General features: G+C 45.1%; 1 pseudogene; it reads left to right on the top strand.

Annotated features, from left to right (window-relative positions):
- Positions 1-14821: 14821 nt before the first annotated feature.
- LOC111153132 lies at positions 14822-32059 on the top strand (annotated as a pseudogene).
- The last annotated feature ends 40030 nt before the right edge of the window (positions 32060-72089 follow it).

Here is a 72089-nt window from a genome sequence, read left to right as displayed (position 1 = left end):
AATATATTTAAAAGGTTTCCAGGTGGATAACACAATGGTAACTACCTAGGTCTGTATCTCCCAATATTTTTTCCTAAAACGAGAAAGAAAAAGAAAAGAGAGTGTACTAAAAATCATGCCTTCAGCTTTCACAAGTTGAAAACAGAGAATGCCCAAACTGTAAAATTAAGAGTAGGAAAATAGAGAAGTCGCTAGATTCTGGTGTACACTATATATTAATCCTGCTGCAAGGTTTTGTGTTGAAAAGAGCAGAGAGGAAGAGAGAGAAGAGGAGGAGAAAAGGGAAGGATGAGAGGGAGAAAGGGGTGGAGGAGGAAGTGCTGTGAGGAGAGAACAGAGGAGCTAGTAATAGATCTAAAAAAAAAAAAAAAAGATCTAATTTAACCTAAAACAACTGCCAGTAAAAGTATGACAAGTATAGTGAAAATACTTTTTAAAATAAACCTTTCAGAATTATCACAGCATGATTTTCACAGAAGAAACTTTAGGTTCTTACAATATGAAATGGCTGTCTTTGAGACACAGAGCATCTGAGAGAAAAAAAGGAAAAAGAGAGGTACCTCTTGGGGGGAAAATAATGGAATATAACTAAGATATTAAACTAGAATATCAAGTATCCTTTTGAAAATAAATGAAGATCTGAATCTACAAATTAGAGGGCAAACAGGAAAAAATTATCTCAGAATGATTAGGACTTAGAAGTATCCTAGTAAAACTATTAAACTTTGAAGAGAGAGATGAAAAAAATAATCGAGTTCCTTAGCAAAAAAGATCAAGTAACATACAGGGCAAAAAGTAATTAGACTGACATTTAATTTTTGAAAAGCAACATTCAGAACAAGACCATAATGGAGCAGGATTCCCCAAAATATCATTAAAAGAAAGTGTGAACCAAGGATTTTATATCTAGTTAAACATTACCTAAATCAAAAAGTTACAGAAAAAGTTTTAAACATAGATGCATTTAGGGAATTCTTTACTAATGAGACCTTCTTGGGGAAATTAGAATGAGCTCCATTACAACAAGAGATGCCTTGGGAAGCTTTAACAGATACTGAACATTTTAATGTATGCAATTTAAATTTAATGCTGAAAAATGGAGATGAGGATGGACTACTAATGTACAAAATCCATAGATGGTGACACAGTACAACTTTTTTTAATGGCAGGAAAAAGGAGATGGAAGGAATTTGGATGAGCTCATTGATTCTTTTAAAATTGATGTATAATATTATATTAGTCCTTGACACATGTATAGGCCAAAGGTAGGAAATAAAGAATCCCATTAAAAACTGACAAACCAGGTATTCAAAGTTTGAATATGGAAACTGGGAACTAAGGACATATTCATGAGTTAGAAGTACAAAGGTAGTAACTAGAATAAAAATACGAACCTTCCAAAATATACTTTTTAGTTAAAATGAGATTGTAACATATAAAGAAGCATGAAATTAAAACATAAAACCTCTAATTATAAACTTTATTGCAGAAATAAAGCAAAAAATGTTTGGCAGAAAAATAAATGGGAGCAAATGTAGTTTCTCTTTTAATTAAAAAAAGATACCGAATTTCCTCACAAAACAAGATGCGATTATGTTCTTTTTTTTTTTTTTAAGATTTATTATTTATTTACTTGACAGGCAGAGATCACAAGTAGGCAGAGAGGCAGGCAGAGAGAGAGAGGAGGAAGCAAGCTCCTTGCAGAGGAGAGAGCCCGATGTGGGGCTCGATCCCAGAACCCTGGGATCATGACCTGAGCTGAAGGCAGAGGCTTTACCCACTGAGCCACGCAGGTGCCCCTCTATTTTTAATTTCTTAAGGAATCTCCACACTGTTTTCCAAAGTGGCTGCACCAACTTGCATTCCCACCAATAGTGGAGGAGGGTTCCCCTTTCTCCGCATCTTCTCCAACACTTGTTTACTTGCTGTCTTGTTAATTTTGGCCATTCTAACTGGTGTAAGGTGGTACCTCAATGTGGTTTTGATTTGAATCTCCCAGATGGCTAGTGATGATGAACATTTTTTCACGTGTCTGTGAGCCATTTTTATGTCTTCTTTGGAGAAGTGTCTGTTCATGTCGTTTGCCCATTTTTTTGACGTGATTATCCATTTTTTGAGTGTTGAGTTTGAGGAGTTCTTTATAGATCTTAGATATCAGCTCTTTGTCTATAGTGTCATTTGCAACTATCTTCTCCTATTCCGTGGGTTGCCTCTTTGTTTTGTTGACTGTTTCCTTTGCTGTGCACAAGCTTTTGATCTTGGTGAAGTCCCAAAAGTTCATTTTTTGCTTTTATTTCCTTTGTCTTTGGAGACATATCTTGAAAGAAGTTGCTGTGGCTGTTGTTGAAGAGGTTACTGCCTATATTTGCCTCTAGAATTTTGATAAATTCCTGCCTCATGTTGAGATTTTTTTATCCATTTCGAGTTTATCTTTGTGTATGGTGGAAGAGATTGGTCAAGTTTCCTTCTTCTATTCATAGCTGTCCAATTTTAGGAAAAAAATCTTACTCTTAGGTAAAATAAGATAGCCCATATTTAGCACAGACTACTGTGTTTGGAACTTTTGTTCCCTGTATGTGTTTCAGCAATAATCAGAGTTCTGATTTTCAGAGAAACTTAGGTGAGTTCTCAAATCCCAATTACTGAATGTAATTAAAATGTGAGCTTTGGTGTTGGTAATTTTTCAGTGGATACCATGATCAAATAATCAATTACTTTTGATTAACTAATCTTCTCTCTCTTTTTTTTTAAACCAAGATCCTTGAAAGCCTGAGGCCACAGGTGGATAATTTTCTCTCTCCTACCCATTGGGGGAGATAGCAAATTACCTCTTGTACAAACTCTGGCCTTTGAACACTAGGACTATATTAGTTTAGAAAAATAATTATAGTCTAGATAAAGCTAAGATTCTTCTTTCCTAAGAGCAAAGGACTAATATAGCAAATTAATTTTAATGCATTATTTCTAAAGCCTACGTGGCCAGAGGTATGATATAATAAATCTAAGTTTAAATTTTAAATTGGTTTTCAAAAGTCTTTTTAACAGAGCTAAAACATGACGCAGACACACACAAAAAAATCTCCATTTTTAACATCAGAGGAAACTATTTGTATGTGCATGTCTTCTAGACCTCACACCCATATCTGGGCTAAAGAAAATGTTGAATAATGACTTATTAAAATAAAAGAGAAAAAATATTTAAAACTCTAGAAAAAAATGCACCCCTATATAACCTTCCCTTTTCTAAACTATGTATTTTAAGTATTAAACTCAGTCATTATTCATATTAATTTTGCTTTTGGTTTCTAGGGACCCAAGAAGTAAAAACTGTAGAAAAAAAAAATTAAGAGAAAAAGTCAAGACTTTAGGAGGATAAAAATAGAGTAATTCAGATTTTTCTTCTAGAAAGGAGTACTTGTGTTCTTTCTCTAAGCACACCATTTGTTGAAAGCCCAACTGCATAATTTACAGGACCCAACAGAAAATGAAAATGTAGGGCCTTGTGTTAAATAACTAACATTTACAAGACAAGCACAGCAGAGCATGAAACCAAGTGTGAGGTTCTCCTCAGCTTGGGGCTCTGTGGGATGCCTGAGTTGCACACCCATGAAACCTACTACTTGGGTATTTTCCATGTAATTGCTTCTGATTATAAAATGGCTTGTCAATTCTTTTCCTTCTTCCATTTTAAAACTCACACTAACCCTTATTAGAAAGTAGATGAATATTGATTAAAAACACTAAACATGTTCATAATTTTTTATGTGAAAGAAGAGTAATGTTATAATGCATTTGGTGAGTTTATTGGTTGGCAGATATATTCAAGAAAATTATCCTTGGTTAATTCTTTATAAATACTGGCTGAAGTAAAGTCAATGATGAACTTCCTAGTTAAATTGGCATCAGTTGCTCTGTAATTGATTTATTTAGATAAAATCATTTAGCCCTTGTCTATTACACTTAAGACGGTATTTTATCTAATATCATGGCAATGTGGACTAAGTTTTGTTAAGGATCCACTGACAAGTTGAGATCAACTAAATGTAAAAAGAAGTGAACACTATAATATTTATATGAAAATTGTTAAATTTGATTACAGGCAGAACATGTGAGTAAATTGAAATTGAGTAAAGGTTACTACTGAAAATGATGTTAGATTTATTTTAAATTAACATGGGAAAACTATCACTTTATGGCCCATAAAAATAAATTTCACCTATATTTGATGTATATCTGTAATAAGTTATTAATTTCATAATTAAAATTTCAAAAACAGACATGTATACAGTACATTGATTTGTCTTTTCATATTTAATATACAATGGGTATATGAATGACACACAAAAAAATGAGGGATCATAAATGAAAGCCGGAGTCATAGCCCAGTCCATGATTATTTCTCACGAATTTGACTGTTACCTCCATATCACTGAATAACATGGTCTGTGTTCTTTGTAATTACTGCTAGGATGGCTAAGAGAGCAGATCAAATTCACCATCCTGTCCCTACTAGTATCATTTTAATTTTTTTTTATTTCTAGGATATTTAAAAGATACATTGTAACTTCTATTTTTTGACCTAACTGGTTTACATGTTGCCTCTTGATTTGCCTCTCAGATGAAAAAATTTCCTCTGTCTACAGTTCTTTCTCCTTCCCATCAATCCTTTTCTGGCAGTTATAATCTTTGCTTTCATGTTGTCTAGGTTGATTAAAATTTACACTGCTGAATATTAAAGGTTTCAACCAATATGAAAAACAATAAATGTTAAAATTCTATGACTTAGAACCATGCTACTATTAGTATATTGATGCCAAACTTGTTTCTCTGTGGGTCAGTGTCCTAGCTCTGAGCTGCTCAAGAATGGAACTCACATCTTGTTGGAATGGATTCTGTCTTCTTACTCATCATCAAGGCCTCAAAAGGGTGATTTGTTACAGTTATTTTATATTTAAATCAGGTTTGTCTTGTCTTTTTCCAGAATTTCTATTTCAATTTTATGCTGTCCTTATTGACTGAAGTAATGTGAGCTTTCTTTTCTTCTTCTTTTTTTACTGTGAGCTTTCTTTAACGTGGACTATTTATTCCATACATATTTTTTGGTATCTAATCAGTTCCTTTTCAAGACTATTTTTCCTCTATTTTATTTTATTATTTTTTAAAAAATTGTATTTATTTATTTGACAGACAGAGATAACAGGTAGGCAGAGAGGCAGGCAGAGAGAGAGGAAGGGAAGCAGACTACCTGCTGAGCAGAGAGCCCGATTCGGGACTCGATCCCAGGACCCTGGGATCATGACCTGAGCTGAAGGCAGAGGCTTTAACCCACTGAACCACCCAGGTGCCCCCTACTTTTCCTTTAGATGTCACTCAACTTATGTTCTTATTTTAATGTTGTATTTCAAGGTCTCCTTAGAGCACATACCAAGTTACCTTTTCCGTTTTGCTGGAACTCTAGGTGAACTTCACTATTGTGGGTATAGCCTTCCTTTATTTTCCTTTTAACTTATATTTCTCTTATTAATATGTCCAGACAACATCCTTAAAAAGAAATGAAGATAGGAAAAGAGGCAGGCAGGCAGGAAGATACACAGAGCATGGAAGACACAGGAGGAGAGAAAACAGGAGATAAAATTTCTGTCTGGTGGTCTTGGTAGACAGAGAATTTTAGGTTCCAAATCATATTTTACAATCAAAATATTAAAGATACACCACAATTTTATTTGTAGATTCCACTCTGATGAAAATCTGATGCAGTTCTCTGGTACTCTCTCTCTAGAAATTTAATGCTCTGCATTTCAAAGTTATGTATCAAGGAGAAGATTTATTTAGTTGTATTTTCCACCTATTCTCAAGGGCACTGAGCAGTCCCTTTTATTGTGAAATTTGTGGGATTTTATTTCCCCTCAGCTTTGACAAATGACTTCTCTTCCTGCTGTAGGTATTTCTCCTTCTCCATTTTTTCCCCCTCTTCTCTGCAGCTCAAATTCATGTCATTCATATATGGACACTATTGGAATCCTGCATTAGGCTACTTTTCTCTCAAAATCAATCTCTTTTAGTCTTTTTTAAACTCTGAATAGAATTTCCTTCTTTGTTTGCATTTTTAATGTTAAAATTTAAAAAAATATATTATTAATTATTTTTATTAACATATAATGTACTATTTACCCCAGGGGTACAGGTTTGTGAACTGTTAGACTTACACACTTTACAGCACTCACTATATCACACACCCTCCCCAATGTCCATAACCCAACCACCCTCTCCAGTTGCTTTAAAATTTTTAATTTACATAATGAGTACACAATTTTAAAACTTTCTTCCCCACCCCATCCTACCTTTTTTTGTAGTTCATTTTGTATAATATTCTGGCTTTATGTAACCAGTACATTTTTGAGTCATTCTGAAAATATGAATTTGAAATGTTTAAATTTTCTCTTGAAGCCTGCAAATCTAATTGTTTTCATTCCTTTCATGTTATTAGTTCTTCTTGGTCATTTCTTAGTCTGCTGCTGATTTGCATCATGCATGTGGCAATAAGATAATTTAGATTCTGGAACCAGCATCCACCATAGGATCTCTAATTCTTTCAGGAATTGTGATAAATTTCTGTTGATGTGTGTAGTTCTCCACTGACCTGGGTAAAGTCTGTGCCACTTAATCTCTGTCCTCTGTGTAATCTAAAATGGCCAGATACAGGACCAAGAGTGTGAGTGGAGGGTTGTCACCTATTCCACTTGTTCCATCTATGGACTTCCTATAAACCACTCTCAATCCCTGCTCCTCCCCACCCCCAAGCTTTCTGTCTGTCTTGCTTTTTTCCAGAGCTGGATCCAGGAGCCTTTCCAGATTACCTGCCTGCTACTTCCTCCTCTGCTTCATCAGTAGAGAAGTGTCCACCATCTCTTATTCTTCCATAATAGATTTAATTCTGTTACCCACTGTGCTCTCCATCCCCAGCTTACTCATACATCCCCAGTTTTCTTGGCTGTGACAAGTACATTTAATGATATTTATTTTTGAATGGGTCTGAAGGTGGACATGGATCGATATATGTGCTCAGACCCCTCTTCAACAAGTATCTTTGTTCCTATTTTATCCATTCCTCTTTGGAATTTTCATTTTCTAGTTTTTAATGAACTTAATTATTTTGAAGCTACTGCCTATTTAGAAATAGCACAGTAATTTTCAATTAAATTAAATTTAATTTTAATTTTAAAAAATGTACTACTTGTTCTGTCACCATTTCTTCTTAAATCTCTTGTTTTCATTCTAGGCTTAGTTTTGTCCTATCATAAACCATGTGTAATGCTTTCTACCATAGTCTACCAGTAGTAACTTCTTGTGCATTCTTTTGTCTGGAAATGTTCTTTTTTCCCTTAGTCTTGAATGATACCTTAGTGGCATATGAACACCTAAATTGTTGTCACTGAGCACATGGGAAATGTTCTCTAGGGTCTGGTCTGTATTGTAAACATGAATCCTGACATTGATCTAAATTTTTATCATGTCATGTTTAGAATTACTACCCTTTCTCTCTGCTTTATTATTCTTTGCTTCAATTTTCTCCTCTTTTTAGTACACATATAAGGAATTTACCTGTGTCTGTGTCTGTGTGTGTGTGTGTGTGTGTGTGTGTGTGTGTGCGCACGCGCACACGCACACACACGTGTATATAGAGAGAGCGAGAGAGAGAGAGAGATACATGTATCTCCCTATCTATATATTTATGGAGAGAATAATTTAAGCTTCCTTAATGTGAGGATTAATATTTTTCAAAAGTTCTAGAAAATTTTTATTATTTCTTTTAATACTGCCTCTCAAATATTTCTTATTTCATTTTGTTGAATTTATACTATAATTTTACATTCTATTTTGGTGTCTCTTATCCCCTTTTTTCTATTTTTTTAAAAAATATTTTTATTAAAATATAATGTATTATTTGCCCCAGGGGTATAGGTCTGTGAATCATCAGGGTTAAACATTTCACAGCACTGACCGTAGCACATACCCTCCCCAATGTCCACAACTCAACCACCCTCTCTCTACCCCCATTCCCCACAGCAACCCTCAGTTTGTTTTGTGAGATTAAGAGTCTCTTGTGGTTTGTCTCCCTCCCTATCCCATCTTGTTTCATTTTTTTCCTTCCCTACCCCCCACAACACCCTGCTCTGCCTCTCAGATTCCTCATATCAGAGAGATCATATGATAATTGTCTTTCCCTGATTGACTTATTTCGCTCAGTGTAATACTCTCTAGTTCCATCCACATCATTGCAAATGGCAAGATTTCATTTCTTTTGATGGTCGCATAGTATTCCATCATATACACCACATATTCTTTATCCATTCATCTATTGATGGATATCTCAGTTCTTTCCATAGTTTGCTATTGTGGACATTGCTGCTATAAACATTCAGGTGCACATGCCCCTTCGGATCCCTACATTTGTATCTTTAGGGTAAATACCCAGTAGTGTGATTGCTGGGTCATAGGGTAGGTCTATTTTCAACTTTTGGAGGAAACTCCATGCTGTTTTCCAGAGTTGCTGCACCAGTTTGCATTCCCACCAACAGTGTAGGAGGGTTCCCCTTTCTCTGCATCCTTGCCAACGTCTGTGATTCTTGTTAATTTTACTTGTTAATTTTAGCCATTCTCACTGGTGTGAGGTGGTATCTCATTGTGGTTTTGATTTGTATTTTCCTGGTGCCAACTGATGTGGAGCACTTTTTCATGTGTCTGTTGGCCATCTGGATGTCTTCTTTGCAGAAATGTCTGTTCATGTCTTCTTCCCATGTCTCGATTGGATTATTTGGTTTTTTGGATGTTGAGTTTGATAAGTTCTTTATAGATTTTGGATACTAGCCCTTTCTCTGATATGTCATTTGCAAATATCTTCTTCCATTCTGTCAGTTGTCTTTTGGTTTTGTTGACTGTTTCCTTTGCTGTGCAAAAGCTTTTGATTTTGATGAAGTCCCAATAGTTCATTTTTGCCCTTGCTTCCCTTGCCTTTGGTGATGTTTCTAGGAAGAAGTTGCTGCAGCTGAGGTCCAAGAAGTCGCTGTCTGGGTTCTCCTCAAGGATTTTGATGGGCTCCTCTATCACATTGAGATCTTTCATCCATTTCAAGTCTGTATTTGAGTGTGGTGTTAGGGAATGGTCCAGTTTCATTCTTCTGCATGTTGCTGTCCAATTTTTCCAACACCATTTGAAGAGACTGTCTTTTTTCCATTGGACATTCTTTCCGACTTTGTCGAAGATTAGTTGACCATAGAGTTGAGGGTCCATTTCTGGGCTCTCTATTCTGTTCCATTGATCTATGTCTGCTTTTGTACCAGTACGATACTGTCTTGATGACAGCTTTGTAATAGAGCTTGAAGTCTGCAATTATGAAGCCACCAACTTTGGCCTTCTTTTTCAACATTCCTCTGGCTATTTGGGGTCTTTTCTGGTTCCATATAAATTTTAGGATTATTTGTTCTATTTCTTTGGGAAAAAATGGATGGTATTTTGATAGGGATTGCATTAAATGTGTATTGCTTTAAGTATTTGTTCTTCCAATCCATGAGCATGGAACATTTTTCCATTTCTTTTTGTCATCCTCAATTTCCTTCATGAGTACTTTATAGTTTTCTGAGTGCAGATTCTTTGCCTCTTTGGTTAGGTTTATTCCTAGGTATCTTATGGTTTGGGATGCAATTATAAATGGGATCGAGTCCTTAATTTCTCTTTCTTCTGTCTTGCTGCTGTTGTATAGAAATGCAACTGATTTCTGTGCATTGATTTTATATTGTGACATATTTCTGAATTCCTGTGTGAGTTCTAGCAGTTTTGGAGTGGAATCTTTTGGGTTTTCCACATAAAGTATCATATCATCTGCAAAGAATGAGAGTTTGACTTCTTCTTTGCCTACTTGGATGCCTTTAATTTCTTTTTGTTGTCTGACTGCTGAGGTTAGGACTTTTAGTACTATGTTGAATAGCTGTGGTGATAGTGGACATCCCTGCCATGTTCCTGACCTTAGGGGAAAAGCTCTCAGTTTTTCCCTATTGAGAATTATATTCGCTGTGGGTTTTTCATAGATGGCTTTGATGATATTGAGGTATGTACCATCTGTCCCTATACTTTGAAGAGTTTTGATCAAGAAAGGATGCTGTACTTTGTCAAATGCTTTTTTCAGCATCTATTGAGAGTATCATATGGTTCTTGTTCTTTCCTTTATTAATGTGGTTTATCACATTGATTGATTTGCAGATGTTGTACTAACCTTGCAGCCCAGGAATAAATCCTACTTGGTCATAGTGAATAATCATTTTAATGTACTGTTGGATCCTATTGGATCGTATTGTTAGGTTTTGGTGAGAATTTTTGCATCCGTGTTCATCAAGGATATTGGTCTGTAATTCTCCTTTTTGGTGGGGTCTTTGTCTGGTTTTGGGCTCAAGGTAATGCTGGTCTCATAAAATGAGTTTGGAACTTTTCCTTCCATTTCTATATATATTTTTTTTTTTTTGGAACAGTTTCAGGAGAAGAGGTATTCTTCTTTAAATGTTTGGTAGAATTCCCCTGGGAAGCCATCTGGCCCTGGCTCTTGTTTTTTGGGAGATTTTTGATGACTGCTTCAACCTCCTTGCTGGTTATGGGTCTGTTCAGTTTTTCTATTTCTTCCTGGTTCAGTTTTGGTAGTTTATACATCTCTAGGAATGCATCCATTTCTTCCAGATTGTCAAATTGGCAGGCGTATAGTTACTCATGTGTGTTCTTATAATTGTATTTCTTTGGTGTTTGTTGTGATCTCTCCTCTTTCATTCATGGTTTTATTTATTTGGGTCCTTTTTCTTTTCTTTTTGATAAGTCTGGGCAGGGGTTTATCAACTTTATTCATTCTTTCAATGAACCAGCTCCTAGTTTCATTGATTTGTTTTACTGTTCTTTTGGTTTCTATTTCATTGATTTCTGCTTTGATCTTTATTATTTCTCTTCTCCTGCTGTGTTTAGGCTTTTTTTGCTGTTCTTTCTCCAGTTCCTTTAGGTGTAGGGTTAGGTTGTGTACTTGAGACCTTTCTTGTTTCGTGAGAAAGGCTTATATTACTATATACTTTGCTCTCAGGATTGCCTTTACTGTATCCCACAGATTTTGAACCATTGTATTTTCATCATCATTTGTTTCCATGAATTTTTTCAATTCTTCTTTAATTTCCTGGTTGACCCATTCATTCTTTAGTAGGATGCTCTTTAGTCTCCATGTATTTGAGTTCTTTCCAACATTACTTTTTTTAGCTTCAGGGCATTGTGGTCTGTGATGTCCATCTGGTCCAGTGTGTCATTTAAGGCCTTTATTTCCTTGTTGATCTTTTGCTTGGATGATCTGTCCATTTCAGTGAGGGGGTGTTAAAGTCCCCTACTGTTATTGTATTATTGTCGATGTGTTTCTTTGATTTTGTTATTAAAATTGGTTTATATATTTGGCTGCTCCCATGTTAGGGGCATGTTAGATATTTAAAATTGTTAGATATTCTTGTTGGACAGACCCTTTAAGCATGATATAGTGTCCTTCCTCATCTGTTATTATAGTCTTTGGCTTAAAGTCTAATTTATCTGTTATAAGGATTGCCACCCCAGCTTTCTTTTGATGTCTGTTAGCGTGGTAATTTGTTTTCCACCCACTCACTTTAAATCTGGAGGGGTCTTTAGGTCTAAAATGAGTTTCTTGTAGACAGCATATTGATTTTTTTTAATCCATTCTGATACCCTGTGTCTTTTGATTGGGGCATTTAGCCCATTTACATTCAGGGTAACTATTGAAAGATATGAATTTAGATGCCTATTGATTGCCTATAAGGTGACTATTACTGTATATTGTCTCTATTCCTTTCTGGTCTACTACTTTTAGGCTCTCTCTTTGCTTAAAGGACCCCTTTCAATATTTCCTGTAGGGCTGGTTCGGTGTTTGCAAATTCTTTTAATTTTTGTTTGTCCTGGAAGCTTTTTATTTTTCCAATGATAGCCTTCTATTTTCAATGATAACCTAGCTGGATATAGTATTCTTGGCTGCATATTTTTCTCATTTAGTGCTCTGAATATATCATGCCAGTTCTTCCTGGCCTGCCACTTATCTTTGGATAAGTCTGCTGCCAATCTAATATTTCTACCATTGTATGTTACAGACTTCTTGTCCCAGGCTGCTTTCAGGATTTTCTCTTTGTCACTAAGACTTGTAAGTTTTACTACTAGATGATGGGGTGTGGACCTATTTTTATTGATTTTGAGGGGAATTCTCTGTGCCTCCTGGATTTTGATGCTTGTTCCCTTTGCCGTATTAGGGAAATTCTCTACTATAATTCACTCCAATATACCTTCTGCCCCTCCGTCTTTCTTCTTCTTCTGGAATCCCAGTTATTCCAATATTCTTTTGTCTTATGGTATCACTTATCTCTTGAATTCTTCCCTCGTGGTCCACTAGTTGTTTGTCTCTCTTTTGCTCAGCTTTATTCTCTGTCATTTGGTATTCTATATCACTAATTCTTCTGCCTCATTTATCCTAGCCATAAGAGCCTCCATTTTTAAAAAGATTTTATTTATTTATTTGACAGACAGAGATCACAAGTAGGCAGAGAGGCAGGCAGAAAGAGAGGAGGAAGCAGGCCCCATGTTGAGCAGAGAGCCCAATGTGGGGCTCGATCCTAGGACCCTAGGACCCTAGGACCTGAGCTGAAGGCAGAGGCTTCAACCCAGCCACCCAGGCGCCCCAGGAGCCTCCATTTTTTATTGTACCTCATTAATAGCTTTTTTGATTTCAACTTGGTTAGATTTCAGTTCTTTTATTTTTTTAGAAAGGGATTTTATTTTTCCAGGAAGGGTTTCTCTAATATCTTTCATGCCTTTTTTGAGGCCAGCTAGCACCTTGAGAATCATCATTCTGAAATCTAGCTCTGACATATACCAACGTTCATATTGATTAGGTCCCCAACCATCAGTACTGCCTCTTGTTCTTTTTTTTTTTTTTTGTGGTGAGTTTTTTTGTTTTTGTTTTTGTGTGTGTGTGTGTGTGTGTGTGTGTGTGTGTTGAGTTTTTCTGTCTTTTCATTTTATCCAGATAAGAATATATTAACGGGAGAATAAAATGCTAAGAGGGTGGCAAAGACCCCAGAAAATGTATGCTAACCAAATCAGAAGAGACCCAAAACCAGGAGGAGAAGAAATGGGAAAAAAGAAATAAAATTTAAAAATAAAAAATAAAAAATATGTATATTAGACTGGTAAATAGAACAGAGTCACCCACTTGACTTTGGGTGTATTCTAGTCTCTTAGAAGAAACTACCTACCAAAATTTTAAAGCAAAAAAACTTATATATATACAAAAATAAGGGTAAACACAATGAAGGGATGGAATATGACTCTAAAGATGAAAATTTTTAAAAATTCTGAAAAAGGAATTGATAAGTTGGTTGGAAAAAGAAAAAAAAAAAGGACAGAATGTGTTCAGGCTGGAGACTAAAACAAAGCCATGTGCTAGATTTAGGGTATATTTTTTGATCTATTAGAAGAAATTGATCTATTAGATCTATTTTGATCTATTAGAAGAAATTGAATCTTTTGATCTATTAGAAGATCTATTTGATCTATTAGAAGAAATTTTGATCTATTAGGAGAAACTGAATCCCAAAATTTTAGAAGAAAAAGAAACCTATATGTATACAACAAATAAGGTTAAATACAATGAAGGGATAAAATATGACTATAACAATGAAGGTTTAAAAAGATTTTTTTTAGAAAGGTATTGTTAAGATAACCTAGTTAAAAAATGTTAAAAGAGGAAAGAGGAAAAGTTAAAAAAAAGAGAATAAGAAAAAAAATTTTTTTTAAATTAATTTTGCAAGACTAAAAGATCATGGGGAAAAAGCCATGAATTCTATGTGTTGCTTTCCCCTAGATCTGGAGTTCTGCTGTTCTCCTTGATTGATGAACTTGGTCTTGCTGATCTTCTGGGGGAGGAGCCTGTTGCAGTGATTCCCAAATGTCTTTGCCTGAGACAGAATTGCAGCACCCTTGCCAGGGGCCAGGCTAAGTAATCTGCTTGGGTTCGCTCTCTGGAGCTTTTGTTCCCTGAACACTTTCCATACAGCTTTGGAGGATGGGAATGAAGATTGCGGCCTCCCAGTCTCCAGCCTGGAGGAGCCAAGAGCTCGGGGCCCCACTCCTCAGTGCGCCCTCAGAGAACAATCAATCACTCCTGCCTCCCTGGTCTTGCGGCCATGCTCTGTGGGGCTTAGGTGACAGCTCTGTGTTCACCCAGCCTGTGACTGAGCATTTCTATCTCTGGCACAGAGCTCCATTTGGAGTCTCCAAACCCAGCAGATTCCTGCTGTGCATTTCTGCGCCACTCCTCCTGAAAGAGGAAGGAGGGGGTCTCTCCGGATCTGCCACTTGTGGAGTCCCTGCTCTAAGAGCAGTGGCCTGATTGTGCTTTGGATCATTGTTTAAAGTAACCCCGAGCTGAGAGCTAGGGCCTAGGGACATGGCAGGCTCCATCTGCCAGCGGGAAGGCAGGCTCCCCAGGGGGCTGAGTAGAGGGCAGGCTTGGCCAGCATTTGGAGGCAATCCAGGCCACGCATGCACCTGGTGCTTAGAGTGCTTTCTTCCACAGTTCCCACCCTGACCACTGGGGACACTGGGCCAGGCCCAGGTGGCTCCCCCCACCACTGGAAGTGAATTTGCTGGGGGTTTCTGGCAAATTCTCACGAACTTTCTGCCCAAATCAATATCAACTTGGCCGCACGCCTGCCTGGTGTTTGGCGCACTTTCTCGCTAGGTACACATGGCGGCCATGCAGGACCATGGGCTGGAACCACGCAGCTCCCCTGCGGGCCCCAGGGAGGTGAGCTTCCCAGGGGCAGAGTTCAGGGAGGGGTGAGCCTGACTGTCAGGCTTCACGTTTGCAGGCCAGGGAGAGGGGCGCCAAAGTTGGGGGTGGCCTGAAGAGGGCATGCATGTTTCTCCCACACTGAGGGTTTTGCACAGCTCCAAACAGCACAGTTTCCTCCTGGGGGGCAGGCAGAGTCCTGGGTCAGGGGTCCCCAATCTGCAGAGCTTGGGGGCCAGGCCAATGTGACAGAAGCCTGAAAACCCAACCTAGGGTTAGGGTTAGGGCCTAGGGGCATGGCAGGCCTGATCTGCTGACACTGAGGAGGGTGCCCCAGGGGGCTTAGTTGAGAGTGGGGTTCAGGTAGTACGTCAGATTCTGGGTTTGTGGCCAGGGTGGCTGTCGACTGTGGGGGGTGCCCTCAGGGGGCCATGAACGTATCTCCCACTCTGAGCATTCTGTGCAGCTCCAAATGGCATGGATTCCTCCTGGGTGGCAGGCAGATTCCTGTGGTGTTGCTCAGTAGTCCCCAATCTGGAGGGACTGGGGGCCAGTCCTCTGGAGATGGAAGCAGAGATGGAGCAGCCTAGTCGGTGTGGGGCCTCGTCAGCGTGTGGCCTCGTCCTCGAGCAGCCTCGTCTGGAGCGGCCTAATCCAGAGTGGCCTCGTTTTGGGAGTGGCCTCGTCGTCGAGCAGCCTCGTCCAGAGCGGTGGCCTCCTCTGGGGAGCGGCCTTGTCAGAGTGGTGTCATGGGAAACAGAGTCTGTGTCATCGGGGTTGTCGTCCTCGTTGTCATAGTCGCTGTCATCACCTCTTCATCGTCGGGAGCGGCCTCGTCTGGGGAGCAGCCTCGTCCGGGGAGCGGCCTCGCTGGGGAGTGGCCTCGCTGGAGCGGCGTTATCGTCCTCGTCGTCATCGTCTCTTCATCGTCGGGAGTGGCATCCTTGTTGTTGTCGCCTCTTCGTAAGAGATGGCCCCGACTGGTTGGTTTGATTTTCGATGCTTGGCGCGAAATAAAGCTTTGTTTGATTTTCGCTTTGTGTCAGTCTCGTTTCTTTGATCATGGACCCAAACATTAGTTGACACAAATTCTTCCTGAAAAGAAGTGAAATAGAAGTCATCCTTGTTTCCTAAGTAGACCTGAATAGACTCAATAGTAATAGCCTCTTCCCAGGCCTCTGGGCCTTCATCTGCTCACCAACTCCAAGATTTTTTTTTCAACTCCAAGGTTTTAAAAACATCTTCTATTTTTAACAGGTTGAAAGAATTAGTTTGGTTTTAAAAAAATCCAATGAGGTCACACTTTTCATAATCTATGCAATGATCTGTAAACACTGAATGAACAAGGTTTGATGGGATGGGGCTCCTGGGTGGCTCAGTGGGTTAAAGCCTCTGCCTTCCTCTCAGGTAATGATCCCAGGAACCTGGGATCAAGTGCTGCGTTGGGCTCTCTGCTCAGCAGGGAGCCTGCTTCCCTTCCTCTCTCCCTTCCTCTCTCTCTGCCTACCTCTCTGCCTACTTGTGATCTCTGTCTGTCAAATAAATAAATAAATAATCTTAAAAAAAAAATAGGGATGGGATGAAGGAAGAATTGGCTTTGCAGTGAGATTTGGGGCAGTCTTAACTCACTGTTGCCCCCATGTGGCCACTCTCCAGGTAGCACGTGGCCGAATGTGTTTCCATTAACCAGATTCAAGGGAGAGTAAGACCGAAGAAGGTTGGTCTCTAAATTCCTTAGCTTCTAAAAACCATCCTCTAATTTATGATCAATATTCTAAATCGAGTACATCTTAACTAGATATTAGGGTTAAGGTCAGGGTCAAGTTGCATACATTAACTATGACATCTTTTTTGTATGTTAGTTTTACCTGTCTAAGGTGTTTTTAAAAAATCAAATGGGAGAGGATTTAGTCACCAAAACACTGAGCACATCACCTGTCCTGGGAAATAGGTCACTAAACATAATTATTGTTTCATCATAGCTGAGGACCAGGAGCTGGTCCTACAGGTACTAGGCAGGTAGCCTCTGTGGCCAGCTGGCCATCTCCCCACCAACACCCACACCCAGCTCAGCACATTCTCTGCTCTGCTCAAGGGCAGCAAACAGATATAGGTGGGACTCTCTCCTGTCAGGCATGGCTCACTTCTGACAGGTATACAAGTGGACCAGCTCACATACACATGACTTGTTCTTTTGGTTCCTTGCCTCTGCCTCCTCTTTCTGTCACCCTGGTCCTGAACCTTCAGCTCCTGTGAGAATTTGGGTTTGCAGATTTCTGTTGACATTTCGAAGTGCAGATCTGTGTTGCCTTTGTTCCCTGTCCTTGGGTCAGAGAGGAAAGCAGGAAAAGTCATCATACTCTGAAAGCAGCAAAAAGAAATATCAAGTGTGCTCTGCCCTCAGCACCTCAGGTTTGAAAGCAATGGACAGCTACGTACTTCATGTTCTACACAACCAGCTTTAGGGACTCACAGATGCATATGAAATGAAATTGTACTGAAAGAACTCTCATTACTGAACTTCTACCTTGCAGAAGACAGTTTAGAGACACTGTCCCTCACCTGCCCTGTCATTTCCAGTCTGGCCAATGCCCAGTCACAATGACACGTGTAGCCACACAAGGGCACAACTATGACATCCTCCTGGACCACTCCTGGTCCCCCTGCCCCCCGGACTGGCCAACTTGACACCCCCAGTCCTCCTCCTGAGCATCCCCATAGTGACACAGCTGTGATCATCCTCTTGGAGCATTTCCTGTCCCTGGGGGCTGGCCATCCCTGCACACCCCCAGTCCTGGGTGTCCCCTGTCATGGCACTTGTCACACATGCTGTCATTTGTTGTCTCTCAGTCTGTCCTTTCTGCTTAGAGTAGATCTCTTTCACAGATGTCTGGTTGGATGACAGGTGGATGAATGGTTTTGGGATCTTTGGTCCTGGAACAGCAGGCATCCCTCAAAACCCTGATAGGCAGGGGGAGTCTCTGTCCCTCTTTGTGCCCCCAGCCTCAGTGGAACCTAGTGTCCAAGACAAGGGACTTGGGAGTCCTCCCAGATTAAGTTTGTTCTATGAAGGTGGATTCCTTCCGAGATCACTGCGGAACCACATTGTGTGGCCATTCCTGTGGGACAGAAAGCATGCTATTGTATTGTATTCTTCTTGCACACTGTGGCTAACAAAAAGGAAACACATGCTCACCCTCACAAGTTCACACTTACACCTCTGTTTCTGAGCATCACTACCATGTAAACGACAGTGAATTCCCGTTGGGCTGCTGACCTGTAGATGTGCCATTCAAGGTGTCAGTAGAGGAGGATGGAGATGGAGTTCTGGCTAAAAGGGTGGAAGTCCTTGCCTCTGGGGGTGAAGAAATTAGATTTTACCCAGAAGGTGCTATGTTCTACTCAAAGACATGACATGATCCTAGGATCTTTGAGACCAGGGATTGACTCAGAATTTTCTGGAAAGTCTTCCATAAAGATTTTCTGTTAGATGCAGTCTAGGTGGTGTCTTGGACAATGACTCTACTCTTGCATTGTGGCTTGAAAGCAGCCACAGACCGTCCATAACTAATGTTCCAGACACAATTGATTCAGAGAATACAGGGGGAGGTCCCATTTGGCCCATGGGAGGTAGTTTCCCACACCCCAGATTTGTAACATGATGGATGATGGGGGAGAAGGCTCTTCTTTTCCAATGGCAGAGTGGGGGTACAATTTTCCATTGGCAGAGTGGGAGTACACTGGGATCTATCCTGCCTGACCCTGGCCCCTCCACTTGAAAGGAAAAAAAGATGATAGTGAGATTGGCCAACAATTAAGGCCTCAGGAACTTTCCCGCCTTTCTCTCTAGGCCCCTAGCTTCCCATAACACATTTGTCTGTGGTTGAATTCCATGTAGGTATTGTTTGGCTGAGTATATTCCCATTGTCTGGCGGATATATCTTGCGGGTTATATACCACACAGATGCTCGTCTTGTTCAAGCTAAGACCATGAGCACATTTGGGATGTGGAGGATCTAGCATGTGTGGGCTTCAGGACGAGTCTGATTCAGCCCTCAGCAATGTTATGGAGCACCTGGCTCCTGGGCCCTCTGTGGAACTGGGACAGGCCTGGCCTAGGCCACTTCTGTGGTCGCGATGGAAAAGCCCCTGGCCTGGGTGGTCTACCCCATGCTTGGCTCTGTAGGCTGAGACCTGAGGTTCCTCCCACCTCTTTGGCTGGAACCTGGTCACATGCCCATGAATGAGCCAATCCCTGGAGCCAGGAAGTGGAGCCGTGGAGAATGGCACAGGTTGTTAGGACATCTGTAGTAATGACTTTTTTAATGGCTGTGGTGGCAAGATCTTCTGGGATGCATCTGTTAATAAAACGAATATTAATTTCTGATAGTAAGTGGGTCCAAGGTGCTGGCTTAGTATCTCAGTCCCAGCACCTCAGTACTACTGTACTACTCTGTAGAGACAATGGCTGAGAATGAGCAAGGTGGATGGAAACAGGTCTGGAGTGCATAAGGGAAGGGTGTGTGTGGGTAGGGGGTTGGGGATAATAGCTCTGGCCAAGCTGTATCTCCAACTGATCTAGGTTCAAAAAGGTGCGGGGAATCCATGGTGTCTCACCGTCCATCATTTTGCAGGTGAAGAATATGCCTTTTGCATGGAGTATGGCAAAACTTGTTCCAAGTATTCTCTAGTTGGTATGGAAGTCGGGGAGATAGCACCCTCCATTTGCTAGGATAGGCGTGAGAGGCTGAGTGCTCTCAAGAAGGTGTGTGGCTTTGGCAGGGCTCACTGTGAGGCTGCACACAGGAATGATGAGGACAGTTCACGGTTTTGTTCTGAGGATGGAGTACTGGAAGAATGCAGTGCCCCATGTAATCCCGGGCAGGGGACAGACCTGGAGTCCACTGTAGAGTTACTTCATGGGAGAGGTGGTGATCTGCAGCATCCGCTTCATGAGATATCTGTCCTTTATTGAGTTCTGGGTGTGGTTTCTGTGACTGTGTCCTAATGGCTGGGATTTCCAAGGACTGGGAGTTTTTAGCTTCACCGTAAGAGTTGGTCCACTGGGAGTGGGTAAGTCCCATTCTGCTGCTGAGAAGTGTGTCTCCAGCGGTTGGAGTGTGTATTACAAGCCTAGACATCAATGGTGAGGTGGTTATGGTGGTCAGCAGGCTATTATTAGTGATGATTGTTATGGGGGAATTCCATAGGATGAGATGTTAGATCTTATGGTTAGGGATGCTCACTGAGTGCCCATCAAGGGTGCTTTTTCTGAGTTTCATATTCAATTTTTTTTAATTGCTTCTAATAGCCCTCCTTGTACTTGGTATTCCAATGAACAGTGCATTACAACATTGCCTGCATTTTACCCGTGTGTTGATGGGGATTTGAGAAAGGAAAATGTTGTCAGTGGTCCCACAAATTGTACACTGGAACAGCCAAATAATAAAATATTATTTTTGACCCAAAGTAGGAAGTATCCTGCTGTGATTCTTAGTTTAAAGTAGGGGAGGGGGCCCTCTTTTGGTACTGGTAATGAGTACAATAGGCCTTCCCTGGGAACATTATCAGATTCTGTTGGAAACTTGGTCTTTGTCATTGTGGAAGAATCAGGAGTCAACCAATTATTTGTTTCCTGTTTCATTTTCCATGAGCAGTTCCACAATATTTGGGTTAACACCTCTACCATTGTGAAATCACCCCAACTTTGGCAGCAGCTCACCCTTCTCTGCCAAGGGTATGTTTGAGCCAAGACAAAAGTGGATTCTGGGTGACTGTGAGACCCTAGGATCAGAATGCTGTCGGTAGGGACTTACTGACATCTTAAATTTTAAACCCTCTCTTAACACCCAGATGAAATGCATTTCAGATTTAGAAAGTTCAGATAGAAATTTTGTTTCCTTGGTGACAACTGAAGAAAATGTGTCATCCCTAAACCTAATGTTAACTCCTAACTTTAACGGTGAAACATAACCTGACCTTAAAGCCCAAACTGGAGCCCTGAATCCTGAAATTGAACCTGAAGCCTGAACTCTGAACCTGAGCCCTGGATCCAAGCCCTGAACCATGAACCCAAACTCTAAACCAGAACTCTGAGCCATGAACCCTGAACCCAAATCCTAGCATGAACCCAAACCTCAAATTTGACCTTGAACTTTATCCCATAAGCCCTGAGTCTTAAACCCTAAATCATAAACCTAAAGCCCTAAACTCTAACTGTTCCCTTGCCCCTCACTCTAAATCCTCACCCTGACCCTAAACCTAAAGCCTGATCTAGAACTCTGACTGAAACCTGAACCTGAACCCAAATTCAAACCCTTCACACTTTGTTTATGCATTCACCACTGATGGTTGTGAACACTGTTTGGGTTGGGGGCTAGCGTTAGGGTCTTGGATTAGGGTCAGGGCCAGGATTGAGAGCAAGTTCGGGTCAGAGTGTGGGTCTGCATCAGAGCCAGGGTCATGTTCGGTGCCACCATTTGGGTCAGGGACTGTTTTCATTCCATATTGTTTCCAATTCGTTGTTCCTTAGCTATTTTTGGAGAAGTTGGGGGGGGATATTGGGCTCCATGCAGTTTGAATTTCCAGAATGAAATGGCTTCAGCTGGACCCTGGGAGGGAGCAGGTGCTTCCATTGAAGCGTGAGTTCCCCTGGTCCTGCACTGCCTCCATGGCCTACAGATGGCGCAGGACCCCAGCTCCTGCCCTGCCTGGCCTGCATAACCTCAGCTGGGGCAGGAGCCTGACCTCCTCAGGACCCATTGTGGATATTTCTGGAGGCTGTGGGGCTGCTCACACACTGACAGGAGAAGCTGGGGAGGATGTGGGTCCACATCCACACTGACAGGACCCACTGTGGAGGGCGTGGGTCCATGTCCACACTGACAGCACTCCCGCCCCCTCAGGACCGGCCGCTGGAGGAGGAGGTGAGGAGAAACCGCCTGAGCTGGGACTGGTGAGGGGGTGCATGGTCTCAGAACCCCACGAAGGAAGGGTGCGCTGTGTAGACACTGGGGCTTCTGTGGTTTTGTGTGTGGTGATGTGGCCTCCCAGGGTGCTGTGCGTGAGGCTGTGCGGTCTCCCCTTTCTGGGCTCAGATGCGCGCCCTGGGTCCCGCGTCTGTGTTTGTGTGCATGCGGATTCAGTTCTTGGGGCTCCTGAGACAGTCTGCAGTCAAGGAGCGGGCACCACGTCTCGGCTCTGTGGGGTCCTTCCCGTGTCCACACCTGCTTCAGGGTTGGTCTGGAGTCTGGAAGTTTGGGACTGACAGCACCGACTCTGTAGATGGCTTTGGGGAGAGTAGCTATTTTCCCAGTGTCAGTTCTTCCCTGAGCACAGAGGGTCTTCCCATCTCCGTGTGTCTCCCTCCCTGTCTGTCATCAGTGTCTCACGGCTGTCAGAGGACAGGTCTGTCACCTTTTTGGTTCAGGGGACTCCTAGGTATCACGGCTGTCAGAGGACAGGTCTGTCACCTCCTTGGTTCAGGGGACTCCTAGGTATCGTGTTCTTTTGGATGCAGTAGTAAATGAGATGGTTCTCCATAGTCTCTTTCTGATGGTTCCTTTGGAGCACATAGAAATGCAGTCGATTTGTGTATATTGATTTTGTTCCTGGCAAGTTTCCTGAATTTATTGGCTCTGTTTGCCTTAAACTCAAACTGCCAGTTATTTGACCAGCAAAATGGGCTTATTTAGGAATAGCAGAGAATGGCAATCTGGGATGAGCAAGCTACAGTCTCATCACAGGCAAGTGCAAGAAACAAAGGAGAGGAACATTATTTCATAGAGAAGGAGGAAGAATTTGGGAGGGTTTCTTGGAAGGAAAGTCCACTGGAGAAAGACAGGGGTTCAGGGGGATGGAGGATTCTCACTGGCCGAGCTGCAGGGATGGAGGATTTCTTGTAGGAAATGACCCTCCAGCTTCCCCTGGCTCTCCCATGGGGGATTGTAATGTGGGGTCTGTAACGGGCACTGAGCACCAGGCACCCCCTTCCAGCCTCCCCTTCTGGCACCCCAGTCCACTTTACTGAGGCTTCCCTTCATGCTTTTTCACAGTTCTAACCAGGTTGTGGTGGAGTGTTGTGGAGAATTGCAATTCCAAATCCCACTGCTTCTGCTGCACCCAACATACAGGGGCACCTGATTTAATCCTCCCACGAGTCTCTTGCTAACATGTGGCCTTCTCCAAGGGTGAGTGGCCTCTCCACAGTGGGTGAACTGGATCTAGGAGGGCTTGGCCTCCATCCCAAAGTCTGATGTTCTCTCTGCTTCTGTGATGTGGTGCTGATGTGGGTGTTTGGAAGAATCATTTACTCCACTGCAGTGATTTCAAATCTGCAATAACTTGTCACAGCAGCACAAATATGCTTTATCTCCACACTCGGACTCCCCAGCTATTGTTTCTTTACCACGTTTACCACTTCACACAGGCTACTTTGGTGCATTTTACCCCAAACAGGGACAGTGTCCCACGGAACCACCACATAACCTCAAGTGAGGAAATCATGATGGTTCCCACATTTGAACCCAGACAACAGGCCCGCTTCAGCTATCACCACCTGCCCGACAGTCTGAAATGTCTTCTCCATTCGGATCCAGTTTTCTTCTTCTGGAAGTTCTTCCAGGACTTTCCCTTATTTGGGTAACCTTGATGGACTTAAGGGGCACAGATGGCTCCCATCTGAGTGGTATTTCTATCTGGCTTATGTCACTGGGGCTGTTTTTAGTGTCTATCCACACTGTGACATGCATCAGTCCTTCATTCACTTTTTCACAGTGACTGAACATAAGAATATTGGTCCCTTAAAACATTTCAGGTACACAATTCTCTGGCCTTAGCTGAGTTCCCACAGTTGTACATCATTCTCCAGAACTTCCTCATTCTCCCTGAGGGAACCTGTATGCATGAAACACCAATTCCCCATTGTCCTTTCCCTTGAGCACCTGCAGCCACATCCAGCTTTGTGTCCCAGACACCTCATCCAAGTGGGATCATACAGTATCTGTCCTTCCATGACTGGCTGATTTCACTCAGTGTAATGACTTCCATGTTCAACCCGTGTCGTAGCCTGTGTCAGAACTCCCTTTGTTTTTAAGGCTGAATCATGTTCCATGGTGTATAAACCAGATTTTGTTTATCCATTGATCTGTCAGTGGACACTTTGGCTTTTGTGAGAAATGCTGCTCTGAATATGCGTACTTCTACTTTCCATTTTTGTGGGCATATAGGCTGCAGTGGAATTCTGTATTTAATATTTTAAGGAACCACCATATTTCCCCCCCACGCCCCCCACCAAATGAGCCATTTTACTTCATTCCTTCATGGGGCAGAACAAGATAGCCATTTATGGATCTACCTCATTTTATTTATCCTTTTCCCTATGGATGGACATTTGCATAGTTTGTGGTTTTTCCCTATTGTGAACACAGATGCTATGTATATTCCTGTACATTTTTGTTTGTCTGAGCCAGTGTTTTCAATTTGGGGCGTATATATCTAGGAGTACAATTGTTGAACCATATGGTAATTCTGCTTTGATCTATTTGAGTAAATGCCAAACTATTTTATATGTAGACTGCACTATTTTTCACAAGCAAGGTTTAAGGGTTTCAGTTTCTCAACATCTTTTTGTTATTTTTCATTTTCTTGATCATAGTGATTCTACTTGAGTAAAAGGACATCTAATTGGTTTATATCTTCACTTCCATAAAGACTAATGATGTTTAACATCTATTCATGTACTATTCGCCATTTGTACGATTTCTCCGGAGAAGGGTCTCTCCAATCCCTTCATCCATTTAAAAAATGGGATTGTCTTTTTGTTGAGTTGTAAAAACTCTTTATGTCTTCTGGGAAACAGACTCTTAATAGAGAAATAATGTACAAATATTTCCTTCCATTATGGGGGCTATGTTTTCACTTTCCGGGTAATATCTTCTGATGTACAAATATTTAAAAAATTTTTTAAATTTATTTATTTGGGAAAGAGATCATAAGCAGGAAGGGCAGAGGGAGAAGGAGAGAGAAACTAAAGCAGATTCCACGCTGAGCTAAGTGCCCAAGGCCGGGCTTGATCTCACAACCCTGAGATCACAACCCACGCCAGAACCAAGAGTTGGATCCTTGACTATGTCACCTGGGCGCCCCAAGATAACTGTATTTTTTTAAAGCAATTTTCTTTATGGTTTTCTGGTTCATGAGGTCACATGGTACATAGCTAAATTAGTTTCCCAGTTCATATGCCACTTGGGAGACTGACAGAGAAACTTAAGGAAAACAAATCATAAGAATTTTTTCCTGCACTTCTACCATTTAGATAGCAAAAATAATCTATTTCTGAACACAATTACATATTTAGACAACCTTGTTTGATACACGAAACTTTTCATAACTGGAAAATCAAAATGACTCAGATCTTTGATAAAGAAAAGAACAAAAGAGCAGCAGCAAAGTGAACCTCTACCTCTTTTTGAAGTTGAACGTTTTGCCATTCCAAAGACAGGAACTCTATCTGCAACGTGCCTATCTCATTCTTTTTTTTTTTTTTTTTTAAAGATTTTATTTATTTATTTGACAGACAGAGATCACAAGTAGGCAGAGAGGCAGGCAGAGAGAGAGGAGGAAGCAGACTCCCTGCTGAGCAGAGAGCCTGATGTGGGGCTCGATCCCAGGACCCTGAGATCATGACCTGAGCTGAAGGCAGAGGCTTAACCCACTGAGCCACCCAGGTGCCCTGCCTATCTCATTCTTAAACTTTTTCACATCTTGCTGTAAATCTTCCTTTAGATATACTTCTGATGTTCTGTAACTACATGATGGAGAACTCCCATTTTCTAGTTCGGGATCCATACTTCTATAGTTATTAGTACTGTCATTATCTGCATATAACGGCTTCTGGAACAAGTCTTTTGTTTTCTTGTGTTTGTAAGAGCAGAAATATTGTGCCTTTTTATTTGACTCTTTTGTCTCATCTCACTGAAGCGGGAAAGCCAAAGAATCAAAACGGCTTCTTGGGTTACTAGACTGAGGTATACATCCAATGTCTAATTTACAATCAGTGCTAGTTTGGTTTATACTTTTTGCCATTTGAATGTCAAACTCTTGGTCTTCTTTCACTTCAAACGTAACCTGTGGGTTCCTTACTTTTTTATTTTCTCTATCACTATCAAAACTCTCATTTTTGTTAAAAATATGCTCAAAATCTGATTTGTTATCATTTTCATAGTCTGATTTATTTCCACTTAAAGAGAGATCAGAAGATGACCGGGATATAATCCAAGGATGAATGAGAAAGAACGACATTTTTGAGTCTAGACTCTTTCTGTTCAGGTAATGCCTGAAATGCTGCAAAGACCGGCACTGCAAATGCATCTTTTTTCTCACAATCAAGTCTATCATTTGTCAAATTAGAAGGTATTTCTGTTAAGTTTGCTCCTTCTTTAAAGTGACCATGTAGTGACTCTTCCTTAGGATAAGCAGTATTGTTTTTTTCACAAATTTCACCAAACATCTGCTTTAACTCTCTGGTGATGAGTTTTAACTTATTTTTCCACCCTAATTTGTCTTGTTTGGTCCACATGTTCTCATACTTTTGAACAGAGGGATGTTCTGAATATAAAAATATATCATCCTTTCTATCACATTCCTTATTTCTGGTTCTTGAGCCATTTTTGACAGATACAATAGTGGAAAGTTAAGTTGCTATATTTGATTTTCAGATGTCCTTTCTGTTGGCATACATGTTTGTAAAATAACTTTATCCTGTAGATGCTTATTTTCACTTTCATCAAGACTTTCTTCCTCTTCTTCTGTTGTCATTTCTAAGTCTAGTTCCGCTGAAAAGTCTTCTTTGTGCTCTCTGTTTTCTGGTAGCTGTGATTCGCACACATCATGGAGTTTAGAATTTTCTAACATAAACACAGCTCCAATATTATTAATCCTTTTTTTATCTATTAAAGTCATCTGTTTAAACTCTGTGGATGCCAACCACTTTTTGGTCACTGACTGTAATACAGATGGGTGTTTATCATTAACTTTCAAATCCCTGGATCTTTGACAAATTGCACTATTTTGGTTCAAACAAGTAGACTTCCAATTGGACAAATCAGATTCGGATGTTTCTTTTTCCTCCATTTCTCCTGGTTTATTAGGAAGAGAATCGTTTACTTCAACACCAGGCTTCAAGTAAGAATATTTTCCTGGAGAATCTGATTGGGATGCTTGCATTTCCTCCATTTCTCCGGGTTGATTAGGAATAAAATCTTTCCCCTCCACAGCAGGCTTCAAGTAAGAATATTTTCCTGGAGAATCTGATTTGGGTGTTTGTTTTTCCTCCATTTCTCCTCCTTTCTTAGGAACAGAATCGTTCTCCTCAACAGTAGGCTTCAAGAAAGAATATTTTCCCAGAGAGTCTTCTACTTGTTCATTTAATGTACTTGTCCCTTTCTGATCTGCATTTCCAGATAAATGATCAATGTATTTTTCTGGAAGACTCTCAGAATTACTCTGAGAATCCCAAGGTGATTCTTTATTTTGTTCTGCAAATCCTAATCTTGACAGCATAACATGTCTATCATTTTTATCTGCCCTGTCAGCAGAAGTCAAACAGTCATTAACTATTTGCTTTTGTGGAACACTTTCAATAATACCATCGTCCTTTGTTCCAATTGCTGGCTGCTCCTCTCCTTCCTTTGTAAGACCAAGGCCTAACAATGTGAAAGGAGGTCTTAGAAGAGAATCAGGTGATGGCAAGGCAGGAGGAGAAGAGTCAGACTTCGACTGATGGTTTGGAAGGAATGCCAACTGTATCTTCACATTTGTTTTCAGAGCTATCATCCTCAAATAAAGTTTTATCTCCCAGTGATACAAGGCCAAGTTTTGTTTCCAAATCTTGAAATGCTGAGAAACATTCATTAGTTTTCTTAACTTTGGTTTTGAGGTATTCTTCATATTCAAACTTAAGACTTCATCATCTGATGTAGGCCATGAAGCATTATTGATGAAGTTCTAGAATCTAGGTGAGGTTCTGTGGGGTGAGGTCCAGAGTGGATGACCAAGAAAGAATTCTTGAGACATCTTTGGTGCAAAATGGTGGTCTATTAAGGCGTGGGGACAGGACCCATGGGCAGAAAGAGCTGCTCCTCTGCTATCCTGCGGAGTGGCTGATTATATACATAGGAGTTGGGTAGGTGAGGACAAAGGGGGTGTTCAGAAGACTGTCAGGATACTGGAGGCCTGGTTATTGTCAAGCCAAGGCTGTTTTTACCTCTAATGAGACACTAACATGAAGACAGTTGGGAGTTTCCTGATGGAATGTTACATTCCTCCTATCAAGCATCCTTGTCAATGAGCTTTAGGTTTAGAAGAAATTTAACTTTATTTATACTTACTTTGATCTCAGCCTCCTTCAGTTTTATGGAGTGGAGGGTGGTGTTAGGGCTTTAGGAACTGAGTTGCTTGTCTCTGGAAGTTAGGCTATTGATAAGATAGCTTCTTTGTTGTAAATCATTAGGATATTTGTAAACCAAGGGAGACTCCTGTCTTGCAGGATTGTGATCTCTGCAAGTTAACTATTTGTTTTTCTTTTTAGGGCAGACGGGAGTGCCTGAGGGATGTCACACATGTCACCGAGGTAGGGGGAGAGGGGGTGTAAGGTACCAGCTTTTGCTTTGTCCTCAGTCAGCCTTCTGCTCCCTCATCATTCCCCCCTGAACAATTTTGACCCTTAAATCTTTAAGGTAGTTGAAGGTGGAAGGTCTCATCTTCTGTAACACCTTCTTGCTGTATGGGGGCATAGAGTTGTCTCTACCTATTTGGGTTAACATTGATCAGTTGAGGAATGTGTAGGGGAGTTACAAAAGATGGAGGCAGCTGAATCCAGTGCTGACAGTGAAGAAGTGTCTCTGTGTGTGGTAAGGATTATCTGTCGTAGTGAAGTCATTGCAGCAATGGAGTCTCGGCACCAAGTAGAGAAACAATGAACAAAGCAACACATTAAGATTAATAAGGCTATAAGAATGAGAAGTCCAAAAAGAAGATTTTTAGTTGTTGGCCATAGACCTCCTTTCAACCAGGAGCTTAACCCATCACTGAGAGAGAAAGATCCTGTAGAGCCTCAATCTGGGTATTCATATCTTTTATTAATCCTGTGACATTTTTGTGGTATTCTGGGATGTACACACAACATTCTGCTTTGATAATTGCACATGTGCCACCCTGTGCTGCTGTCAGGACTTCTAAGGCCATCCTATTTAGTAGGACTGCCTTGCACATCTGTGAGACTTCGACATTAAGTAGGGAGATGCTATTTAGTGAATCATTGAGTGCCTTTGTAGTATATTTATTAAGGGCTTCTACATGCCAAATGACATCCTCTAGTCCCACAGACTGAGCAAAAATGGATGTTAAGTGACCATACCATTTAAAAACAGAGCGTGTCCATCTTTGCTTTAAATCGGGGAGATTAGTTGGAGTGGTGATGGTTTTAGTAATGAGCCCATGAATCCAGGCAAATCCTAAGGTACAGCCACCTATCCACCCTGGAGGAAGCCAGGGCCACAGGTTAGTTCCACACATCCAGTGGGTTCCGTTTGAAGCTGACCATTTAATGCCAGGTCGCCTTACCCAATCAGTAGCAAACCAGTCAGTAGCCTGGAGTACTATTATTTGGGAACACATTTCTAATGATAGCCACCTTAGATGTTGTGTGTTATTTGCCCAAGGATCATACGTATGATTTCTTTGTTCCCAGCATAGAACTGCCTTTTGACTGAGCTGTCCAATAGTGGGTGTGAGCCACAAATATGTGTCCCAGATTTGATATATGCCATCTTCAGTATAGTGATGAGGGTTTTGTAACTTAGGCCCATATTTGATTGGGGAGTTATGGCTTGACCGCAATCCCCTTTCCTTCCAAATAGCTCCATGAGCATGATGTTTGATTGTTAGGGTGGGGTTAAGGTTAGGGCTGAGGGTTAGGGTCTCCCTGTCCTCCGTTGTGCAGAGCCCATTCTTCCCCAGTAACCAGAAGAATGATCTTCTCAGAACATAACCTTTGAGCCTCTCTGTGATCCACTCTCCCATCTGCCTGTCCTCTCCAGCCTTTCCTCTCCCACTGTATCCCCCCAACCCTGTGGGCCTCCCTGGTGTGTGGTCCTCTCACATGTGCCTTGGGCCTGACTCCAGGCCTTTACATTCTCCTTGCCCTCTGCCAGGAGCACTCCTCTTCCCCTGCTTCATGTCTGCCTTGTTCCCCTGTGGGCTGGACATGGACTTGCCCCGTGATCTGACTCGTGTCTGCCAGGTGTGTGTGGCCTTGTCCCCCATTTAAATATAGCGCCCACTTTCCCTGTGTGAGTGATTTACTAAGCTGCCCGATATGAGGTTAGGCACAGGGAAGTAGCCTTAGTGCCTGTGTGAAAAAAATCAGTCTCAGGGCACCTGGGTGACTCAGTTGTTAAGCATCTGCCTTCAGCTCAGGTCATGATCCCGGGGTCCTGGGATTGAACCCCGCCATGTTGGGCTCCCTGCTCAACAGGTAACATGCTTCTCCCTCTCCCACTCCCCCTGCTTGTGTTCCCTCTCTAGCTGTCTCTCTCTCTGTGTCAAATAAATAAATAAAATCTTAAGAAAAATAAATCTCAGAGGGTCTCACCACCCTTGCTGACAATGGGGGAGCTGCTGTCCCCACAGGTAGTCCCCTCAGAGAGATAGGACTTCTGACTTCTTGGAGCTTAGGAGATGTAGACCTAGACCTGGAAGCTTCCACTCTTGGACTCATGGCTGGGGTCTAAGCAAGCCCTCTCTTTTAGCAGTCCTCTTTCCCTTTCCCTGCCCATGGGCTGGACCTGATTCCTGATCTGGGGGAGTTCAAGGGTGACCGCTCCTAGGAATAGCAGTGGTTGACTGATGGACCTTGTCAGCAAGAGGCCCAGAAGTCTTCAAGGGAGGACCCTATGGGAGTGGAGACAGCTCTATGGGGACCAGTGACAGCCCCCTCAAAGCAAAGTGGGGCAAGAGGCCAGCCCTGCTAATTCTAGCCAGTCTATAGACCATAGAAAGGAGGGCTGTGCCCAAAGGTGCTCCATTCCTGGCAGGTGGAGACAGGACCTGCAGCAGGTCAGCCAGGGAAGGGCACCTGCAGGGTTTGCCTGGGAGCTCAGCACAGGGGGAGCATTCCTGGCTCCAGCATGCTGACTGTGGGGTTGGTTTCTTATCTCTGAAGCCTCAGGCTCCCCTTTGTATGATGGGGTGCTGATGGCCCCCATCTCTGGAAGTGGAAGGTAGGGAGGCCCCACAAGCAGACTTGCTTGGGACAGGCTGGGAGAGTGTCTGTAGCTTAAAGCAGCTCAGTGCCTGCCCCCTTGAAGAAGGTGCATATGTCCATGGGCCCCCCAGCTCTGGGATCCTGCCACCAGGCTCTGACAGTGACCCTCCTCCAGCCTTGTCCCCCGTCCCCGTAGATATGTGGTCTTTCTGGAGCTGTCCATGCAGAGGGCAGAGAAACCCATCATGGTGGGACACAGGGTCACCTACTAGGTTGTCACCGACCAGCGGGCTGCTGGGCCTGTGTGCCCCCCTGGGAGGGCTGGAGGGTGGTGGTCCTCCAGGTCCCCAGCGCCCCACAGTGGCAGGATGTGTTCATGCAGCACATGGCAATAATCTGCTGCTTCTGTGAGCAGCACTTTCTCTGTGAGGTGGACGACCTGGTGTGTGCGGATGTGGACATGAAGTTCTGCGACCATGTGGGCATGGAGATCCTGTCCCCCCTCTTTGGCACCCTGCACCCCAGTTTCTACCGGGTGTCCCATGAAGACTTTAGGTACTAGCGCCAGACACAGTCCCAGGCCCACATCCCCAGGGACCAGGGTGATGTTTACTACATGGGGGCCTTTTAGCGGGGTTTGGTGGTGGAGGTTCACTGACTGACCTTGGCCTGTCACCAGGTGATGCGGGTCAACCTGGCCAATGGGATTGAGGTTGTGTGGCCTGACGAGAGCTGCTTGAACAGGTACCTGCTGGACCACAAGCCCACCAAGGTGCTATCCCCAGAGGATCTGTGGGACCCGTGGCATGTGGGCTGTCCCCTGAAGGATCTGTGGGACCCATGGTGGCTGGGCTGCCCTCTCTGGCCTTCAGGAAGAAGGTGAGATTCAGGCCATGCCCAAGAATCACCAGGACATCTGGGACTCATAAGGGGCTGTCCCCATCTCCATCAGAGGGTGCTGGTTCCTACTTCTGTCCGCCTGAGGAGACCCTGGAGGCCAGCCCTGCCCACACTGGCATGTCCAGGGCCCCCAGCTGCACCCACACACAGGAGTCCTGCCTTGAAACACAAAGTCCTCTCTTTGCAGTCACTACAGTTTGATAAGTTCTGGCTCATTTGCAGCTGTGAATGGCTCCAGTTTTATGTCGGATGTTTTTCTGTGTCAATGCTGAGCAACCATGTTAAAAAGAATAATCAAGGGAAAAGGTTTTCTTCCTGGTTCTAGACAGACACCAGCCAAAGGGTGTGGGAGTGGTCCTGCAACAGCTGTGGAGCCAGGATGGCCTCTGGTCGCTCTTCCCTCCCAGTCCCTGCACCTTGCCATGGCCATGGGGCTTCAGGGACAGGGCTGCACCAAGCCGCCTCTCAGACCTTCAGTCCCCTGACTGCCAGAGGCCTTGGCTGTGGCTGCTAGCTCAGCCTCCAGGAGCATGGAGCCCTCTGAGTTATGTATGGTTTCTGCCTTGGTTTTATTTTTTATTTTTTAATTTAATTTTTAAAATTTAAATTCATTAGCCAACATATAGTACATCAGTAATTTTAATATAGTGTTCAGTGATTCATTAATTGGTGCTCATCACAACATGTACGCTCCTTGATACCTGTCACCCAATGCAAATTAATTTATAATGGCAAAAAGCAAATCAGTGGTTTCTTGGGGATGGGAGTGAGGAGGAATGAAAGGGAAGGATTAAGGTGTGGGAGGAAACTTTTGGAGCTGATATGTTTATTACCTTACCTATTAATATGTTTATTACCTTGATTGTAGTAATGATCTCACTGGTGTTTACGTGTGTCAAAACATCAAGTTTTACTCTTTAAATATGTGCAGTTTATCATTACATCAATAAAGCTATTTAAAAAACAAAACAAAACCAAATACCTGTCACCCAGCTACCCCACCCCCCACCCCCTCCCTTCTGTTACCCTCAGTTTGGTTCCCAGAGTCCAGAGTCTCTTCATGGTTTGTCTCCCTCTCTGATTGCTTCCCATTCAGTTTTCCCTCCCTTCCCCTGTGGTCCTCTGCACTATTCCTTATGTTCCATGTATGAGTGAAACCATATGATTATTGTCTTTCTCTACTTGACTTATTTCACTCAGCATAATCCCCTCTAGTTCCATCCATGTTGATGCAAATGGTGAGTATTCATCCTTTCTGATGGCTGAGTAATATTCCATTCTGTATATGTGGACCACATCTTCTTTATCCATTCATCTGTCGAAGGACATCTAGGCTATTTGGCTATTGTGAACATTGCTGCTATGAATATTAGGGTGCAGGTGGCCCTTTTTTTCCCAGTACATCTGTATCATTGGGGTAAATACTCAGGAGTTCAGTTGCTGGGTTGTAGGGTAGTTCTATTTTCAACTTCTTGAGGAACCTCCATACTATTTTCCAGAGTGACTGCACCAGCTTACATTCCCACCAACAATGTAAAAGGGTTCCCTTTTCTCCACAACCTCACCAACACTTGTTTCCTGTCTTGTTAATTTTAGCCATTCTAACTGGTGTAAGGTGGTATCTTATTATAGTTTTGATTTGTATTTCCCTCATGTCGAGGGATGTTGAGCAATTTTTTATGTGTCTGTTATGAGCCTCCTCGGTCTCCTCTTCTCCTATTTTGCTCCTCAGCCTGAACATGGTCCCAACTAATCTGCAGCTTTGAAGACCAGTTCAGTCCAGATGCCAGGAATATACCCCGGGGGGCTCGGCCTCACCTACCCCATCTGTCCTGTCCACATCAGGTGCCTGCATCCCCCCCAACCAGCAGGCCACCTGCTCCTCTCACAGATGTCCCCATCTCAGAAGAGGGAAACACCAAGTCCAGACCCTTGGATTCCTCTGTGACTTGTTGCTTTCCACCAACTCTCCCAGTAGTGAGTGGCTGCTGGAGGACATTTGATGTCCAAACCATTTAAAGGCATATGTGAGTCTCTGCTACCTAGGGCAATGGATAAGAGTTGGGGCAAAGAGAAACCAAGCAGAATCACTGGAAGAAAGGCTGAGTGAGTAGGAGCTTTAGGGAAGAAGGGCCTGGAAGCTCTGATATAGTCCCAAGCCCCTGGGACACTGCATGCATGGGCTGGGTGCCTACTCAGGGCTGACTTGAGAAAGCCCGAGGCTCTGCCCTCTGGTGATTTTCAGACTTAGCAAGTGGGAAGTGAAGGCCAAGGCAGAGTGCTAAGAGGTGTGGCTGGTGCTGAAGGTGTATCTTGACACCCACACACCCAGAGCCCTCCTTCACATCTGCAAAGACTGGAGGGGTTCCCCCCACCCAAGAAGGAGGGCAGCTTCCAGATGTTTAAGGAAATCTCACGCAGTCAACAGTTACTACTACATTCATAGACAAGACACTTCTATGGCCACACATGACAAAGGATACAGATTTGACAAAATCAGTTCAGAAATGTCTGAGCCAACAGCATAACTGCAGTGAGAGGAGCAGCAGCGGTGAACCCTGGGGAGGGGAGGAACTGGTATTTGTCTTGCTACATTGCACTATTCACAGTGTCCCTGATCCAAAGGCAGAGAGATGAGTGGTGGTGATACAGGAAAGGAATGTATTTCAGTGCAGCTGACACCAGAAGGCTGAGGACTGGTATGGTCTCAAGGTGTTGAGAACACTCCTGGGCTTTTATATGAGGAAAATCTAGGACAGGGGTTGGTGGGCAGGTGCAGGGGATCAGTAAAGTTCCATTCATTGTCTTGGGATCCATCACGCAGGGTCTTGCTGGTGTTGGGCAGTGGTTATTGCTTGAGGGGTGGTTTTCGTGCCTGCTGGGTCTTTGACTTGAGTTAACAGATGAGCCCGAAGGAGGGACATCATCAGTTAGGAAGTACAGATGAAGGTCAGAGTGGAGGTGGGTGAAGGCCTCTTTCACTCCAAGAGTGGGGGAGCTCTGAGCCTCTGCTGCACTCCTTGCCCTGCTCATCACTTCCAGCTGCCTGGTCCTGAGTTCTGTCCTTTTAATGATCTGGTCATCTAGTAAGTAATATGTTTCTCTGAGTTCCATGAGCCACATGAGCAAACTATTCAAACCTGAGGAGGAGGTTGTGGGGCCCTCCAATCTGTAGCCATAGCTCAGAAACACAGGTGACCTCTCTGCCCAGCCACTGGCTGACCACTAAGTTAACAGCACAGGAATTCAGTGGCCACACACAGCAAAGAACACAGACTTGACAAAGTTCATTGAGAAAAGTCACTAAGCCAACAGTAGCAACCATGGTGAGCAGCAATAATGAAGCCTGGGGCAGGCGGGGAGGTCTGATCTTCAGGATGCTTCCATTATAATATTCATCATCACACCCTGCATTTCTCAGTGGGGCCAAGTCCCCTGGCTGGGGGTCAGGTAACTCCCTACATGTTCCATCTGACTCTCCCTGGCTCCTCCAGCCATGCACAGCCCTGTGCTGCTTCCCAGCAGAGGGTGGTTTTAACCAAGGTCAGGAAGACAAGATGGATTTTCCAGGGCTGCAAGAGAGGAAAGTTTTCTTCAACTCCTCTTAAGGTCCCTGGCTGGTTTAGAAATTGACAAAGACAGATGACTAGGAAAAAAAACTGGTAAAGTGTCTTGAGTTTTTTGGTGGTAGCCTCACAAAAACAAGGAGGCCAGCAGAGGCAATTAGAGCAGACAGTTCTTCTATATTTTAGGAAAAAAAAAAAAAAGAAGTAATTAATGTATGAAGAATTGAGAGACACATGAGTTTGAGCTAGGGCTGGTAAATGGTAAAAAAGTAACTAGGAAGATAAAGGTTAGTTTAACCAGGTTTGTTCCTATAGCCTTTGTGGCCCTAAATCTCTTGACTCTGGTGATCAGCATGTCCTCTCTGCAGTCTGGGGAGAGAAAGTGCCCCATGGGAGTATTCTGACCTGCTTCAGGGAAGAAGGGCTGACTGCTGGGGATCAGAGGGAACTTCCTGCTTCTGCTCTATGGAAAATTCTTTCCGTTTCTATATTTAACTTGCCAAGGTGCCATGTTTGGGGTAGTGTGTCCTGACCCTCACTGGCCTGGTTTTGTACTCCGTCTCCTCCCAGTATCCAGGACATTGAATGCACTGCTGTGGAGACCTCCCAGTCCTGGAGCAGCCCCTTGTCCAGGGAGGCACCTGCCTCCAAGGAAAGGTTCCCTATGACTTCCCACATGAGTGCCGCCCCTCCTTGGGGAGATTGGGTGAGAGTGTGCAGATCTTACTTCGAGAAACTGACTTCATTTCCTGCAAATGTCTACCCAGTAGTGGGATCATATAGGAGTTCTGTTTTTAGTATTTGGGGGAAACTCCATACTTTTCCAAGCATGGCTATGCCAACCAAGGTCAATTCCAGATGATTTTACCCATAAACCAGAGATTTTTCAAGATCCTCTCCTGCAGAGAACATGAGAACATTTTCAAGGCCTTGCAAAGTATACTAATCATAGGAACAACCCAGTAACTCGGAAATTATTAAAATGAAGAACTAGTTCTCCTTCTTACATTCCTGGCTAGTGTGCTGGTCTGTGGCTCGATCCCACCTTAGGCAGCCGGAAGGTTGACCTCCCAGGTTGGCTGCCACTGACATGACTACTATTTCTAGAAATTCTTTGGGCTGTGGCCGGGTTTCCTGACCTGTTCACAGATCAAGGTGGCAACCTCTGACAGTGGAGCCACGGGTCCTCCAGGCATGTTCCCTCCCCCATCCCCCAATGGAGCCATCACACTGAGGGTTTAGGTGATGGGAGCTGCCCCTAGGCAAAACCACCTGAGATTCCCACTGTCCCTACCCGACTTTCACATGCTCCTCAGTTACTCCTGTGCCTCTGCTGTCTTCCTGGAACCCTGACCTGTCTGTTTTCGGATAGTTCATCCAGCAGTACCCTCACTTTCTGGGAGGGGGATTTAGTGGAATCTGCAGTATGTCCTGCTGCCCCACCTGGATCATTTTTTGAAGGCCACATTGTCTGGGCTGTCTGAGGACCCAAGACCATGTCTGGAGGGGTTCTAAGCAGAGCTGGTGGGACGGGAGGGCTCCAAGGCACAGAGGCAGGTTTCCAGAAAGCTATCTGGGGTCCCTGGCATTTTACCATTTTTGAATCAAATCCCTGTGATCTTCAAATTGCCAGCAATGTTACAGCATGGGCCAGAAAATCACAAGTCTCTGTGGACCCAACACCACCTAAACTATTGGCCATTTCTTGCCCTTGAGCTGAGTACAAAGGATTGGGAGTAGGAGCTTGAGGGGAGGTCCTGGGCCAGACTTTGTGTTTGGGGACACAGGCCATCCAGACAAGCTTGTGCTGAGCCTCAGGAGGGGGCCTGTCTGGAGACCCCAGCTGTAGACACTGCTGTCTGCTGATGCCCCCTCAGTCCGCCCCAGAGTACCTGCTGCTGGGGGAGCACCTGCCCCTCCTCTCTACCTAAGGGCTCTTTCCTGCACCAGCCATGCCCCTCCCCTGCCAGTCACTGCCAGCCTGCAGCCTGGGAGGGTGGATTCCCCGATGACCTCCGCCCTGGGGACAGATCCAGTGCGGGTGGGATGTGGTCTCCCAGCAGGCCTGAGCACCAGGCCCCCAAGATGCTCACTGGCCTCCTGGGGGCTCACTATGCCATGTCCGCCCTCAGGCTCCCTGGGCCCAACTCCTCCTCTGCTCAGGGACCACGCTTGGCCCAGGTTCCACACACTGCAACTGGGAGCGGGTCATCCGGATCTTCTGGACTCCTGCTTCCATGCCCATGACATGGGCATAGGCTGGCCTCACAGACTCATCAGAGGAGACCCAGTGCAGTAAGAAGCAGGCCGCTTCAAGGGAGATGTCAGGTGACCCCAGAAGGAGAACCCAGGCCTTGCACAAAACACAGGGCTTATGGAGCCCTGTGTGGGATGTGGGCACCAAACCAAGGGGCATGGGGAATCCTGGTGAGGGTGGCCCTGGTGGGGGGAGGGGAGACCACAGAAGGGCCACAGAAAAGGCAGAGACAAGGAAGATGACAGGACAGAGCTTTCCAAGGAGGTCGATGGAAGAGTCAGAGGATCACAGAGACCCTTGGGAAAATTTGGAGGCCCTGGAGATGTTGGCTGAAATGCAGTCATTTGGTCAGAAAAGTTGTGTCACAAACCCCAGTCCACACTGGATGACTTACTTTTTGTTGCTTCTAGAAATCAGGGCCTATGGGCCATTAGCACTTACATTGTGTGAAGTCTAAGATATATTTACTTTTCATCACTTTTTAGGACTAGATTTTTCTAGATGAAGTGCGAAGCATGGGTGTCCCCATTCTTTGTGCAACCAGCCTCTGTTTTTAGGAGGAGATTCCTGGTGCTCATCACCATTTCTACCTGCAAGGACTGCCCCTGTCACCTCCCACAGTGGACATGACCATGTGGTTTGGGGGGGAGGTGCTCTCTGATGAAGCCCCAGTGCTCAGTACAGAGCAGGGACCCCAGATATTCTGCTGAATGAAGGAGGGCATGAGGGAGGGAAGGTAAAGAGGGAGGGAGGAAAAAGAGGGAATGAAGGAAAGGAGGAAGGGAGAGGAAGGAGGGAGGGAGGGATGGGGAAGAAGGGAGGGAGTGAGGGAGAAAGGGAAGGGAGAGGAGGAGGATGGCAGGGCAGGAGTGTTGATGAGAGTGAGGGAGGGGAGATGGGAGGGAGGCAGGGAGGGTGATGGAGTTGGGGTGGGAAGAGAGTGGTGGAGGGGGAGGGGAGAGGGTGTAATGAATGAGACGGTGAATAAATGAGGTAGGAAAGGAGGGAGTGAAAGAGCAGAAGTCTGGTCCATACATCAGGAGCCATTATTTGGGGTGAGGTCTGAGGGCATCACAGCCTGGGCCCTGGATGGTGGCTCAGAGCACATCCATCTGTCCTCCCAGTGCTGACCTTCCTTCTCCTTGGCCCTGCTGTCACCCTGGATCCTCTCCACCTCCTCAAACAATTCCTAATGTTCCCAAGAGCAGGGTGGCAGGAGGGGGGTCTCAGGAGGGGCTTCCTGGATCCTGTGCCCGAACGACACTGGGACAGTAGCTACAGGACATTCTGTCATGAGGACTGGGACTGTGGAACCCATCCATCTTGAGCATTAGCATTGTTTCATTCCCTGCTCTCTCCAATGCCACTGTGCTGAACACTCCTGACAATACATTTGTGAAAAATCATGCTGGAGTTTCTGGGGCTGAGTCTGAGGCTGAGCACTGCTAGGTGATGGGTGCACCTGCAACCTGGGATGAGTGTTGCTCACTGTTCTCCTGGATAGGGGTGCCTGTCACCCTTCTCTCCAGGGGACCTGCATTGGACTTCTGGTTCTTCACATTCTCCCCTGGGCTGCCGGTCCCCAGACCAGACACCTGCCACTCTGAGGGTGACCAGCACTGCCTCCATAGGGTTTCCTTTGTCAACGCCTTCCCCAGGAGCTCCTGCATCTCTGACACATACTCCCCATGTGCCTATCCCCCCACCTGGACTTGCATGCATTTGGTCTCTGTCCCCGTGGAACCCCATGACTTGGAGCCTGGTCTGGAGCAGAGTCAAGTGAAACTTTTCTCTGGCCTTGGGTTGTGAGAATGTGTTTGCCCTCTGTAGTGTATCTTCCAGCTTTCTGCATTTCCCTGGTTTCTGTGTGGGCCACAGGAGGAACCAGCTGTGTCCTGTCTGGGGTCAGGCTGTGGTGACCCAGCAGGAATAGGGGTCTTGACCCCGAGATTTTGCCCATAATTCCTAAAGGGGCCTCTATGATTACATCTCATCTGTAATCTATCAGGGGTTTCAGTATCAAATAAGGGAAATTCTATGTCACATAAACACAGAAAAAATGAGTCCCCTTTGAAAATAGGTGGGCAGACACAAAAGCACATATTGTGTGATTCTGTGTACAGAAACATCCAGAACAGGTAAACAAACAGAGGAAGAAAGCAGCTTAGGGGTTGCGAGAGGCCGGATTGGAGGAGAAATGGGCAGGGAGGGCTTTGGGTTCAGGGTCTCCTTTGGGGAAGGAGATATCCTGCAGCGATGTTCTGTGGTGTGGTGGCACAGTGTTGGGCATGTACTTAATGTTTGTGATGTGTTTAAGTGAAAACAAGTAATTTTACTTAAAACAAATAATAAACAGTATGCAAAATATGGAAAGATAAAATAAGTTAGTATGTACCATAGAGAAAGAATATACAGATAGGGGATGAAACATTCCTGCGGGCCGTCAGGTTCAGGGGATAGAACAAGGGATAACTGTACGAGGAGCAGGGCTGCAGGCTCTGGATGTGGCTCTGGGAGCCCCACAGGAGCAGGAGTAGGGGCAGGGGTTGAGACGGGACAGGGACAGGAGCAGGGACAGATGCAAGAGCAGGAGCACAGGCTGGGGCAGGAGAAGAGGGAGCGGCTCTGGCAGGGGCAGGAGCAGGTACAGGGGTGGGAGCAGGGGCTGGGGCAGGGGAAAGGGCAGGGACAGGAGCAGGAACTGTAGCAGGAGCAGGGGCTGGGGCAGGGGCAGGTGCTAGCTCTTCTGGGACAGCATCAGTCTCCCTGTGGTCAGGTGCCTGGTCACCTGCTGGCTCCTGGTCTCCTGAGGAAATCTCTCCAGGCACCCCACCCCCCCCCCCCCCGGAACTGCGGATGAAGTTGGGGCCGGCTCTAGCTCTTTAGAGCTAGACCCAGGTATCCAGGCCCCCACATTCCAGAGACAACCCCCTGCCCAGCTCATTTCGTTGGAGATCCTGGAACTAAGAACATGTTTACATGCCTTTGCAGAGATAGTGCTCAGCCCAGGGCCTCCCAGAGGAGCTACAGCCAGGAAGGAACCCTCACCGGGACATCTCCCCAGCTGCAGTCCACCCGCTCGGTGCTCTGAGCCCAGTCCTTGCTCCTGGCCTCACACCAGCTTCTGGGATCTCCTGCCTGTGGGACCTAGGACCGTCCCATCCCTAGACACCCACATACACCTAGCCCAGGCCTTCTCACTCTTGGGCTCGGCCTCCGTGGGCTCCAGGTCCTGGACCACAGTCCGGTGTGGTACCAGCAGGGACAGTGGCCTGGGCAGTGTCAGAGGCCTTCAGTCAGTCCCCAGTCCCTGCTCCTGGAGAGCCCCCTGTGATCACTCCCTGTGTGAGGGAGATGGAGCAGGTGTTTGCCAGCCTCCTCCCTGTTTCATCCTCCCTGGTGTTCTGCAAAGACAGTGACCAGTAGCTGGTCCGGATACATCAGAGCCTTGCATGGCCGTCCTCACTGTCCTCGTGCCCAGTCCCCCTGCTGCTCCCAGATCAGACACAGACCTATGTGTGCACAGCCCTGCACCTGGGACAGGGACCCCTACCTACAGGACACAGGATAAACCCCTGGGAGAAGCTCACAGCCTCCCACACCCTGTTGCACCCAGCCAGCCTTGACCTATGGTGTGTACATGACCTGCCCACCGGGCATCTGAGCCCTTGTCAACCTGCTTTTGAATGTAATGGGTGCACCCCACATGAGCTTTCTTTACAAACACACACACACACACACACACACACACACACACACGCATGCACGTACACATGGGGAGAAGACCTGGGGCTGCACAGGTCGGATCAGAGCATATGGGGCTGGGGGCTGGGGGCTGGCTCTGGGCCTCATGGTGTCACCTTTCTGTACTTCCAGCCAAATGGCCAGAGATGTTGCGGAGCCCTGATATGGCATCCCCAGCGAGGTAAATTGTTTGCAGGGTGTGCTTTCCTCTTTCGGCAGCCTCTGGACTTTGGGATGCAACACGTAAACATGTTCTTTCGAGGATCTCCAACAAAATGAGCTGGACAGGGGGCTGTCTCTGGAATGTGGGTGCCTGGTTACCTGGGTTCCAAATTCTGTTGGGCTCTGTTAGGGAAGTGAGATCACCACTTCCTGGGGACCCCTTACCTGACTTCCCCCTCACACCAGAGCCCCCTGAGGGCTCCCCTCCCCCAGCTGCCCAATGCTCACCCTCTACCCCAGGCCCCGTCCATACAGTGACACCCACAGAACCTACCCACAGCTTCTGTGAGGCCTGGGTGCAGACGGTGTCCCCGCTGTGAGGATACAGAGCTGGGTTCAGATGAGGCCCCTGCTCATGCTCAGGACTGTGACCCTGGACAGACCCTGTGCCTCTCAGGCCTTCCCAGTCTCCCCATCTACACAGTGGGGTCTTCTGGCTTCTACTTCTAGGGACGCCATCAGGGGTAGGACCTCTACATACATTCCTGCTATCACAGGAGTCTGGGACATGCACGTGGTAGTACAAGAATGAATGGGGGGCTGGGCAGGCATAGAACACAGCTCAGAAGGGCCTGGGTCTGCTCTGGGGTCCAGGCAAAACCACCATCCTCCTGTCTGTCTCCAAGCTCTCCTGGGAAGGTTGCAATGAACTGATTCCGACCTTGTCCTCTCATGATACAGACTTCTGGGGGCTCCCATTAGGTTTAGGCCCAGTCCCAGGGCCTCGTCTGCACCCATGTGGTGGGCAATCCCCACAGTGGTTTCCGGCATTCCCGAATCCTGGTCACACATCCCAATGGAATTCTCTCCCCTCCAGGGTGGATGGCCTGTGTGACTGTGCTCTAAGGAATAGAATGAAGTAAAATGAAGGGATGTTGTTTCCAGCCTGATTGAAGAAAGTCTGTGACTTCTCCTGGTTCCCTCTCATGTGTCCATTCTTTGTCTCTGTCTTCTCTGTGTGTCTCTGTGTCTCTCCCAGGAGCAGGCCCTTGGGGGCTCTGGGGATGATGTGAGAAACCTCAGAAGCCTACCTTCTCCCCATTTCCCTCTCCTGTCCTGGTGCTTGGTTCCTTCCTAAGACCTCCTCACCCTGACCAGAGCACTGACTATGGAACCTCTTCCAAATGGGGACACTGAGCCTGCAACAAGGAGGGTCATGACCTTGGTCCCCAGACCAGTGGTCCAGTGCTCTGCCACGTTCTGCAAACCCAGGTCCTCAGCCCCCCCAAGCCCCTAGGCTGTCCTCTGCTCAGAAGGACCTCGAGGGAGTACAAAGCATTTTCCCAGGGCTGGGAGCACAGTAGGTCAGGGATGAAGATCCAAGAGCAACAGACATTTCTGCAAGTCTTTGGGACCCTAGGGACACCCCATCTCTATAGCCCAATTGACAGAAGAGTAAGCTGAGGCATTTTTTGTTTTAGCCCCAACTGGATTTGGGGGGGTATCTCTTACTACTTCCAGTAGCCCAGGGTAGTGATGGACCCCAGACCCTGTCCTCTCCCAGTGCCCTGGCAACCACCCTGGGCCCCTTGGGGACCCCCTGACCATCAGCCTGGCCTGTCTCCTGACCCCATGCTATGGATCTGAGTTCTTGCAAGGGGTCCTGACACCCCTGCGCCATGGCCCAACTGTCTCTGACCCTTTCTTCTTTCCCCCTTGTCACCCACCTCACTCCCAGTGCGTCTGCCCCTTCTGATCCCAAGCTGGGCAGTCATAGTGGTGTGTGTGTGTGTAGGCACACATGCCTCTACTTGTCTGGGGATGCCCAAGGTCATGTCCCCACATGGGACGAGATGGGTGCCTTGAACCCCCAAGGCTTCATTCCTGAGGATCTGAGGGGCTCTCACCCCCAAAGCGAGCCTCATGGGAGGGTTGGGGCTGGACTGGGACTGGAGAGCAGCCCCGCTCCTTGCACTCTGTACCCCTCATTTGTCCTGGGTGAGTCCCTGCCTCTCTTTACCCCAGGTTCCCAATTGTCCCTAAGGGTTCGACATGGAAATGCTTGAACTTGTCCAGTCCTCCAGGGATAGGTGGAGGACAGGTGCACCAGGCCACAGGCCTCCCTCATGAGAGGACCCAGTGTGCATAGGGGACCTGTACACAGCACCTGTACCATGACCCAGTCCCATGGCAGACGTGCATGACATCCATGGCTCCGCATCTCACCTGTCCCCCGTGTTTCCTCAACACTGCCAAGGGCTCTGTGGCCCCAAAGTCCGCTTAGCCCTGGAACCGTGCTCATCCTGGGCAGCAAGCCTCAGGGTGCAAGGCCGGGTGGGTTGGACGTCTGGGGACACAATACCCCCCACCCAGTTGGCCGGGAATGCAGATTGCCTCCCAGGGTCCAGCTAAGTGCAGGGCTGGGCCAGAGGACCTGGAGGCAGCAGTGGAGGTTGACTCAGGGCAGAGAGAAGAGCAGTCCACCCCATTCCCCTTCTCTTCTCCTCCTTCTTCCTTGTCTTCCTGGTAGGACCCTGGGACAGAGGTCCAGCCTGTCCTTGGTGGCAGCCCTGGCTATAGTCAGAGGTGTGGGAAGGAGGCCAGGGTGGAGGGGCCCACCACCAGGATGCCCAAGTGTGAGGGTATTTTTACTGTAATGAGGGACCCCATGGGCCCTCAGGGATTTCAGCCCTTTTTAGACATGAACAGTGGCCCCAGGACTCAGCCCCTGCCCTATCGTTCACCCTCCACGAGGCCTCACATCTCACCTAGCCCAGTTCTTGTCTGCAGCCAGTCCTCCCACCAGCCCCAGGAAATCCAGCTGCTCTAGGGGCTGCAAACTCATTACAAGCTGGAGCCAAGTCAACCCTATGGGGCCTGGTTCTGGGTCCTGGAACCCCACAGTGAGGAGAGGTGATGCAGCGCAAGAGCTGGAAGAGGGCAGAGTGGACTCTCCGTGGAGGCCGTGGCTCCCTGGTCACCACAGACTCTGTTGTGTGCCGGCCCTTAGGGCACCCAGACTCCAGCTCCCAGGCAGGCTCCAGGAGGGAGACCAGAGTGTGGCTCCAGCTAGCTCAGACGTGTCACTCTGTCCTGTAGCTATAGGCTGTCCCACCAGCTGCACTTCTCGTCCTAGTCAGCCAGTAACACCCTCAGGGCCAAGAAGAAAAGTCCATCATCCAGCTCAGGAGCCAGTGTGTGGCTGGACAGGCAGGGGAGGGCTTGCTCTGGATTCAGGGAGTCTCTGGCTGGGCTAATGGGGGCTCAGGAGGGCTGCCTCCCAGCTCCTCTGCTGACCGGTCCTGTTACTAGAGCCATTTGCCTCCCCTCTCTGGGCCTCGCTCTCCACCTCTGTGCAATGTGGTGATGCTGAATAATCGCTTCCATGGCAGGAGCATGTGGGGTGTTGGTGATTTGCCTAAGCTGGGCACAGAGCCTGGACTGCAGAGTGCAGTGGAGGATGGTGAGCAGTGTCACAATTGAGCTCCCCTCCCCCAAAAGCAATCCAGCCTTCCATGCAGCTGCCAGGCCCCTGAGAGACCACACTCCTGACATCAGGTCCCTGTGTGTGGCTCTTCCTCAGCAGTGGGACAGGGTAGGGACCCTAGGACATGGGGCCAGCTCCTCCCTCTGAGGGCACAAGAACAAGGAAGACTTTTCCTGGGGTCCCCTAAGGCCATGTAAGAGGGGAGGTGGCTGCCCCCAAACAGGACATTAAAATTCTGCTTCTGTTAGAACCTGAGCATTGGGCTTTGGTTCTTTCTCTTGCTGGGCAGATGAGACACACATGTTCTCCATGACTCCTCCTCAAATGAAGAGCTCTTGCAGGGTCCTGGGCATTCTGGACCTGGGGAGGGGAGAGGGGCCTGTCCCTTCCCTGGCTCATGAAGGAGACCTGTCCTCTTAAAGATAGGATCATTTCAGGTCATGATCCTGGGCCAGGATGGGAGACAGCCCCCCATGGCTCCCAACTCTGGGGCTGAGGGGATCTTTCTTAGGCACAGCAATGCCCACTGAACGTGGGGGCTTCAGAAAGAACACATGCCTGTCCCAGGTCCTGCCCCAGGATGGTGGCTGCCTTCCCCAGCTCCGGAGGAAGAGGGACATCCTCTGCTTCTCTGGGCGGGCGTCCTCTGACCCACAAGCAGACCCTGGAAGAGTACTAGTCTGCTTCTGGAAGTGCACCAGCATGAGTGGGCCAATCACTGTCCACACACAAACACAGACAACATGCTAAGGAAGTGCCAGAGGTGATCCTGTGCAAATGGCCTGTGTCTGGTGGGGGCTGGCAGTTTCAGTACCCTCCAGCAGGCCCCCCTTTCCTGGATGGGAATCCTTCTGGAGTCTGTCCTCAGAGCTTCCTTCCTGCTGGTTTTAGGACCAAGGGAGAGTCTGTGGTATGACTTAGAGGGCTCCACCCCTGTCTCCCTCCTTCTGCACACATCACTGCTCCCCAAGAAGCCAGGGCTGCTGCTCCTACATACCCCATGCAAGGCTTGTTTAAGGCACTCATTGTCTCCAAGGCTCAGCCACTCTGGCTCTGTCACAGACACAGTGGCCACAGCTGCCTGGCTGGGCCAGGAGTCCCAGGAGAGCTCTCCTTTCCCAGGATCAGGGTTCATAGTCCTGGTAAGAGAAAGAAGTCCCACCAGCCCTCTGCTAGAGAAGGTGAATTCCTGGGCTGGGTGGCCCTTGGGTGCCTGAGAACATGGGGGTCTCCTGGAGAGAAGGGTGACAGTCACATCTATCTGAGAAAACAGTGAGCAACACCCATCCCAGGCCGCAGGCACACCCATCACCTAGCAGTGCTCGTACTCGGACTCATCCCAGGAAACTCTGATGATTTTTCATAGATGTATTTTCAGGAGTGGTGAAGAGAGCAGGGAATGCACCAATACTAGTGTGCAAGGAGATGGATCGTGACTCAGTTGTTTAAATGGCTGACTCTTGATTTTGGCTCAGGATGTTATCACATGGTGTGGGGTTGAGTCCCACTCCCACTCTGTGTTGAGTGCAGTGTGGGCTCACGATTCTCCCCTCCACCTCCTGCCTCTCCCACACCTCTTTTGCCATGCTCTCTCTCTAAAATGAATTAATAAAATCTTTATAAAAATGGAATCATACAGAATGTACTTTTAAAAAAATTGAAAAAAAATCCCAACATTGATTTTGGCATTTTAAACATTTTCAGTATAAAGTTTGGTAATGTTAAGTATTTACACTGCTGTGAAACATATCTTGAGAATATTTCATCATGAAAATATGAAATTCTGTTCCCATTATTATGTTTTTCATGTATAAAACATTTTATTTATTTATTTATCTGTTTATCTATTTATTTATTTATTTGATTATGTTCGGTTAGCCAACATATAGTACATTAGTTTTTGATGTGGTGTTTGTTGGGGCCGATTCCACGTTAAAACCTGCTAAACCCCTAGGGCCTGCCTGGGCCTGCTTAGCCAGAGTGACTCCATATTGCCTAGATAGCCATTTTGTTGCCTAGGTAGCCATTTTCTTGTTACCATGTTGCCTAGGTAGCCATTTTGTTGTTTAATAAATGCCTCAGCAGTTAATGATATTGGTTCCGGGTAATGTTGCTAAAACACACACCTAATATAAGGCCAGACAGGTAAAAGACCTCCAATCAGCCAAAGCCACATACATAGAGGTCTGCAGTTGTGCCCTATAAAAACTAGCTTGTAAGACCAAGGGGGGTCGCTCTCTTCAGAGGCGGCCCTGGCCAGTCAGTCTGACTTCTAATGCTTGGCATAGAATAAAGCTTTGCATAACTTTCACTTTGTCTCAGTCTCGTTCCCCTGGTCGGTCAGTCTAACTTCTAATGCTTGGCATAGAATAAGGCTTTGCATAACTTTCACTTTGTCTCAGTCTCGTTACTTTGATAATGGACCCAACATTTGGGGGCTCGTCCGGGATCGAACAACAAGAGCTGAGCCAGCATCAGAATTTCTGGGAAAAGCCTCTGGAGGAAAGATCTCCAGATTTTATTCTGTGAGATGCGGTCTGTCTGTCTGGTTGCGGAGCTCCAGGGTATGGCCCACGGAGGAGAAGCTGGATGCAGCCATGCTCCCCAGGGCTGGAGTGGATGTGGGGACGCCCCATCCCTCTTCTGGTAGATCGCCAAGGGGTTCGAGTCCCCCTAGGCGGTCAGGAGACCGAGAAAATCCCCACCAGCTGCTGGGTCTATGGTATTTGTCTTGTCTTTTTGTTGTCTGTTGTGTTGCTTGTTTCTAGGGGACCGAGAAAATTCACACCAGTGAGTGTTTATAGGGGAATGAAAAAATCCCCACCAGCAGCAGGTTCTGGGTAAGGGCTGCTGGGTCTGTGGTTGTCTTTGTTTTGTCTTTTTGTTGTCTGTTGTGTTTGAAGAAATGCAGCAAGCAGAGTAAGGGGACTCTGGCTTTCATCTCTCCGTTCCTCCTAATAGATGTGGGATTTCTCCCTTGCTCATTTCTTGTGTTAATGGCTATAACTGGAGCCAGCTGTGGTTAGTCTAACTTGAGATGGAGACTTTAAGGAATATTCCCAAGCAGCTGCCAAAACTCCCTTTGTTTCAGGGAAGTTCCTTGCCTTCTCTGGCCCGACCTGGACTGCCTAGCCCCTCCGCATTGCTGGCGGGAAAGCATGGCACCTGCTCCTCTCTTGGAGCTGATGAGCTCTAAAACTGGGAATCCTTTCTCTGCCTTCTGGCAGCACTTTGTTCTTCTGTCTCCCCCTTCTGTTTCTGCACCAGCTTGGGTGCGGCCTGCATAACTGGCCTCTAGACCATCCTCGGTGCTTCCTGCACCATGGCTCCTCCTCTCTTCACTGTCAAGGAACAAAAAGAGCACCCCCTGGACCTAACACCCCCCACTCCAGATCTTCCCACCCGTGAATCAGGTAAACATTAAAAGTGGAGTGGGTCCAGGTGAAATGTAAATCAGTATTTAAACTAAATTGAGTTTGTTGGTTTAATTAAAATAGACATGTCTTTAAAGTTATGGCAGTAAATGTGAAACTTCAATCAAAGTTTACTGAAGGTCAAATAAACTCATGTTATTTGTTAAAATCTGTTAGCAAAAAAATAACAGAACTGATAGTTAATTGTCTGTCTCAAAGTTTTAATGGGTAATTGTTAAAGTAGCTTTCAAAGTCTTTGGTAACCTGAAACTTTAAAGGTTTGCTTGGATGACAAATGGAATTAAATTTGTTGGACATCTAGGTCTTAACCAAATAGGATAAAATGCTAAAGCATTGAATACTAGATGTGGGTTTGTGCTTTTGACTTCTTACTGCAAAACAATTTAAATATTTAAATCTGTTGGTAAACATGTTTTGTGCATAACTGATTCATAAATTTGCCATCTACAGAATTCTGTTGTAACTGTTCACAATTGGTTAATACTTAGCCAACACTAGAGACTAAAGTGTTTCTAAGAATAAAAAATTCTGCTAACTGTAAATAAGACTGATGGAAGTAAGGAAAACAACCTTATATGTAAAAAGTAGGAGATACATTTAAAAAAGTAAAGAATGGAAATACATTTTGTTAAAGATAAAAGGTAATTTTGTCCTAAATGAGATAATTGTTTGAAAAAAAAAATGGCTTGGGACAAAACCTAGATGCAAAAAAAGTTGTAAAAGATTTGTGAAGGGAAATCTTCAAAAAACAAATTTTAAGTATGGTCAGGACAGACTAAGATTAAGATGAATTTTAAAATGTAGCACATCAGAATGATAACTACACATGAAATAACTCCATGTATTCTAGACTACCAAAAGATGTTAAGGTTTTTATTAAAAATTTTAATGTTGTCTAAAAAACCAGAGAAAAGGCAGTTGACTGATAACTGATAGTAAGTTTAGAAAAACTGTACACACACACAAAAAAGAGGGCCTAAGAGAGTAAGTAGTTTTGTCTTAAAATAAAAATGTCTGGTTGCCCCAGAACGTGAAAAAAATAATAAAAACTAAACTTGAGCGTATTTAGTAAGTTGTAGAAGGCTTGGGGAAAGTGACCTTTATTTGCCTTGGTTTATAGGTTTGAAAGAGAACAATGAAATATGTTGGAAATTGAACCATATTAGATAAGTTTTGATGGATGTATTCACAAGAAGGGAAAAAAGACTAATCTTTTCCTGTAAAATGTTTCTGTTCAAATGAGGCATAATATTTAAGAAAGGAAGACTAAAGCCCTGTGTCATGGCAAATCTATATTGGTGATCCACTCAAGTAAATGTTGATATTATGTAAACTAAAAAACACTGGTATAAAAAAAAAAACTGCTTTCTCTTTGTTCAAAAAACCAAAGTTTTCTTAAATTAATTGATCTGCTGTTAAGAAGAAAATATAAATGGTTTTCTCTTTGCCTGCCCAGAGAAACCAGTTTCTATGTTTTGTTTTATCTGTAATCCTATTTAAGCTTGTGCTTTAAAACTTAGATTTTAGCAATTGTCAACAAGATTTAAATTGTAAATGAGATCTCTTTGACTCATAAGACTTTTCCTTGGTATGCTATTACTCAGAAAGTACTGTTAAACCAATGATAAACCTTGGGTTACATTTGGGTAAATGCTATAAGTATTATAGAAATTCTATGCATTTCCTAAAGTTTTAACCTTTTGATAAGTTCATCACTTGATACTGTAATTATTGAAATGTTATATGTCACAGAAGTAACCTGATTTTTTTGCCAGTTAAATTGTAAAACCGTATCTATTCTGAGTTTTTGTCACTTATAATTGTTTTAATTCTCTTGTAAAATAAGTTTTACCTTAAAGGAGATTCATATAAAGAACTTTCAGGACAAATACAGGTATTTAATATGTTAAAAATCCTAGAACTAAATGGGTAAGAATTTCCAGAACTAAATAAAAGCTGCATTCAACTAAACCAAAATTACTAACATGGGACTAGATGAACTGATGTTTGCTCTTTCAGACTAGGGAAACTTTTTCTTAAGTTATCTATAATTTACAGAGATGGAAAAATATTCATTTGTAAACAAATCAAAGCATTCAACATTTCTCTCATCTGAACCCTCTAAAACTCAAAAGGTCTCTCAGCAAGTATTCTTTCTTCCATGGCAATCAGTCATTTGCATAAGTTAAATAAGAATCTGTTCTCCTTGTAACAGGAGACCATTGAAAACGCTGGTTATTTTACCAAGGCTTTACTGGAATATCATATTTGAGAAAGACTCAGATATGACCAGACAGCTTAAAGGAACTAAGGTTAACTTTATAAAACCTGGAGCCATAAAGCCCCTTGAAACTGTTGGCCTGATACCTTGCTTACAGAGTTCCCAGCAGCCTCACCAGGTGAGTAAAGAATGTCACTTCCTGGCAGGTGCAGGAACCTCAGGATACTTTGGAGACCTCAGAAAGAAGAATTTGCCCAAATTGACTGGTATTGCAGGCATATCTGATGGCAAGTACTTGGCTTGGCTTCTGGCCTGGAAAGGCTATTACAAGTTCAACCTAGAGATTCCTTATGAAAAAGTTCCAGCAAAGCAGATTCTAAAAGATCTATATGATCACTCACTGTTCTTGCTGAGCTTATGTAAATAATTAGGCCAAGTTTGTTAAAACTGGACTTGTTTTTCAAATAAATTAGATCTGATTTGGCTATCTCTGAAAATGAGGGTTATTTTAGAAAGCAAAATTATGTTTTGGTAACACACCTTTGTGACTATTAAGTTCTAGATTTTGTTGTATTTAAATGTTTGTTTATCTAAGCTAGACAACTTGAGGTAAACTTCAGAAAAGTTACACAATAGCTAGCTTAGATGATCTTACCTAATATTCTGTAGAGATAATAACAGAACCCATTGGACACAAATATATGTTAGATTTTATATATACCTTTTCAGGCTGGGTAGAGACTTTTTCTGCCAAACATGAGATGGCAGAAATGGTAGCCAAAAAAGCTACTAGAAAAAATAATTCCTAGGTTTGGGTTGCCTCTCGTAATCGGGTCAAACAATGGCCCTGCATTTGTGAGTTCAGTCTCATAGGCATTGGCCAAGGCCGTGGGCAATAATTGAAAACTACGCTGTGCCTACCGGCCCCAGAGTTCCAGACAAGTAGAGAGAATAAACCGGACTCTTAAAGAGACCTTGACAAAGTTAATTCTGGAAACTGGTGGTGGATGGGTAGATCTCCTTCCCTTTGCCCTCCTTAGGGCATGATGTATACCCTACTTAAACAAGGTTACCCCATTAAAATAATGTTTGGGAGACCCCCTCCACTCTGCCCACAGCTACAAGAGGTTGCCCTAGTGGAAATGACTGATCAATCTGTACTCCAGTCACTGCAGGCACTAGAGTCTTTCTTAAAAAAGGCACACGCAGGGATCCGAGCTGCCTACACTGAGACAGAGACAGAAATAGAACCACATCCTTACCAACCTGGAAACTTCGTTTGGATATGCCGTCACCAAGTAAAAAACTTGGAGCCTCATTGGAAGGGACCATTTACTGTCATCTTATAAAGGACCTGAGGGATTCCAACATCTTACTGCAGGGATAAAACGGACAATCCTAATTCCATCCTAATTCCAGCACTAACTGATTCTTTAAAAAGTCAAAGAATTGACTAATCTCCAAAGAAAAGGGGGGAATGTTGGGGTCCATTCCACGTTAAAACCTGCTAAACCCCTAGGGCCTGCCTGGGCCTGCTTAGCCAGAGTGACTCCATATTGCCTAGATAGCCATTTTGTTGCCTAGGTAGCCATTTTCTTGTTACCATGTTGCCTAGGTAGCCATTTTGTTGTTTAATAAATGCCTCAGCAGTTAATGATATCGGTTCCAGGTAATGTTGCTAAAACACACACCTAAAATAAGGCCAAACAGGTAAAAGACCTCCAATCAGCCAAAGCCACATACATAGAGGTCTGCAGTTGTGCCCTATAAAAACTAGCTTGTAAGACCAAGGGGGGGCGCTCTCTTCAGAGGTGGCCCTGGCCGGTCAGTCTGACTTCTAATGCTTGGCATAAAAGAAAGCTTTACATAACTTTCATTTTGTCTCAGTCTCATTCCTTTGATAACTGACCCAACAGTGTTCAATGATTCATCAGTTGCATGTAACACCCAGTGCTCATCACATGTTATTTCCTTAACACCCCCTCTCCACCTCTGTAACCCTCAGTTGGGTTCCCAGAGTCCAGAGTGTCTCATGGTTTGTCTCCATCTCTGATTTCTTTCCATTCATTTTCCACTCTCTTCCCCTATGGTCTTCCACACTATTCCTTACATTCCACATATGAGTGAAACTGTAGGGTAATTGTCCTTCTCTGCCTGACTTATTTCATTCAGCATAATCCCCTCCAGTTCCATCCATGTCGATGCAAATGGTAGGTATTCATCCTTTCTGATGGCTGAAGAATATTCCACTGTATATATCAACCACATCTTCTTTATCCATTCATGTGTTGAAGGTCATCTCGGCTCCTTCTACAGTTTGGCTATTGTGGACATTGCTGCTATGAACACTGGGGTGCAGGTGCCTCTTCTTTTCACTACATCTGTATCTTTGGGGTAAATACCCAATAGTGAAATTGCTGGGTGGTAGGGTAGTTCTATTTTTAACATCTTGAGGAACCTCCATGCTGTTTTACAGAGTGGCTGCACAAGCTTGCTTTCCCACCAATAGTGTAGGAGAGTTCCCTTTATCCACATCCTCGCCAACATCTGTCATTTCCTGATTTGTTAATTTTGGCCAGTCTAACTGGTGTAAGGTGGTATGTCATTGTGGTTTTGATTTGAATCTCCCTGATGACTAGCGATGATGAACATTTTTTCATGTGTCTGTTAGCCACTTGTATATCTTCTTCGGAGAAGTGTCTGTTCATGTCATCTGCCCATTTTTTGACATGATTATCTATTTTGCATGTGTTGAGTTTGAGGAGATCTTTCTAGATCTTGTATATCAGCCCTCAGTCTGTAGTGTCATTTGCGAATATCTTCTCCCATTCTGTGGGTTGCCACTTTGTTTTGTTGACTGTTTCCTTTGCTGTGCAGAAGCTTTTGATCTTGATGAAGTCCCAAAAGTTCATTTTCGCCTTTGTTTCCTTTGCCTTTGGAGACATATCTTGAAAGAAGTTGCTGTGGCCGATATTGAAGAGGTTACTGCCTATGTTATCCTCTAGGATTCTGATGGATTCCTGCCTCGCGTTGAGGTTTTTTTTATCCATTTAGAGTTTATTTTTGTGTGTGGTGTAAGAGAATGGCTGAGTTTTATTATTCTACACATAGCTGTTCAATTTTCCCAGCACCATTTATTGAAGAGACTTTTTTCCACTGTATATTTTTTCCTGCTTTGTCAAAGATTATTTGACCATAAAGTTGAGGGTCCATATCAGAGCTCTGTACTCTGTTCCACTGGTCTATGTGTCTGTTTTTGTGCTAGTACCATGCTGTCGTGGTGATCACAGCTTTGTAGTAAAGCTTAAAATCAGGCAATGTAATGCCCCCAGTTTTGTTTTCTTTTTCAACATTTCCTTAGCAATTCTGGGTCTCTTCTAGTTCCATACAAATTTTAGGATTGTTTGCTCCAGCTCTTTGAAAAATACTGGTGGAATTTTGATCAGAATGGCATTGAAAGTATAGATTGTTCTAAGTAGTATAGACATTTTAACAATGTTTATCCTTCCGGTCCATGAGCATGGAATGGTTTTCCAACGTTCTGTGTTTTCCTCCATTTCTTTCATAAGTGCTCAGTAGTTTCTAGAGTATAGATCCTTTGCCCTTTGGTTAGGTTTATTCCAAGATATCGTACAGTTTTTGGTGCTAATGTAAATGGAATCGATTCCCTAATTTCTCTTTCTACAGTTACATTGTTAGAATGTAATAGAAAAGCAACAGATTTCTGTGCATTGATTTTGTATCCTGCCACATGACTGAATTGCTGTATGAGTTCTCATAATTTGGGAATGGAGTCTTTTGGGTTTTCCACATAAAATATCATGTCAACTGGGAAGAGAGAGTTTGACTTCTTTGCCAATTTGAATGCCTTTTATTTCTTTTTGTAGTCTGATTGCTGAGGCTAGGACTTCTAGTACTATGTTAAAAAAGAGTGGTGAGAGTGGACATCGCTGTTGTGTTCTTGATCTTAAGGAAAAGGCCCTCAGCTTTTCCCCATTGAGAATGGTATTAGTTGTGGGCTTTTCATAGATGGTTTTTATGAAACTGAGGAATGTCCCCTCCATCCCTATACTCTGAAGAGTTTTAATCAGGAAAGCATGCTGTATTTTGTCAAATGCTTTCTCTGCATTAATTGAGAGGATCCTATGGCTCTTATCTTTTCTTTTATTAATATGCATGTTGATTGATTTGTGAATGTTGAACCACACTTGCATCCTAGGAATAAATTCCAGCTGGTCATGATGTATCATCCTTTTAATGTACTGTTGGATCCTATTGGCTAGGATCTTGTTGAGTATTTTGGCACCCATGTTCATCAGAGATGTACATGGGTGCCAATTCTCCTTTTTGTTGGGGTCTTTGCCTGGTTTGGGGATCCAGGTAATGCTGGCCTCATAGAATGAGTTTGGAAGTTTTCCTTCTGTTTCTATTTTTTGAAACAGCTTCAGAAGAACAGGCATTATTTCTTCTTTGAATGACAGCCTTGCTGGATAAGGCCTTGGCTGCATGTTCTTCTCATTGAATATCCTGAATATGTCTTTCCAGCCCTTTCTGGCTTGCCAGGTCTCTGTGGACAGGTCTGACATTATTCTGATGTTCCTCCCTCCATCCATAAGAAATCTCTTCCCCCAGGCTGCTTTTTGGATTGCTTTCTTGGTGCTAAGATTTGCAAGCTTTTCATTCTTAATTCTAATAGTGTATTTGTAGACTATTTTGTATTTTCTATGTATGCCCTCATCTTATCTGTGAGTAGTCACAATTATCCCCTCAATTCTTATTCTTTTTGTTTCTCTTGCCTTATAACACTTGGTAGATTTTCCAATGTGATGTTGACTAGAGTTGCATTGTTTGAAGATTTTAATATACCCTTCTCAATATCTGATAAAAAAAAAAAAAAGCAGATGAAACTGTGGTAACAAATGTGACCTAACTTACATATATGGAACATTACACAGTAAGTACAGAATACATTATTTTCAAGTGTTTCTAGGTTATTTACCCAAGTAGAAGAAATGTTAGGCCACAAAACAAGTCTACATATTTTAAAGCCTGAAATTAACTAGACTATATTCTTAGATTATATTCTTAGGGGAATTGAGCCATATTCATAATGAAAAGAAAACCAGGAAGTCCCTCAATGTTTAAAAATTAAATGTAACTTTGCTACATATCCTAAGGGTCAGAGAAGAAATCACAAGGGAAATTCTCAACCTTTCCTACATCAGCTTGCAGACAATGGCACTCTATCTGGGAAGAGCAGTGTAATTAGCTAGACAGGAGTTGAGCCTTAAGTCAGAGTTCTGCCTGCCCCAGCCACACCTGGCAGCCTTGGCATGTGGTCCCCCCACAGCTGCCCTTTTTGGTAGCCCTGAGCTAAGAGGGACAACATGGCCATATGGAAATGAGAAGCTCCCCACTCTTAGTGATGATGGTGTCCCCCCCCCAAGCTGCCCTTTTTGGTAGCCCTGAGCTAAGAGGGACAACATGGGCATATGGAAATGGGAGGCTCCCCACTCCTAGTGATGATGGTGCTGTTGTATTGTTCTCACCAGTTCAACAGCATGCTTTCTGAGTGAAATATGACACGATAACATGTTCTTGACCTTCCTTAAGGCTTGAAAATCATCTTGTGAGTCATCTCTTAGAAATATGGATTCAAGGGGCACCTGGGTGGCTCAGTGGGTTAAAGCCTCTGCCTTTGGCTCAGGTCATGATCCCAGGGTCCTGGGATTGAGCCCCACATCGGGCTCTCCGCTCAGCAGTGAGCCTGCTTCCTCTTCTCTCTCTGCCTGCCTCTCTGCTGCTTGTGCTCTCTGTCTGTCAAATAAATGAATAAAATCTTAAAAAAAAAAAGAAATATGGATTCAAGATGTATTCGTTGTTCTGGAAAAGAAATAGACCCAAACAGTAATCATGGCTTCCTGAGCACCTGCTCTTGAGAGCCATCACAGCAGCCCTTTGTGGAATTCTCCCTCTTAAACTTCCAAACTATGATGTAGATATTATTAGTCACATTTTCTAGATGGCTAGACAGAGGCTCAGAGATGATTCGAGTCACAGAGGATTTGAGTGTCAGAAACCTTAGTGGGATCCCCCAACTGATTCCAAATCCCTGTTATTCCATACATGGTACTATTTTCCTCTTATCTCTGGTCTTCTCGATCTGGAAACATCTCAAGTCTCAGGATTTTCTTGTTGTGTGGTCAACTGGAATGAATTCAGCTGGCCTTTTTACCTCTGCCCACCATGATCATTAAGCATGGAGGACCTCTGAATAAGATACACAAAGATCCCTAGGAATAGAGACATTATAATATTTTTCTGATATTAAAGTTACTGAAAGAACTATCTTTTTAAAGTTGATTCAGGTTCTGGTATGTTCAGAATGTGCTGCAAGACAGGTCTGAAATGGCATTTAAAAACACTCAGCTCAGCTCTTCTACAAAGTGAGACAATGCTTATAAACTTTACTTAACTATTCCCTTACCCATGATTACTTACTTCCCAACTATAGTAGTGTTTATATGGTATGACTATGACTTGCATTAGTTGAAATCTGCAGGGAAAGAACTAAGACAGTGTATCCAAGCTTTAGGGGGCTTCATGTTTAAATTAGTGTTGTGACCATGAGCTACTCTGTTTTGTTCTGTAGTCCAAGGGAATGGTGCCAGACACCTCTAAGGTGTCGGGAGATTCTAAAATTCTGACTTTAAATTATCTGTGTGCTTCAGAGATTTGGGCAGGTGAAAGGCAGGAGGCCAGCTTCTGGGAACACCTCTGTTACCTGTGTTGACCATGGAACAGGTAACCATCTGTAGGCATCATTTTGATTTCTTAGTGTATTGCTAAAGGTGCTTTTGTCTCAAGTTCCTCTCTTTAGTAGTAATTAGAATGGTAATGGAAATTTTTGTCTTTTACCATCCATGGACCTGGATCCTGGGCTCCCAGGGAAGCTACCCTTTAACATTTTACCAAGCTCAAAATGACTGGGCAAAACCTCAGAACATGGGCCCTTTTTCTGCCCCAAGCACCTGTTGTACATCTCCTTCGAGAAGAAAAAGAGAACCAAAAAAAAATCCTATTGCAAACATAAAGATAAGAAAAACAAAAGGTCTTCTCCCGCTCCCATAAGATTAAATTCATACTGACTTGCACCTACTGAAAACATAAGAAAAAGTTTGTAACTTTCTGGAATGCTCTTCCTCATGATCATGTGTCACTCTGTATGTAAAACAAAACAGACCAAATATAGAAACCTGCCCCTAATGTTCCTCCCACCCAGAGCACTCCCTTCCTTGTGAAGATTGTGTCCCCCAGGCAGTTGTCTTGACTTGGGTTTGAATAAAACTCTCTTCTTTTCTCTCTAAACTGTTTAAAGTGGTTTGTTCCTTTAGTGTCAACAATAACAATAGGTTTTCTTTTTAAGTGAAAAATCAATGTTCCTGGTTCACCACTCCAGCAGCACAGAAGGGCGGTTGTTCTTAATCATCCTGGAGCTTCCCTGCAGAACCAAGGATATGCATATATATTCCAGCACAAATGGGCTCATCCTAGAATGATGCTCTGAAGCTCTGAGAAGCACTATCCACTCCATGGGTGAGACCAAAAAGTGAAGCTCCTCCTGCTTACAGCATTGTTTTTTGGGTCTTAAAATTGCCTTGGAAATGTGGGAAACCATTGTATTTCCTTTTTTTTTTTTTTAAATAAGATTTTATTTATTATTTGACAGAGACTCAGTGAGAGAGGGAACACAAGCGGAGGGAGTGGGAGAGGGAGAAGCAGGCCTCCCGCTAAGCCAGGAGCCAGATGGAGGGCTCCATCAGAGTACCCTGGGATCCTGACCTGAGCTGAATTGCCGACGCTCAATGACTGAGCCACCCAGGCCCCCAACCATTGCATTTCCTAAAGCCCAAGCCTGGGAAGGTCTGAGAGCAGCAGACCTTGCCAGGAGCCAGAACAGCTCCGCAGGCAGGGCTAGTGCAGGAACGGAAGGGGCAGGGTTCTGAGGGTGGTCTGCAGCAAGAGGGGTCTCTGAAAGGGGCCAGATGTCTAGGGGAGTGGGGTCCCATCCATGACTGCCCCACGGAGCCAGGTGTTCCAGTGATGAGGCGCTACCTCCCGGACTACGTGCAAAAGCGGGGAGTTGTGGGTGTAAGGGCTAGTTAACCAGTACAGGTAGGCGCAGCATCCAATGGGCTCAGGGCACCACCCTTCCCCACCGATCAGCACGTGGGGTGGAGCTCTGTCCTCTGTGGGCGGACCCAGAGCTGCCTTAGCATGCAGAGGCAGAGCAGGCACTGGGGAGCTAGGAGAGATCCTGGGCGGGAATACTGCTTTGGTGAGTGTGGGCTGTGCACAGGCGTGGGGGTTCCCGGAGTAGGGTCCTTGAAGGGCGCATGAAGCGAGTTCATGGTGGGGACTCAGATGGGTTGGGTTTTTTTTTTTTTTTTCCCCTTGAAAGTCTCTTCTGCCCGAGGTCCATCAACCAGCCCTCTTCCCCAGACCCCTGAACTCCAGGGCGCCCACTCACCCAAGATTTGTGGGATGGGTTGTGGACATTTCAGGTTTTCCCGTGTTCCCCAGGAAAAGTGCATGTAAAGACAGCCCACAGTCACCAACTTCAGTGGTGCCTCCCGTCCCCTGGCACAGTGCAGGTAATGGACCTCGAGCAGCACCCTGCGTTCAGTAGGGTGCTCCCTGTTCCCCACCCCCCACAGGTGTAGCGCTAACAAGCCCCAGAACACTTCCCCAGCTTCAACATTTTGCGCCCTGTCGGCGGGGTTGGAGGTAATGGGCTGTCAGGGCTGTTCACCAGGGTCCTCCAGGTTCCTGCCCCCCACCCCCCAGGCACAGGTGAGGTGCTAACAAGCCCCAGAGCCACCCCCCACCTTCAGCATTGTTCCCTGTATTCCCCAGGAATGGTGGTAATGGACTGTCAGGATCCGGCTGGAGGGTCCTCCAGGTTCCTGTCTCCGCCCCCCCCCCAGGCACATGTGTGGCAGTAACAGCCCCAGAGCCATCCCCCAATTTTAGCATTGTGCCCTGTGTCCCAGGGGATGGTGGTAGTGGACTGTCAGGATGCTGCAGGAACGTCCTCCAGGTAGGGGCCTGGAAGCTGGAGGAAACCATACTCCACTCAAGTTGCATGAGGAACAGATGAGTTGAGGTGTTCCTTTGGAATGATAATTTCACTTTTCCAAAAAAGACAAAGTCATTGGTCTACTTTATAATGTTAATAATTACTACTTAAGAAACAAGTATGTGTTTCCAAAAAAGAAAAAAAAGAAGAATGAAAGAAAGAAGAAAACAAACAAGTATGTGTTTTCCCTTCTCCCAGGAACAGAAGCAGGTGTGCCGCCCTTAGGTCAGAGGGGCCTCCTCATCCCCAGCTGACAATACTTCTGAGATTTGGCTCCACGAGACCCAACGTTTTGAACAACAGCATCTGAGTCAGTCATGCAGCTTGTCACAGGACGTCAGTGTTCCGAGAAAGCAGCAGGTACATTGGGCGCAACATCACTTACGTGTCAGGACTGAAGGTAAGACTTCTTTTTAACCCAGAACCTCCTGGGCTTTTCTCTTTTCTCTAGTTGAGCCATAAAGTAAAACTAAGTAGCTGTCTGCATTCTGGCTTTGGTGCAAGAGTTACTTAATTTCCCTGTAGGTAGAACATCGCGGGGAATACCATTTTCTCTGTTCATTTACCTCTTACAAAATGTAATCTGCACATCTTGTTTCCTGGGAAATCACTCGTATTAGAGAAGGAAGATGAGATTTACTCTTTGTCTGTTTTTAACATATAATTGGATCCTTCATCTCACAGCATTTATTCACTTGGGCCTGGGGTATGGTCTAGAGGGAGGTGGCTTTTGCGGCCAGATAGAGACATGGATGATGTCTTGTCATATGTCAAAGGTGATGTATCATAACTGATTAGTGTTTTGATCTATAGCGTTCCAATTAAGGTAGAGGGAAAATTCAAAATTAATCAAAGTAGGCTTTTACTGTTTAAAAGTAAAGCTTGACTTTCTAGTTTGACTCAATGTATCATCTAAATATTTTGAGGTGCCATAATTTCCATGTAGTTTCTTTGGTGGTGGAGTCAGAAGGAGATTATTTGGGAATTCTCCTGGATAGAGGCATGCTGGTGGGCTCAAGGGGCTTGGTGGACTTCACCCTGGGGTGACTTCTGGAACTGCTTGCCTGACACTGGGTAAATCAGATTATCCCACAGAGTTTGTTTCTCCTCATGAAATTGCTGGAAGGTAATATCTGTGGAAAGGCTTTTTACACAGAAACTTTTGGGCTAATGAAGAGCAATTAAAAATGAGGTGATTTGGGCTGCATTATTCTGTAAATATTAGTTTTATAACCCCATCATAGGCTATGGTATTTTATTGCATAAGGAGTCCTCAGAAGTCTACAGTGAAAGACTCAGATCTCAGAGCATGTTCACGTTCCCTTGATACTTTACTTACAGTTTGCCCAGGTAGGAAGGTGAGTTGAGAGAAATACGACACATTCATGAAAGCCTTGGGCCAGTGTCATTTTGACAAGAGGGGGCAATCCTGGAGCGTTGCAGCAGACAGTGGAGTTCCAGGTCTGGGTAGAGCTGACAGGGGTCCCAGAGGAGAGCAGAGTGAATTCTGCAGGAGGGTGTGGGCAGGGCTGACTCCAGGGGTGACCATGTGTCCCCTGTGTGACAGTTGTGACAGGTCAGGGCTGTGAGCAGGTTCCTGGTTGAGGACAGGGGAGGCCTGGCTGGAGAGCTGGCAGAGCCCCTTCTTCTGTGCCACCGGCCTCAGCCAACACACACGAGCTCTTCGTCTGTCCCTGTCCCTCCAATTCAAACTTCTCTACATTGCCAGGCTGAGACATTGGTTTGGGCTTCTTTCTTTGAGTGTGTGTGGAGTTTCACAAGCTAGATGATGAAATGACGGGACATCAGAACATCTGTTCCTCTGGTATTTACTGCTCTCTAAGTTGCCACAGTGACCCGTACCTGCTCGTGGAAGGGGCTATCTGTGCATTTTTATTTCCTGTTTTAATTAAATGGGAAACAAATCTTCTGAAATAATAAAAGAATTCTTTGTGGGTGTTCATGTTTTTCTCTTCCGTGAACCACATTCCAATATTAGAAAATATTTTTTAAAGTAAAGCACAGGCACGGGGCTCTAACAGGGAGCAGTGGCCTTTGTGAGGAGGACACACGGAGGAGGAATGTAGGTTGTTGAGTAGCTCATGGACTGCCTCATTGTGCTCCCAGAGAACATCTACTTTGCCCTAGGGGGAGGGGTGGCTGCTTACTTGGTGGCCCCTCCTGGGCCCCAAAACCTGACCCAGCAAGTCCCTTGTGACTTGAACTGGGGAATGGATGAAGAAAACAGAATGAACCCTGGAGGTTGCCTGCATCTTTGCACTCGGACAACTCCATGGAGCAAAGGAGCTCATCACCCATGAGGCTTGTCAGGATCCCTGAGGGTGTGGGTTTTGGTCCTGGGAAGAGGTTGTGTCTTCATCCTTATCTCAACCAGAGCCATGTTGTCTGGTTATGGAGACCCAGACCTTTACGTGACCACAACATTATAACTCTTGTTCTTTTAAGAAAACAATATAGACATGGATTTTGAGATCCAACTATCAAAAGGAAAAACAGAAGCTCAAATATATCTATGAGGACTGAACTTGTGGTACCTCTCATTAGTATGGGCGATGTCGGGCTGCCTGTATGAGAAAGAATAAGGAATTCAATTTGGATAGAAGTGTGCTATGCACACGTAGTGTTTTATTCTATCCTTTCCTTACTTCCTAAAGGGAAAATAGAGTGGTGACTGGAGCTTGGCTTCTAATTTGAAGGAATGAGAGACGAGAGATTTGAAAGAGCAGTGTTCATGCTGACGTGGTGCTTTGTGCCCAGTGAGTGAGGGTTTGAAGCTTGGACTTGGAAGCGCTGGTGCTCAGGGAGGATGTGGTCCAAGATTCCTGCACACATAGTCACTTGGCGGGTCTGCCTAAATGGACCCGTTCCTGCCTTTTGATCGCTGAACAGTTTCTGAGACTGGACTTGGCTTCTCTGTGAGCAGCATTGAGCTGGGCTGGAAAGCAGTCTCTGGGTCTTAGGAGTCACCGTGTCGGCAGGTGTGAGCCTGACAGGGCAGTCAGATCAGATAGCCGGGAGACTGTGAGGCCGTGGCGGCGGGCTTCGCTCTTGATGCACAGGCCAGCTTGCTCTAGGGATAGGACTCTGCTCCCCAGCCAGCCCTCCTGCTGCAGATGTGTTAGGAAACTTGCTTCCTGTTTGGTTCTCCAGCCCTTGTCTCATCAGGGGGCTTGGTGGGAATTAGCCCACAGGCAGCATTATGGCTTCTTGCCCAGCCTGCCCCTCGCTTCCTCAGATGAGGCACTGCAGGTGTCCTCGGCCTGGTGCCTGTGAATTCAGCCAGCAGAAGCACTTCTTCCAGAGCCACACACAGAAATCCTCTGATTTCCTGTGCTGTGTGCAATAGGCCAGTGTTCATTTGGAACTGAAAACTCAGCTCCTGCCATGAGGTTTCAAGGCCACATGGTGCACCAGTCTCCTTGAAGCTCTAGTTCCACACGGGGCCTGACATGTGAGACTTACACCGATACTGGGCGGCCTGCCGCTGCTGCTGCTGCAGGTCCCTTCCTGAAAAGTGTGCAGCAAAGCCTGGTTTGTGGTGACGTCCCAGGAAAGAGGGACAGGTGCACCATTCTGCGCCAGCACAGGAGGATGCTGGACGTCAATCACAGGTGGCTGGTGCAGGGAGGAGAGATGTCTGTTTCCCAGGACCTTGGCCAGAGGAAGATTTGGACCCTGCAATGCTTCTCTGCTCAGCTTTCTCAGATGAGCACATCAGGCAAGGGGAGGATGTGTATGTGCTCACCTGGAATCGAGGAAGGTGTCTGGTTTCAGGTTTCATGTGCAAGTGGATTCCTCTTAGCGCTCATTTTCCTGATGGTCTTCAGGGGACCGTAGGGGGACCCATTTTTCTGGGCATTCTGGCTGTGCAAGAGCTCTGGTCACCTTTTCCCCCAGGGCTCTGGACTAGGAAATTGGAGGGAGTCCATGGTGGAACCATCCGAGTAGGGCTCCGTGTATCCTTTGCCGACATGTCCTGTTGACTGTGATAACTGCTCTGGAAATAGAAAGCAGGAGACAGGGCTGGGCTGCTGAAGGGGAGGTGGTGATAGTGCTTGCTATTCACGTAGTGGCCAGATGGGTCTTCACTAGGAAGGTGATGCTTGAGTCAAGTTTGAAAGAAGGTGAGTGATGTCACATCAAGAGCCTTCTAAAAGGAAGGGAAAGCATATGCAAAGTCTCTGGGGAAGGAGCATAGTAGATATGTCCAGGAGCAGCAAGAAGGCCCTGAGGCCACAGGAAACAGCTTAAGACATGACCTCAGGGGGGGGTGACAGTAGTGTGATAGAAACCCATTGCAGGTCATGACTCCATGGAACCCTGTTTCACTGGGCCATCCTGGCAACAGTGTTGAGAACAGATAACACAGTGTTGAGGCTGGGCAAGGGAGGTCAATGATGAAGCTTTTCCAGGAACTCAGGCAAGAGATGGGCTCCAGTGTGGACCAGACAGGTGGCCTTGGAAGGAGGGGTTAGTACTATTCTGGATACCTATTGAAGATGGAGCTCACAGGATTTGCTGATGGGTTCAATGTTGGGAATGGAAGAAAAGAGGAATTGAGGTATGTCTGAGCTCTTGTGGGTTGTCCCGAGAGAGGCGAAGGAGGTGGTTTCTGGGGGTAGGAGGTAGTCTGTGTTCCACCTGCTGAGGAAGGTTCCTTTCACAGTGGACCTGCTGATGTTTGTGTCCAGGAGAACTCTGAACTTCTACCCCCTCAGCAACTTTCAAGTACAAGTCTTCCCTTCTTTTCTCAAGGTTCATGATAAGACACTTGGCTTTTTGGAAAGATCTATGTTATGACCCAGCTCCAGTAGCAGGAAGAAACCTGAAGAGGATTTCCCTCTTATGAAAAAAGTCAAGAAGTTGGCATTGTGTTCAGCATCTGTTTTGTGGGGAACCACTACAGAGGCGGCGTGCACCCCACCCAGCTCCTTCCTGGGTGTTGTTCTCCTCGTCCAGCCACCAGCACTTTGAATTGTGTCTGTGAGCATCTGCTGTGCTTTATCTCCATTTATTTTGGGCATCAGTTAGGATGTTGTGTCCTGAGGCCTAAGAAGAGCCAAAGAGAAGGAACTTTTGGTGTCCGAGTGTGCTCACTCATTTTTCTGTAGATATGAAGGGTCATTCCTTTTTCTGTTTACACCATTTCTACTGAGAAAGTTTCCTAGGAACACTGTACTTTCAAGAAGCAGGGGAGCCTGTTCTCCATCCTGCAGGGTTAGATTTCATCTCCATGCTGCACAGAACATTCCATGGCTTGCGGATTTTATCACTGAAATGTGGCACCTTTGACTACCTTCACCCATTTCCCCCCACCATTTCTTTTTTTTTTTTTTTTTTAAGATTTTATTTATTTGACAGAGAGAGATCACAAGAAGGCAGAGAGGCAGGCAGAGAGAGAGAGAGGAGGAAGCAGGCTCCCCGCCGAGCAGAGAGCCGGATGCGGGACTCAATCCCAGGACCCTGAGACCACGACCTCAGCCGAAGGCAGAGGCTTTAACCCAGTGAGCCACCCAGGCGCCCCCCCTCCCACCATTTCTGAATCTGGAACCACCCATCTGTTCTCATTATCTATGCATTCAGTACTTTTTTTCCATGTGGAATGTCCATGAGAGCCTCTGCTATCTTTCTCTCTGTGTCTGAGTTACTTAGCATAAGGCTTCCAAGGTCAATGTTTCCATGTCTGGTTATTGTGAATAATGCTGCCATGAACATGGGAGCGCATCTCTTTTTGAGGGAGTGTTTTTGTGTTCTCCAAAGAAATACTCAGTAGAGCAATTACCGGGTCATGTGGTAGTTGTATTCATTTTTTCCTGGAACCTCCATAGTGTTTGTCACAGTGGCTGCACCAAATTCCATTCCCACCAACAGTACACAGGGTCCCCTTGTGTACACACCCTTGACCACACCTGGTTTCTGTCTCTGGAATGATTGCTGTTCCCACAGTTGTGAGGTGATAGCTAATTGCGATTTTGACTTCTGTTTCCCTGACGACAATAAGTGATGTCAAACAACTTTCTCTCTGTCTGTTGGCCACCTGTATGCCATCTTTGGAAAGCATCTATTCACGTATTCTTCCAAGTTTTTATTCTGTTTTTGTTTGGATTAGAAGGAGTGCTTTGTGCATTTTGGATATTGGCCTCTTCTCACACATATGATTTGCAGATATTTTTTCTCATTGGGGAGGTTGGCTTTTAAGGGTTTGTGGTTTCCTTTGTCATGCAGAAATTTCAGTTTGATGTCCTTCCACTTGTTTATTTTTGCTCCTGTTGCCTTTGGTGTCTGGTGTAAAAGACTCTTCCCCAAAACCAGTATCGAGAAACTTACTACCTGTGTATTTTTCTTGTAGGTTTATGGATTCAGTTCTTATGTTCAAGTCATTCATCCATTCGTACTTTGCATGTGCTGTGTAAGAAAGTGATCCAGTCACATTCTTCCGCACTTAGTGTCCAGTTTTCCCAGTACCATTCACTGAAGAGACAGTCCTTTCCCCATTGTATATTTTCTGCTGTGTCATAAGTTAAGACCATACATGTGTGTGTTAGTTTCTGAGGTTTCACTTTTCTTTTCTTTTTTCTTTTCTCTTCTTTCCTTCCTTCTTTCTGGTCTTACCATTTATTTGTTGGGAAAATATTTTTCCTGTCGGAATATATGCATTGTGGACTTCATTGGTGACATCTTCATACTCTTTGTTAGGACTTTTCTCTGACATCTATGTTTTTGTAAATGAGTAGCTGGATCTACAGATTGAACATTAGGGCAGAACTATGTAAGTAGTATTCTATTCTTCCATCAGACACCAGATTATGTCTGATTGTCTTCTTCTGTGATGTTCTCAGTTGTGATGATGGATATCTATATTTCCTTTTCCATGGTAGGTTTATTAAAGTGAATTTATTTTTTCTTAAAGGTGTGGATTCTAAATCATCCTCATTTTATACTATATATTTATCTAAAACAGCATGTTTAAAGAAATGCTTTTATTGGAAGCAAATGGTGGAACAGGACATCAGTATTATTAATTCCCATTCAGAGTTAATCATTCTTTCAGAGCTACGTTTAAAATATATACCACTAATATATGAATGAATAAACCTTGCTGAAAGTACAATGATTATCAGTTTCCGAGCTTTCCACTGTGCTCCATTGACCTGTGTGTCTGTTTTTATGCCAGTACCATACAGTTTTGATGAAAATAGCTTTGTCATCTAGCTTGAAATTGGAGTGTGGTGACTCTAGATTGCTTAGTTACCTATTTGCTTGCTTGCTTGCTTACCAGTGAGATTATTTATTAATTTATTTTTACTTAGTTTACATTTGGATTCTAAATGTTTTTCTTTCACTACTTCTTTTATTATGATCATATAATGTGATATTTCAGGGGTACAGGTTTGAGATCCTTCGTTTTACACAGCGCACAGTGCTCACCACAGCACATACCGTCCCCATGCCCATCACCCAGCCACCCCATTCCCCCACCCCCCTTCCCTTCAGAAACCCTCAATTTGTTTCCTGAGTTTAACTGTCTCTTAAGCTTTGTCTCCCTCTCGGGTTCATCTTGCTTCCTTTTTTTCTCTCTTACCCTATGACCCTCTGTCTTGTTTCTTTTTTTTTTCTTCTTCTGTCTTGTTTCTTAAATTCTGCATACCATCCATTAAATAAGTCAATCAGAGAAGGACAATTACCATTGAATACAAAATACATTCTATTACTACAATGGTAATTGTCCTTCTCTGATTGACTCATTTCGCTTAGCATAATACCATCTCATTTCATCCATGTCATTGCAAATGGCAAGATTTCATTTTTGGATGGCTGCATCATATTCTATTCATTGTCCTGTACATCTGTTGATGGACATCTGGGCTCTTTGCATACTTTGGCTCTTGTAGGCATTGATGCTATAGACATTGGGGTTTAGGTGCCCCTTCAGATCACTCCATTTGTATCTTTGGGGTAAATACCTAGTAGTGCAATTGTAGGGTTGTAAGGTAGCCCTATTTTCAACTTCTTGAGCAACCTCCACACTGTTTTCCGGGGTGGCTTCACCAGCTTGCATTCCCACCAACAGTATAAAAGGGTTCCTTTTTCTCCACATCCTCACCAATACCTATCTTTTCCTGACTTGTTCATTTTAGTCATTCTGACTGGTGCAAGGTGGTATCTCATTATGGTTTTGATTTGCATTTCCCTAATGTTGAGTGATGTTGAGCACTTTTTTATGTGTCTGTTGGCCATTTGGATGTCTTCTTTGGAGAAATGTCTGTTCATGTCTTTGGCCTATTTCTTGATTGGATTATTTGTTCTGTGGGTGCTGCATTTGGTAAGGTCTTTCTAGATTTTGAATAGGAGACCTTTATCTGATATGTCATTTGAAAATACCTTCTCTCATTCTGTTTTTTGTCTTTTAGTTTTGTTGACTGTTTCCTTTGCTGTGAAAAAGCTTTCTATCTTAATGAAATCCCAACAGTTCATTTTTGGTTTTGTTTCCCTCGCCTTTGGACCTATCTAGCAAGAAGTTGCTGTGGCTGAGGTCAAAGAAGTTGCTGCTCTGTTCTCCTCAAGGATTTGGATGAATTCTTGTGTTTCATTGAGGTCTTTCATCCATTTGGAGCCTATTTTTTGCGTATGGTATAAGGAAATGGTCCAGTTTTATTCTTCTGCATGTGGCTTTCCCATGTTCCCAGAACCGTTTGTCGAAGAGACTTTCCCCCCCTTGGATTTCTTTCCTGCTTTGAGGAAGATGAGTTGACCCTAGAGTTGAGGGTCCATTTCTGCTTTTTGTATTCTATTGCATTGATCTATGGGTCCATTTTGGTGAAAGTACCATACTGTCTTGATGATTACAGCTTAGTAATAGAGCTTAAAGTCTGCAATAGGTTTGCTACTAGCTTTGGTTTTCCTTTCCAATTTCCCTTTGGCTATTAGAGGTCTTTTCTGCTTCCATATAAAATGGTGGATTATTTATTCCAAATCAAAGAAAAATGTGGATGGTATTTTGATGGGGATTGCATTGAATCTGTGGATTGATCTAGGTAACATAGATACAGAATTGGCCAGCATTGTGCATCTATTCGGGGCAGTGTGCATGCCTGGTGTTTGGAGGGATTTCTCGCTAGGGTTTGTGGCCCGGGGAGGTGGGGGCGCCAACGTGGGGGTGGCCTCAGGGGGTCATGCAGGGTTCTCCCACTCTGAGGGTTTTACACAACTTCAAATGGCACGGTTTCCTCCTGGGTGGCAGGAGGAGTCCTGGGGTGTGGCTCAAGGGTCTCCAATCCAGAGGGCTTGGGGGCAATGCCTCTGGGAATGGAAGCTGAAAACCCAGCCTAGCATTATGGTTAGGGTCTTGGGACATAGGGGCCTGATCTGCCAGTGCAGAGTCAGGTTCCCCAGATGGCTGAGCTGAGGGCAGGGGTCAAGATGCGCATCAGGCTATGGGTTTGTGCCCAGGGGGGACAAAAAAGGTGGAGGTGTACTCAGGGGGGTAGGCAGGTTTCTCATGCACCAAGAGTTCTGATGAGCTCCAGATGGCACGGTTTCTTGATGAGTGGCAGGTGGAGTTTGGGGTGTGGCTCTGGGATCCCCGATCTGGAGGGCTTGGGAAACAGACTTCTGGGGATTGAAGCTTGGAAACCCAAGCTAGAGTTAGGGTTAGGGCCTAGGAGAATGGCAGGCCCATTCTGCTAGCACTCTGATAGGCGCCCCAGGAAGCAGAGTTGAGGGCGTGGGTCAAGGAGTGAGAGCGCCTCTGGGTTAGTGCCCAGAGGGGTCGATGATATGGGGTGGGGCAGGTAGCCTCAGGGGGGCATGCAGGTATCTCCCACTCTGAGGGTTCTGAGCAGCTCCAAATGACAAGGTTTCCACCTGGGTGGCAGGCCAAGTCCAGAAGTGTGACTCGGGGGTTCCCTATCTGGAGGGCTTAAGGGCCAGACCTCTAAAGATGAAAGCCTAAAAACTCAACCTAGGGTTAAGATTAGGGCCTAGGGGCATGGCAGGCCCCATCTGCCTGCTCTGAAGTAGGCTCCCCGGGGGCTGAATTCAGGGCGAGGGTCAGGCGGCACCTTGGACTCTGGGTTTGTGCCCAGCCAGGCCATCGATGCTGGGGTGGCCTCAGGCATGCAATTTCCCCGACCCTGAGGGTTCTTTGCCGCGCCAAATGGCACTGTTTCCTGCAGGGTGGCAGGCAGAGTCCTGTGGTTAGCTCAGAGGCCCCCAATCTGGAAGGCTTGGGGGCCAGGGCTCTGGGGACAGAAGCCTGTAAACCGAAGCTAGGGTTAGGGCCTAGGAGCATGGCAGGCCCATTCTCCTGGAGCTGAGGCGTGCGCCCTGGGAGGCATTTTTGAGGGCACAGGTCAAGGGGCACGTCAGTCTCTGGATTAGTGCCCAGAGGCACCATCCATGCTGGGGGTCCTCCAGGGGTCATGCAGGTATCTCCAGCTCTGAGGGTTCTGCACAGCTCCAAATGAAAGGGTTTCCACCTGTGTGGCAGGCTGAGTCCTACAGTGTAACTCATAGGTTCCCAATCTGGAGGGCTTAGGGGTTCGAGCTCTGAAGATGGAAGCCTGAAAACCCAACCTAGGGTTAGGGTTAGGGTTAGGGTTGGGGCCTAGGGGCATGGCAGACCCGCTCTGCCTGTACTGTGGCAGGCTCCCCAGGTGGCTGAGTTGAGGGCTAAGGTCAGGGGATGCTTCAGACTCTTGTTTTTGTACTGAGAGGGGCTGTCGATTCCGGGCATGGCCACAGGGGGGCATGCTGGTTTCTCCCACTCTGAGAGTTCCCTGCAACTCTGAAGGGCATGGTTTCCCTCCTGGATGGCAGAGGAAGTCCTGCGTTGTTCCTCAGTCATCCCCGATCTGGAAGGCTTGGGGTCAGGCTTCTGGGGAATAAAAGCTTGAACACCCAACCTAGGGTTAGGGTTAAGGTCTAGGAGCATGGCAGAACCATTCTGCTGGCACTGAGACGTGTGCCTCAGGGGGCTTAGTTGAAGGCGTGGCTTAAGCCATGCGTCAGCCTCCAGATCTGTGGCCCTGGGGGCCTTTGAAGCTTGGGGTGCCCCCAAAGGGGCATGCAGGTTTCTCCCGCTCTGAGGGTTCTGAGCAGCTCCAAATGACAGGGTTTCCACATGGGTGGCAGGCAGAGTCTTCCGGTGTGATTTGGGGGTTCCCAATCTGGTGGGCTTAGGGGGCCAGACCTCTGAAGATGGAAGGCTGAAAACCCAGCCTCGGGTTAGGGTTAGGGCCTAGGGGCATGGCAGGCCCCATCTGCCTGCGCTGTGGTATGCTCACCAGGGGGCTGAGTTGAGGGCTTTCGTCCTTAAGTGTTACATTTCTGGAAGAGATACTCCACACAAGGCACTTCTCTGTGGGAGGGGGCCAGACAGGCATGCTAAAATTACATTTCCATTTCGGTTCCTATGTTTTTAAGCTGTTATTTTAGCGTTTCTGACTAGTTCACAGTTGACACCTACTGAAGGAAAATTAAATGAAACTTGGCCAAGAACAAGCCTTGCCTCTCCTCCCCAGGCTGAGAACTAACTCCTTTTTAAAACGAGCCGCAGCTGTGGAGGGCAGAGAGCTGCCCCGATTTGGAAATTTGGTATCTGCTCCACAGCCCTGGCTCTGTGCTCCCCCAGCCCTTGGACCCGGGGTGAATCACTGGGCTTCTGACCCTCATTTGTCTCCTCTGTAAATGGATGCAGTCTCATCTGTAAATCCTACCTACAGAGCCAGAGTTATGGTGAGGTTCTAGATTATGTAAAAATACTGGGCCATCCATGGACAACTTGAAAACTGTACCATGAACACTCTTGACACGTAGTAGGTGCTAAGTAAATCTTAGTTATTTTTTGGTCTTAGTCCTTTTCTCTTAGCCATCCGATATCCTTTGTGTCAGTTTATCGTGGTTAACTATGTGATTTAATATGAGAACTACAGGATACCTCTCCTTTCTGGGTAACAGATCAGGCCACGCCCCCAAAGAGAGGTACACCAAGGCCTCAGGGTCAATCTCAGTTCAGCCCTTCTAGCAG

This window comes from Enhydra lutris, unplaced genomic scaffold, assembly GCF_002288905.1.
Source record: "Enhydra lutris kenyoni isolate GAN:26980312 unplaced genomic scaffold, ASM228890v2 scaffoldscaffold31, whole genome shotgun sequence".
NCBI classification, from domain to species: Eukaryota; Metazoa; Chordata; class Mammalia; order Carnivora; family Mustelidae; genus Enhydra; species Enhydra lutris.
This window is presented reverse-complemented; position numbering and strand designations above follow the sequence as displayed.